The sequence below is a fragment of the Argentina anserina genome, chromosome 3 (assembly GCF_933775445.1).
Source record: "Argentina anserina chromosome 3, drPotAnse1.1, whole genome shotgun sequence".
NCBI lineage: Eukaryota > Viridiplantae > Streptophyta > Magnoliopsida > Rosales > Rosaceae > Argentina > Argentina anserina.
Window position 1 is genome coordinate 21,330,766 of NC_065874.1, and position 71,229 is coordinate 21,401,994.

At 36.5% G+C, this 71,229-nt stretch overlaps 1 protein-coding gene, 2 long non-coding RNA genes and 1 other non-coding gene across 6 annotated transcripts; 2 read left to right on the forward strand and 2 right to left on the reverse strand.

Moving 5' to 3' along the window:
* Positions 1–14,616: 14,616 nt before the first annotated feature.
* Positions 14,617–29,505, forward strand: LOC126786235 (rho GTPase-activating protein 7). Of its 2 annotated transcripts, none has more exons than XM_050512000.1 (22): positions 14,617–14,828; positions 15,060–15,096; positions 15,625–15,701; positions 16,666–16,736; positions 16,814–16,892; positions 16,998–17,142; positions 17,230–17,349; positions 18,211–18,288; positions 18,383–18,438; positions 18,524–18,593; positions 19,220–19,307; positions 19,859–20,102; positions 20,903–21,124; positions 21,694–22,041; positions 22,401–22,450; positions 23,073–23,133; positions 23,219–23,302; positions 24,148–24,261; positions 24,386–24,555; positions 26,257–26,326; positions 28,032–28,245; positions 28,430–29,505. In XM_050512000.1, the coding sequence occupies exons 1-22, from the start codon at positions 14,775–14,777 to the stop codon at positions 28,609–28,611; spliced, it is 2,634 nt and encodes an 877-aa protein (XP_050367957.1). In that variant the 5' UTR covers positions 14,617–14,774; the 3' UTR covers positions 28,612–29,505. The 2 variants fall into 2 exon arrangements, with proteins under 2 accessions (XP_050367957.1, XP_050367958.1); XM_050512001.1 differs by having other exon boundaries at positions 14,619–14,828; positions 28,035–28,245.
* LOC126786237 (uncharacterized) lies at positions 29,279–30,689 on the reverse strand. The gene is made up of 3 exons (XR_007671179.1): positions 30,014–30,689; positions 29,489–29,565; positions 29,279–29,404 (listed from the first exon to the last, which is right to left on the reverse strand). It is a non-coding gene; the product is annotated as an uncharacterized LOC126786237 (long non-coding RNA).
* A 10,100-nt stretch (positions 30,690–40,789) lies between these two features.
* LOC126789693 (small nucleolar RNA R71) lies at positions 40,790–40,896 on the reverse strand. Its single transcript, XR_007671606.1, has one exon. It is a non-coding gene; the product is annotated as a small nucleolar RNA R71 (small nucleolar RNA).
* A 14,444-nt stretch (positions 40,897–55,340) lies between these two features.
* Positions 55,341–57,437, forward strand: LOC126788630 (uncharacterized). Of its 2 annotated transcripts, XR_007671396.1 has the most exons (3): positions 55,344–55,680; positions 55,781–55,973; positions 56,539–57,437. It is a non-coding gene; the product is annotated as an uncharacterized LOC126788630 (long non-coding RNA). The 2 variants fall into 2 exon arrangements; XR_007671395.1 differs by lacking the exon at positions 56,539–57,437 and having other exon boundaries at positions 55,341–55,680; positions 55,781–56,242.
* The last annotated feature ends 13,792 nt before the right edge of the window (positions 57,438–71,229 follow it).

The window sequence follows — 71,229 nt, forward strand, 5'->3', positions numbered from 1 at the left end:
GGAAATTCACATTAAACATAGACACGTGGAAATCTCATTTCCTAATAAATATGCATCAAGATTTTGCGTGAATTCCATTGTCGGATAAGTATAGACAACATCCAAAGATATTAACTAAGGTGTTAAATAAACCCATATTCATTTCCCAAGTCAAATAAATGGAACTCTATATAGATAATCAAAAACATCATAATATAATTACGGTTCCTAACCAAAACAAATAAATAAAAGGACATATACTCAATTAAAATTCACGGGATTCCCATCCCGGCCACACACACTCAATTTAATTATTCACAAGCCGTTATGAATAATTAAGAAATAAACTCTATATAACGCAAAAATTAATTAAATCCAAATAATCATGCATGCATATATATTAAAATAAAAGATATAAATGTCTACTCACGGCAAAATCTAGCATCTAAATTTGGTGCTTGTAAATATAACCTGGGCAACCTCAAATAAATTTCAGCTTTACGACCCCATTTCTCGAAGAACATGGTGAAAAGCCGAGTCAAATTGATAAAACTCACTCATCTCGGTTCTAAGAGAACGTATGCATGAATCCATAAAAACCTAAGATTTCAGAGACCCAAAATTTATCAAAATGAACGTACTATCTCCCACATCTCACCAAGCCCATCGGTCAAAGGCTCTGATACCAAATGAGACGACCCGTCCCAAAACTAACCTATTTACGTGTTAAAATAACATTTATAACAAGCAAACCAATATCTAATCTAAAATAATTGTGGTTGCACCCAAACCTTGGTTGGACTGCCTACGTATCCTTTACAAGGGATCAACCCATTCGTAGTTCAACTATAAGGTATAGCACCATTATAATCGAAGAAATAAGTTGAGAATCATATTCTCGAGTAATTAAATATCCAACATATATGGTAAGTCCGATAAATAAATCCTTACTCCCTAGGACGACAACAGGAACAATCCAACGGGTGGATTTTCACGATTCACATACCGAACATCTGTATTTTCAATAAATCCTAACGATTCTTAACTTTATCGATTCAGTCTCACAGTCTACTCATGAATTCCATACACCGAGAGGGTTATTTTTTAACCCTACAACTCGGCCGGATTCCAACGTCACGCGTTGCTGCTGTCGGCGGTCTTCAATCATCACCAAATTCCATCAAAATAATCTACTCAACATTTCTAACAACTTTCTAGTTAACTACTAAGGCCAATTCGGAGTCTAACCACATCAATCGAATAGAAATAGAAAATCTTCAATTCAAGAACCCTAGAATTTCAAATCGGCAATTCTCTTATCTCGATGCGAGTTGGCTCAATTTCTTTGATGAGTTTGATCTTCGGCTCTGATAGGAGCACTTTGTGCGACGTTTTTAACATGTTTTTACCTCAATTTGTACTTTGCTTAGCCCTTATTGTTGTACTATTGAGTCATTGAGTCGTAGTAAGAGTCTTGAGCGATATTAGATGCATTTTTGTGCTTATATGAGTTAAAACGCATAATTGGTTTAGAGTCCTAGTTTGACTAGGAATCCTTGTTAGGTTTTGAAACTAATTATCTCTTACTTATGATTTTATTTTCTTATTTTCAGATTGGATTGAAGAGATAATTAAAGAAAAAAAGATGGAGCCAAGTCATGCAACAATTAAATAGAAGATGATCATTAAAGGCAAAAAACATGGCATGTTTTAGGGAATAAAACATGACATGTTTTAGGGATTAAAGCATGACATGTTTTAGGAAATACAACTTTCCATGTTTTATGGATTAAAGCATGGCATGTTTTAGGGAATAAAACTTTCCATGTTTTAGGGATTAAAGCATGACATGTTTATAGGAAGAAAGAAGCAATTTCAAACCCTCCATCTTTCCTCTATATATACATGGCTTCACCTCTCAAATAGGATCACTTCTCATTAGCATTCAAGAGCCAAAACTCTACCAAAACACCACCATAAACTTCCCTCACAAATTAGCCAAGCCGTCCACCCCAAAACCATCATCATCTCCACCGAGTTTCACCATTGAAGACACACCTCCAAGGTTCCTACAACGTGTGATTCTCGCAACTCATCTCCATGGCTTCGTCTATTTGTGTTAATCTACAATTCTTTGTCTATGAAGATTGTAAGTTGTTGTTTATGTGGAAATATTGGTTTTGTATTTGTTTTAAATTTCAGTTGTATTTGATATTTTTTTAGACTATGCCAAATCTATGTTCTTATAATTAATGAGTTTGTATTTCTATTGTTGTGTTCTAATCATCTTTCTAATATTTTTAGATAATTTTCAGATATGTGCATATGAATTTAGTGGTTGGATGCAATCCCTAAGATTGTGTTTGAGTGCTAGATTCATCAACCATATTGACACAAATCGAATCATGCCCTAAGTAGGTTCGGTTTGTGTTGATTAAAAGTGGTAAAAATTCTGGAAATTTGCATGTGAAACCATGGTGGGTGACGCCACACATGAAACATGTCTCCAACAAAGATTTGGTGCTTAAATGTAATCTTGTTTGATTTCTACTCTAAGTGTTATTGAATTCGATTGCATGCAAATTTAGATTAGGCCCTAAGTCAATCTAAATGTTAATTGAAATCTTGCATGATTAGATGATCCCCTAAGGCTCTAATTGTATTGGTGTCTAAAAAGTATGTAATTGGTCGAATTAGAATGCATGATAGGTTCGAACTTGTAATTATGTGGTGTAATGGTAAATTTGGTTTAAGTTTGTTAAAGAGAAGTCGATCATGTAAATAGTAATTTAGATTTTATTTTAGTAGTTAATAATCAATCTCAAACCCCCCATTATTTGTTAACACTAAAAGTTTAGAGTTCCCTTCAATTCCCCGGAAAGAACGATCCTGCTTATTCTATACTAACGATGATGTTTTACAGGGTTTATTATAGACGTTTTAACAAAACGATCTATCAGGCTCCTTGCGCTCCTTTTGGTACCGGTCTCACGGCCTATGGTGGTCAAAAGAGGGGACGATGCCGACGAGCTCACGGCAGGGAGAGGTGGTGCGCCACCACCGTAGACTTCAGGACGGCGGCCATGCGGTTCGAACGCGACCGGTGGCGGCCAGAGTGGTGGGCTGGAAGAGGGAGAACCGCCGGTGGCGAAATCGAGAGCACCTCGGGTGAACAGTATCCCGATGGTTTCTATTTTTTCTCCCCCCATTTTTTTTTTGTTTTTACCCAAAAAATGCCCAAATATGTTTTTGATTCATAACCTTTTCCTACAAACTCCGTTTTGAACGTGCCGCGTGTCTACGAATTTGTATCGACGAACCCTACAACTTTCATAAAAGAGGTTTTCCTGAAACACTTACGCATCAAAAAGTCAATATTTAGAGTCTCTACACCTAGTACGACTCCCGATAAAGGTAAAAGTAAAAGATTCGGGGTGTATCATATTTAGTTTTCATTTTCTTTTCTCTCTGACGATCTTACCCATGTTATATGCATAATAATCAACATTTCAGAGGGGCAATTGTAGAAAGAGATGCATGGTAGTTCCATAAACATTGATACCGATATTTCATTACCACTGCCCATGAAATAAGTCCAGGCGGCTACACTAGACGATGTCATTTTCAATTTATATACAATTATACATTTTATTTTTCTAAATCAAGAAATTAACAATTTTATGCTTGGTCAATCACGATAAATTAAATATTAAATATTGTAAACTACGATACTACAAGATTGATTGAATGATAATCATCCAACTCAAACTAAGTTCACATTGCTGGAAATTATATCATCCTTTGATGATTGATTTGGGAACGAAACGACGTTGTTTTCCATGTATTTCCCATACTCCTATTTCAAGAGTGTTCTTATCGCTGCTCTTGCCTCTTCCTACCAAATGGCCAACAAGAAAAAGAAATCATGTGCCCGAGCGTACAATTCTCACACCATCAAGTGGATTCCTCTTAACCTAAATTGGTTTAAGCTCAACTTTGATGACCCAATTCCCTAAAATTTTGATGTCGTTGGTTTTGTAGTTAGAGATCACAATGGTTCCCCTATAATTTATGATGCCCGTAAGCTTCTATCGGCGTTAGCTCTAGAAATTGTTCTACTTTAAATATGGTTTGTGCTAATTTCTCAAATGACACTTTCTTTGTGGAAGAAGATTCATCTCTCATATTATTAAATGTTATACTTACATTGAAGTCATCATTGTGTCAAAGTCAGTATCTTGAGCAAGTACCAATTGAGTAGGAGATGTAATTTTTATTCATATTGGTTTGCTTTATGACTAAGTATATCAAGTCCAAAAAGGTAAGTGAATCCATATACAACTCTGTATTTTGGTGGCTGAGTTGGTATTGCATAAGGTAAGTATTACGAGTTACTTAGGGCGAGTTTAGCCCTAATGTGATTAATATGTAATCAGCTTTAGCCATGGTGTGAGAATAATCAGTTGTAGTTGTGTTGTGAAAATAATCAGCTTTTGTAATTTAAGTGTTTGGTGAATATGAGTATAAAAGTGTGGTTAGTTTAGATAAAAATTAAAAATGACATGACGTAAAATAGTGTTACTTGTGAATATATTTATGAAATTATAATATTGATTGCCTTAGAAGGTTACTATAATCATGTATATATCTTTTAAGTATGTGCATTGTTATAAATCATATAATTGAGTGGCTATCCACATAATCATTTAGTGTCACCATGCAATATTCACTAGTTAATTACCTACACATTGTAAGCTTGTAATTAAGTATCAAGCAAGCCACATAGCTTGTGAGTACCAAGCAAGCAAATATTGTTAAAATCCTTTTCCGAAAAGGTTTTGTTGAAAACGTGAGACCTTAGCCGCAGGTCCTTGTGGTTCTACCTATTTTACCGCAGTTTCAGACCCCTCAAGTAGAGTAAATTATTATTTTTTAATCATCGCTCTCTTTTTTTATGTGCGATCACCAAGTAAACTTGTGAGTGATAATCAAGTAGTTTGTAAGTGCTCACTAAGTAACTCATTTTATAGTGTTATCAGCACAATAGTCTCTCATACAAACTCCCGAAGATTCAAGAGTTATATATCGTACAACTTCAATCTAGGTAATACCTTTATGTTAGAGTTTAACTTGCTTATTCTTTTCATATGAATATTATCTAATATTGCTTATGTCATTCCACGAGGATATGCACAAATTCAAATAATGGATTCACATCTACAACATTCATAGTACGAGGGAACATCAATATTTATGTTGTTCAATGCATCCTGCTAGCCACATATAGTGATGGAGTAAGTACCCCGCACGTCATTTCTTCAATATTTTTCACAAGTTTATATATGGTAACAACCAATCATGATTTGGGTACGTTGACTGGGTATCATGCTACGTACATGGCAAATATGAACTTAATGTTCAAAATTGGTTTACCTCGAGCACGAAGTTTCTCGAGTAGTAAGCATTTGAACCTCATGTTCAACCACCAATATTTAGAACCTCATGTTCTGATAATAAAGTCTCAAATCCAATACTTCTAGCTCATGGGCCATCCATGATCTATTGTTCATAGATATATCAACCTCAAGCCCGTAGTTTCGAGCGAATTATTCTCACATCGAGCTTTAAATTATTTAAATGTCAAGAATCACAGTTATGACATTCATAAACTATGACATATCTCTTCTCCTTTTTATAGGAGACTTTAATGTGAAATATCGATTCACTACTTTCAATACTTAAAACCTAAGGCGTATATTGGAAAAAATTATGTGGCATCTCACCTTGTTTGTGAACCACATGTTCACTTATTAACAAATATTTATGTTTTGACATGACCATTTTGGTCGCCTCATATCCACCATGTTATGTAGGATCATTGCAAATTCCAATAGACATCCATTTTTGAATATGAATATTACTCTTCCAAACAACAATCCTTACAAAGCATGCTCACAAGAAAGTTGATCATAAGTTCATCATTGACAAAGATTTAAAACAATTCTTCATCATTCAAGGGGATTTTCGTGACCCTATATCTAATCATCTTTTCTGATCAATTTAGTATATTATGGTATTCAATGATACTACAAGATGGTCACATGTAAATACCATAATTTAGAACCTCAACTCTAATTTATAGACTTGAACCACAAGTTGCGAGTATATTTATATAATGAGAACTTCAAGTTTTCCTATTGTAAGAGGACTAGAAATTCATCGATATGGTATTATATGAAAGCGGGCATATTGTCCGATTTATACTAAATAATAACATGTGAAGCTCAAGTTCACCCACCATTAGAACATACAGCTTCTAATTGTGTATACTTGGACCTGCAATCTCAAGTAAATATATAATGAAGAATTATTACATGTGTCACCCTCGAACCTAAAAATTTGAGTGTTACTTTCAACATGAGATTGTGTAAAGAACCTCAATTCTAAATCCAAACATATCTCATCTATAGAAATGTTGTCTCAACCACATAATGCGATCATAATTTGGTCATAAAAGCTCTATTAATAAACAATAATCATATATGCTACATATATGATTTATCGATCACGCCGCATGAGTTCATCTAATCGAGTATAGTTGCATTACGCACCTTGTCATGCCCCGGGTTTTAAAAGGAATTTTTCTTGATCTGGTCCAAGGTGTGAGATAAAAAGAAAATAAAATATCACCAACTTAAAAAATTTGGGTTGAAACAATCCACCATTCTTAAAAAGAATTTCCTCTTGAAATTCACTACCCTTCCTCAAAATATAAACACTTATGACTCTATGCTATAAAACAAATTCTAATCTACCACATACTCTAACGTTCTAATCCCTAGTTAGCTCTGACACCATTTGTCACGCCCTGGTCTTGGGATCAGCGGCTTTTATAGCACCGGATGCCGGTCCCGACGCGTGAGTTAAATGTTATAGAATGTAATGTAAATAAAGTATAAAAGACTTACTTCTATGCTCTTTTCTCTAGGCTCGTCCAACCCCGGCTTGGTAAAATTTATACTTATGTACACAAGAGTGTAAAAATGGGTGGGTGAGCAAAACCACATGCTCAATGAGTATATAATGTAATATGTCAGTGAAGCGATATCATTTTTACACATGCTATAAACTAATATATATCGTATACAAATTGCTCACAACAATTCATCACATTGCATCCTCAATTCTTATTGGATATCCTTCAATTTAGTGTACCCCACGGGCATCTCATGTACACAGCATATACCTTCGTGTGTCACATCTTTACTTCGGCGTAACCAATCAAGAAATTCACATGTTCCATGATTTGTCACACAGTTAACCCACACATAATATAATATACATAAATTTCACATACTTCGCAAATAGAAATGCTTCACTTAAAAATAGATACATAGATTTTGAACAGATCTAAACATGTTTTTCGACTATTTAAAAAGCATATAAGAATATTTGAAACACATTACATAAAACATTCACCTTAGCACGTCACCCCGTGTACCTAACGTAAACATAACCCTAAACTGAGTCTTCTAGAAATCACTGTTGGTTTTAACTCAAACTTCTAGGATATAAAGCGAACGCTGATATGAATCCGTAGCCATTCGCTGATTATGAATTGGAATTACGGATCAAAAGTTATGACCTACCAAAGTTTCACCAATATTTTAGAGAAACTATTTGAGAAAAATATACGCAGCAAGTGTGGGTTGAATCTCCTATTTATAGGGAGTGTTTGTACATGTGTCGTCATATAATTGGCAGAATGAAAACTACATGTCACAAAACACTACCAAGGTAATGTCACTTGTCAACTTCACAAGAACACAATGCCACTACTTGACAAGTGGCAATATGATCCCAACATATCCAACCACGTTTGAAGGTTGGTTGAACTTGTTCTTCAAGTAATGAGGAAAGCAGCCAATGGGAAGACGGCACCTCACAACCTAATTCAAATATGATCTAATCTTCACAATATCGTTAAATCGTTAAAATAGCTCGGGAATCCGAAAAATTATCGAAAAAAATACCACGGACTCATGACAACCCCTATTTTGTATTTTTAAAATTAAAAACAAAATTTGACCAACTTAAAAAAATCGGGATGTTACATACCTCTATATAATACATGTATTAGAAGAGTTTTTCATCTTTAATGGGTTGTACATAATACAATCATAAAAGTCAAGTATTACATAGCTAAATCATAACCACCATAAGTAGATCGAAAAAATGGCAAATGAAAAGACCATATAAGTGGTGTTCTTAAATCTTGAAAATGCTTTCCACACATGTGATGAAATTAAGCATTGAGCATATGCATATTTCGCACTCCATACTATAGTGGGTTTTAATTTAGTCCTTTTAAAAGACAAGTGATTAAAAAATAGCATTAAGATATTATGATTAGTTTTCGTATCCCACTGTGATGTGTTAAGAGTTTCACTTTATTTTAGCCAGGATCTCCACCATCATAGTATTGTAATATGGTGTTGAGAATCTCATGGCAGAAAGATATTAGAACCTATAGTTCCAATATCTTTAATCACATAAGACCATAAGTCTCAAGGTATTGTGGAAAAGAAATCTAAACTTAAAGTTTCTTAATCCTCAATATGAGAGTTTGCATTTTTCAGAATCACAATATAAATCCTCTTAATAAGGGCCTCAATTTCAAAAAGTTATAAAAACTCAAGCACGAGGCTTTGAGTATAATCAAATGTCACATAGAGCATAGTTGTTTGCCTAGAACTAAATGTTTTGATTGAAATACTGTGACATGAAACACAATGATGTCACCTCATTAAGAACATAAAGTTCTAACATTTATGGATCTCATAGATCATTTCCTTCTAAGTAAATATGGCGATAAAGACAAGGAGAGATATGTGTTGCAATTATGAGCATGATATCTAAATACATAGAGTAAAAATAATTTATCCCATATCCTATTAATCTTGGTGGATGGCTCTAGAGCACTTAAATTGTGTGGTGGGTAAAAATCCATCCTCTCATTTGAATCATATTATTACACGACAATGCAAGACAAATATGGTTATGAACAAGAAGTCCACCAAGCCTAATGCATTGATTTGACATGTCTAAATTGGTCATCATGTTGTGTAATACTAACAAACTCCGGGTCGAGTTCTAACACCAATGTGTTAAGTAATAGTGACTGCAAAATTTGCTCATGAGGAACTTAATCAAGAGATCGAACATTATTGCACATATGATTTGTTACAAAAATGAGACAATATTCCTACCGTTTAGGGGAGGAAATAGCGCCTATAATAAACGGCGTTTAGTAATCTCGTCTCATATACATCCTTAGCCGTGTACCTGAAATATCACATGCCAACAAGAAAATTTACTAGAAAGTGAACTAAAATGATTAAAACCATCAGATGAGAGAGCTAGCCTTAGATTTCTAGCCTCTATACCAAAAGAAGGCCATTTGTCATCAACCAATTTACAGGTAGTTGAATCAGTTGGATGCCTCATTTTATCATTTTTTACACGCTCTTCAGCATGCCATGTCAAGTTTTTAGCTGTACTCACTGACTGAAACATCTTCCTAAATCTAGGTATAGGTGGAAAGTAAAACAAAACTTTTACGGGAATATTGACTTGCTCTATCCCATATTTCCCCTACTTCCACCAAGACTGACCTCAAGTAAGGCAGTTATTTGCATCTTTATTGTCACCCCTATATAACATAAAGTCACCAGGACATGCATGTATCTTTTCATAGTCCATTCCCAAGTCAACTAATGAATTTTTGGCACTATAGAAAGAACTAGGGATTTGATTCCCTTCTGGCAGCAATAATTGTATGAGTAACAACATGTCTTCAAAACAAAAATCCCTTATCCCATGCTTTGCTTTTAGATTGTATATTTTTACTAGAGTATTCAACTTTGTAAAACGCGTACAACCAGGGTACAAAGGCTAGTCCCAATCCTCGACTAACCTTAAAAACTCATTAGGGTCATCTAAGAACTCCTCATCATTGGAGCCCACTATATTATTGGGATTCTGCCCTATCCTTATCTCGCGTGTTTTAGACTATATTCCTTGTTGTGGATTACCCGAAATTAGACATATATCTAGTGAATGAAACATGATAACTGAAATCAAACATATAACTACAATTCAAAACCATTAGCAGATCAACATTGCTACATAAATACAAAGAAGAGAGATAAATTCATACATCCAATAGAATGACCGCTTCAGTAATAACCTATTACTTGGAATTTCCAATCTCTTCTCAAACTAACAGAACTTCACAAATGCTATTGGTTACTAATATGCAATCAAAACAGTTTTCATCAAGCAATCCAAACAGTTCTCATCAGTAAATTCACATTTTCCTTCAATATACAATGTCAATGTAAGTTCCATAATCAACACACTCACTCAAAGCAAACAACTTGATCACGTTTATTTACACATATTAATGATATTATCATACATTGGAACGTATAAAACCAGAACAAGAAAAACAATGGGACAAGTAGCAAAGCTCTCATCAGACCAACACCAGAAGACAGTGACAGGCAGCCACCAAAAGCCATCAAAGAATAAGGAAATCTCTTAATCCTGAGCAATACATTTCACGCCGACGGATGAAACTTCAAGCAAAGAACCAAAGAACTAAACCCTAATGAAATAACAGAGAAACTTCAAGCAACAAAGAAACTTCAATGAAGTAAGAAACCCAATGCTATTACCTTCTCAGCCACAGAAACTCCTCCACAAGCCAACGACTGTGGCGGAGTCAACAACTGCGAGCGGTGGCGTTGACGATGAAGGAGGTTGATGTGACTACCTTCTCATGATGAGAGAAAGAGATTGAGAGGGTTTTTGCGGTGAGAGTGTGTCTTTCTCTCGGGATTGACTTGTTTTTTTTAGAGAAAGACATTGGGGGTAATGGGTGTTTGCGAGCCTTAGTGACGTTTCGTTGGTTTCAGATCTTGTCTCAAAAGGACATAGCTGCTAGGACTAAATGAGGAAAAAATGAGGGGGAAATTTTTGTTAAGTGTTAAAAACATCTAAACCAGAGGGAAGTGCTAGGGTTTTCAAGGCAATAGATTTGTTTCAAAAAACCATTGTTACTAATATATGTAAACAATGGGTTTAAAGATCAAAACCAAACATTGTTAAACAAATATTGTCTAAGACAATTTAGACAATAGTCAGAGAAATGAGAAAAACAATCGTCTACAATTCATAGCCAAACAATGGGCAGTACAAAAAGCATTGTCTTAAAAGAGAAATGCTTATAATGTTATTTTTTGCCACGATATAAGCATTGTCTTATACATCAAAAACCATTGTCTACCAATGTTCTTTAGACAATGGTTATTTTCAGCGTGTATTGTCTATCAACCATTGTCTATTCAACATTTTGGTGTAGTGATTTGATATGTTCAAAATAAAACCCTTCACCTGATAGGAGCACTTTGTGCGACGTTCTTAACATATTTTTACCTTCATTTGTACTTAGCTTAGCTCTTATTATTGTAGTATTGAGTCATTGAGTCGAGTTTGAAGTCTTTGGTGACGTTGGTTGCATTTTGGTGTTAAAACAGACTAAAAAGACAGAAATTGTCGAGAGTGCTATATAGAGTAGTATTTCTTGTTAAACTAGGAAACCTAGTTGGGTTAGGATTTTTATTATTCGACATTTCTGTAACATTTGTGATTTATATCTATTCTTTTCTTTCTTTATTTTCAGAATTAAATGAGATAATGACTTGGAAATTAAGGAAAGAAAGAGGAGAAGAAGGAAACAAAAGTAGAAAAAGGAAAGAAGTAATTTAATTTCTGAATGAGATGAAATGAAGAAGTATGCAGCCTCAAAAGAGGGAAGGTTCATCCGGCCATAAAAAGGAAAAAAGAAGAAAAAAAGGAAAGAAACGAAGAAAAATGAAAGAGATAATCAACCCATAACCATGCAATCCCTCTCCCTCATTCCTCTATAAATAACATGACATTTTTTCACATTTTCATCACTTCTACCTTTGCAAAATAATACCAAACTATGTCGAATTCTTTACTCAAACACCTACAAAAAGTCAGCAGTTCCTCTCCACCACTTCATTCACCTTTCCTACCACCACCTCACAACTCTAGCGCTGAGCAGAACCGTGTGACACTCCACCATCCATGCCGAGCAGTCCCCTTTGGAGTAGAGCCCACCAAAACCACTCCAAGGTGTGATTCTTGCAACCTTTATGATGGTTTTGTTGATCTTTGTAGTTTCATATTCGTTTGTCTATGAATGATTTGGATTTGTGTTTATGTTTAGTATTTGGTTTTGTATATTGCTCATAGATTTTCAGAAATTGTTTCGTTTATTGTTGAGACTATGCAACTTTTGTTCGATTTTTTATTGATAAGTTGTAATTCTATTCATGCATTCGACATTCTACTTTGCTTATCTTAGATTATTTTCAAATGTGTGCACATGAATTTAGTGCTTGAATGCCTTCGTTGTGATTGTGTTTGGGTGCTGGTTCCACATCAACCATATTGATATAAATCGAACCATGCCCTAAGTAGGTTCGGTTTATGTTAATTAAAGTGGAAAAATTATGGAAATTTGCATGTATCTCATGGTGAGTGACGCCATCCTATTAACATGTCTCTGACAAAGATTTGGTGTTTTAATGTGATCTTGTTTGATTTCTACGCTGAGTGTTTTTAAATTTGATTGCATGCATTTAGGTGAGGCCCTAAGTCAACCTAAACAACATTAGAAATCTTGCATGATTAGATGATTCCCCTAAGGCTATAATTATATCGGTGTCTAATGAATCTATTAATAAGTATGTTAGAATGCATGCTTAGAACCAAATCAGTAATTGTATTGAACTCTCGTGATTTTCGAGTTTTGTTTAGTGAAGAGATGAAGTCGATCATGTAAATAGTAGTTTAGATTTTATTTTACGTAATAAATAGATAAATATTCTTTAAATCCCCTATTATTTGTTAACACTAAAAGTCTAGAGTTCCCTTCAATTCCCCAGACTGAACGATCCCTGCTTATTCTATACTAACGATGACATTTTACATGGTTTATTGTGAGATGCTCACGTGTCCCATCATTACCACATCACTCTCTCTTCCCTTACCAAAACTACATAGATAAAAAGTGAGATAAGATGAGGGTAATAACGTAAAAAGTGTTGTAGGAGAATTACCCTCCGTAATCTTCCGGTGTATCTTGTTGCTATTTCCAAGAATCATTATGAGATAATTGCGTTACACAAAGTTGTAAAAGAATATATTTGGCTTCGAGCAATCATTACTCATATTCGAGATGCTAGTGGATTAATTTCTACTACAGTTGAACCTACTTGTATATATGAAGATAATGCGGCTTATATTGAGCAGATTAAGTTGGGTTACATTAAAGGTGATAATACAAAGCATATTTCGCCAAAGTTTTTTTTTAATAGCAACAACAAGAGACATTGAATATCCAAGTGAATCAGATTTGTTCACTAAGTCTCTACCTAAATCTAAGTTTGTGAAGCATGTGAGATGCATTGGCTTGTGTCGTTTATCAGAGCTCCAAAATTGAGTTAATGATTAGGGGCAGTTTTATAGACATCAGGGGAGTCTATGTCTCATATGCATTGACCATTTGTAGTTAGTGCGTTGTGCACTTTTTCTCCTTCGATCAAGACTTTTACTTTACCCAAGAGGTTTTTACTTTGTTTGCAAAGTTTTTACCGAGACAACAATATTGCACTATGGATCGCGATACAATGGGGAGTGTTGTTGAAGATTTATTGGGACATTTGGCCTTTAAGTTTGGCCCCAACTTTTGGAAAATTGGGACAAAATTTATATGCGCACAAGAGGATTCAAACTCTGGTCTCGAAAGATGATTCTCAACTCCTTAACCATACGTGTTGAGATGGACATGTGTTGTAATTTGTACTTTATAATATATAAGCCCTTTACATAATTTCAAATGTTTTTATAGAAATTATATCAAAAACGATATTTCCATGATAATTCGATTGAAATATCTTTTTTTTATAAGGTTGAAATTTCCTCAAAACCCGATATTTTAGTCCTTACTTTCATTATGGCTATCTCATCCTTCTATTTCACTAATGTTTTTGATTGGTGTGGGAACAAAAAGTAACACATTAGGACTAGAGTGGTCATTAACCCAAAGAAACGAGATAAGTGTCATTTTTGGAGATACAATAAGAAGTTAATGGTAACTTATTGTGTAACAAAAAGCAAACAAGAAAGGAAAGTTTTGGGTAACGAGGCGCGTGAGGCTGATGACGACGTCTGAAGCGCAGCTCTAGATCCTCCTGGTCTGGTGTGGTCTGGTCTGTTGGCTGTTGCTATTGGTTAGAAGACCAGACCTTGACCGCACAAGACCTCACTCTCGCGTCTTCTCCTCCCAAGTAGGTGAAAAGCAAAACACCAAGTAGTGATTACAAAGAGAAGCCAGCTGCACTCTCCTCTCTTACCTAATCCAATTTATTAAACCCAACAAAATAACACGCACACTCTCTCACAGCGCTCTGGTTAGCCTTTCCGCTTCTAAATCTAAATAATAGAAAGACAGCCAAGCCAGAGAGAGAGAGAGAGAGAGAGAGAGAGAGAGAGAGAGAGAGAAGTAAACTCGGGGGTTGTGGGGGGTTGGTTGCTTCTTTTAAACTCCATCTTCCCAATCTAAAACCCTAACAGCTGCTCAGATCGCCTCTCCTTCCTCTCCGATCTGCTGCTCCTCCCCAAATGCTGCTCAACCCGCCATGTCGGCTTCTCTAGCGGCTTTCGAGCGCCACCGCCCCGGTCCTTCCAACACTGTATGGATTCCCACCCCTTCTTCTAATCTCGCTATTCTTCTACACTTTTATTTTGTTATTTGAATTGAATTGATTCGCCTTCCTTTTCTGTTGCGATTCATTTGGTAGCAATGTAGTTGCCTAGTTTTTAGGGATTGATTCTCTGATTTGGAAATGAATAGGATTTTTGGGTAATCCGAGATTGACGAGTTGCTTGTATGTTCCTAACACAATGCCCACATAATCTTGCAGGTCTTCAAGAGCGGTCCATTATTCATATCTTCTAAAGGTTTGTATTCATTTTCCATGTCCCCTTGTTTGTTCCGACCATTTTTTTTTCGGGTTTGGGGTAGTAGGGTTATACTTTCATTTATAGGAAAGGTAGGAGAACAATATATGAGGAACGACTGAATCACAACAGCACCTCTACCCTCTCTTCATCCTTTGTTTTCTCTAAAGTTTCATTCTATCCACAGCAACCACAGCCCATCTCTTAACACCAAAGAACATGAGCCTCTCGCAGGCACAAGCTGTAGGTGCTACCAGCTTATTTGGCTTTTCTTTTATGGCTAATGACTAGAAAACATTTTAGTGAACTGGGGCTGGATAGTTTGCTCTCATAATTTTATCTTCAATTCTATGTAATGTTGAATCTCCAAGTTACGACTTAGGACTGTCGATTTAATGTGCATTTTTTTTGGATATAAGGGTGCCAAAAGACCATTCAATGTGCAATTTTATCAACTGTAGTTTTAAAGTTAGTATTTTCTTATCATACATCGATAGCAATTCAGAGATTTGCTTATTTACTTTGCAGGAATTGGGTGGAAGTCTTGGAAGAAGCGGTGGTTTATCCTCACACGGACTTCTCTAGTTTTCTTTAAAAATGATCCTGTTAGTATCAATCAGTAATCCCTTTATCATGTTTTTGGATATATTAATATCTTTATGCTTTTATCTCCATTTCTTTCTCTAATAACTAGTACCAGTTATTCTGCATGTTTCAATGTTTTTATAGAAAAAACAATTGTTGGTAACTGTACAATCTTTGGGAAATTGTCTAAATTTACATATCGGATGAAAGTAATAGATATTTTACTTGAACATAGTTTGCCAATTGAGTCTTTCCTGGTCAATAAAGTTAGTGAGACAAAAATGAAAATTCTCTCTCTCTCTCTCTCTCTCTCAAACACACACACACACACAAGCACATGCATACAGCAGACACCTAGACATGCACCACAGTGGAAGAATTGTGAGGAAAACTCACTTCTGATAAAAAACTATGGTCCTGAACATGTAATACAATGCCCACATTTTTTGCATCATACATGACTGCACTGCAAAAGTGCAAATGATATCATGGAGGAATACTCTCTCTGTGTCTCACATACACGACACACCCCTAGACATGCACCGCAGTGGGGAAGAATTGTAAGAACCTCAGTGATGATAGAAATCAACAGTATTTTGTTGCATGGAACATGACTGCAAACAATTCCAGGTCTGCATTGCTTAGAAAAGTTGCAAGTCACTAACAGTTCGAATGCTCGTGCTCTTGTTAACCATCATGATTGTATTTAGGGGTTGCCTGGTTTTAAGTCACATGTTCACAACTACGTAAACACTTTGTGATTTCTAAGAACGTAAATGATAAGTGGCATGATGTTTTTCAGGTATAATGTGATAAGTACTAAGTTAATTCAATATTGTCATAATAATACATTAGTATCATAAAAATATTATTTATAGCTCATCTCATACATCTTTTTTGATGATGGCTCATCTCATACATCAAGTTTGTTAATAATGGTTTTGTTAAATTAAATTAATCTTTATTGTTTTTGTTATTTTTCAGAGCACACTTCCACAAAAAGGTGGTGAGGTTTATTTGACTTTGGGAGGCATTGACCTGAACAATTCTGGGAGGTAGGCATTGACCTAACTGTGCAGTGTGCCTAATGAACTCTGTGCAATCTGCCTAATGAATACTTTGTTTCTTGCAGTGTCGTTGTTAGAGAAGATAAAAAGCTGCTGACTGTATTATTTCCAGATGGACGTGATGGGCGGGCTTTCACTCTTAAGGTGATTCCCTTATTATTCTTGGTACTCTTATGTGAATATATACTATTAGATTATGATAATTTCCTTATATTTATACAAAATTTACTGAGATTGTTCATATCACAGGCTGAGACATCAGAAGACCTGTACGAGTGGAAGACAGCCCTTGAACATGCCCTTGCACAAGCTCCAAGTGCCGCTCTTGTCATGGGGCACAACGGGATATTCCGAAATGACACAAATGATACAATAGAAGGGTCTTTCCATCAATGTTTGTACATTCCCTCTCATAAAAAATTCTATGTTTCATACTTCATATGTATGGAACTAGTAATATATAAGTATTTTCATCTTTCAGGGAGGGATAAGCGTCCTGTTAAATCTTTGGTCGTTGGAAGACCAATTCTGCTTGCCCTAGAAGATATTGATGGAGGTCCTTCTTTCCTCGAAAAAGCTCTTCGGTTCCTTGAAAAGTTTGGTATGCTGTGATCTCGATGAAGTTGATGTTGTATTTATGATTAGGTTCTAATTATTATTTATTATTAACATCATTATAATATTATATTCATATAATTTAATTAATTATTTATATTAATATTACTACCCTGCACCTGCCCTTTCTTGACTAAATTACAAGATTTCTCAAAAAAAAAAAAAAGGTTTACATCATCCGCTGTATTGTTTGCCTATCTTGGGTCTATTCAAAAGTCAAATTTCGCCAAGAGGTTGTATGGCTACAATTTGTGGGGTATTCCTGCTTTATGTAATTTCTCATGTATAGATAGAGGACTGCAATATTTAAGTTGCAGAAATTTTTCTTGCAATTTCATGTCTTGAACGTGGAAACTCATGTATCAGATTTGTGGCTCTGTAAATGGATAACTCGTATAAATTATTTTAGAGTAGCTTTAAATGTTTTGGTTTTTTGGAAGCCCATCTATTTTGGAAACTTCATACCTGAATTTTGTGGAGTATCACATCTTATCTGTAGATAGAACTGTAATAAATAAGTATATATATTGCAATATATATTATTTTTGTTTTTTGATAAGACTCGTATGTTAATATATTTTGATTCATGCATTGATACTGTCTGTGAATGAATAAATTATATTTTTGTATCCTTAAAGCAAATCAGTTGTTATCTTCTATTTCAAATTTAAATATTAAGTCAATTTTTTTTTGTTTACCACAAAAGGAGACATCATAGATATGAACTGTTATTTTTAGTTGCCTTTAAGTTAACTCACTAATTTATACAGTTTACTAGGAGTGATACAGAGTAGAGTGCACAAAAGTTAATTTAATTAGAAAAATCTTTGATTTATTTGTCCATTAGGTACTAAAGTTGAAGGAATTTTGCGACAGTCTGCTGATGTTGAGGAGGTAGAACACAGAGTACAAGACTATGAACAAGGTATCAATGCTGTCACAATCTTTTTAGATGATGGTAAGTTGTGTGGATGTGGCTGCTGGATTGTGAGGTTGCCTAACCAATTTTTCATATTTAGGCAAGACTGAATTTGATCCTGATGAGGATGCTCATGTTGTTGGTGATTGTGTCAAGGTACTCCATAGAACTACTTGATCTTCTTAACAAATTCGAGCCATGTATTTACTTCCAATATTAATTCAAGCTGTTTGACCTGCAGCACGTCCTGAGAGAGCTGCCCTCATCTCCAGTACCGGCTTCTTGCTGCACTGCCTTGCTGGAGGCTTATAGTAAGTTTAGCTCAACAATATACATACTTATTTATTTGATTGGATGTGACTAATAACGGTGTTGGATTAAGTAAATGATGCAGCAAACTTTCTGCTAGGAACCAGGAGCACTAGCTTAAACACACACAGACATAACACTTCAATATAGGAAATCTTAATCTAGGCTTCACACCCTTCACACCAATCCTTTCACAGGAAATTTGGAAAAATCTGAATATTCTTATTCAGATATCTTTGCCATTTGTCACTTGAACTTATTTATACTAGAGTAGATAACTGATATAACTAGCGTTAAAGACTCTTTAGGACTCTTAATTTTCTAAAACTGAAGCATAGAGACCGAATAAACGAAAATTTTAAACTCCTTCAGATGAACTGAAACTTAAAAGACACGAAATAGAAATGCAAAAGCTTGGGCTTCTCTTTTTCTAAAAGGTTTGACTGTGATGTCCCACATCAATAAATCATCTTGTGAGTTTATGAAAAACATATGTAAGGTATATAGTTGCTCTTTTCAGTACAAAATATTGGCTGCTAGTCTCATTTTAACTAAGTAGGAATAAAATTATAACTCTGCATTATATGACTTCTTTGCACTTACTGTTCATTCTGTTCTGCTTAATAAGAAATTGACCGAAAGGAAGCTCGAATCAATGCAATGCGGTCTTCAATATTAGAGACATTTCCTGAACCGAACCGCCGTTTATTACAAAGGTGATGTACATCAATCTTTTATGCTCCTTAATCTTTTTTTTGGTTCATTTCAAACTCATTGTGCTTAAGATTACTTGTTCTCTGCAATACACTCTTCAATCATCTGTGTATTCGTTTTTTGAATAAATCATCTGTGTATTCTTAAGGGAGGCAGTAGATTAATCAAGATGCATGTTTATATAAAGGTGATGAATGCAAATACTATGTAAGCACCGCTAAAATTTTGCTATCATGTGTCATTTATTGGACTGAAATAATATTCATAACATTATGAAGACAACACAAGTTCTAAAACTTCAAATTTTGAAAGAAACATGAAGATATTTCATTTTAATTCTTTCTAAATTCTTTGTGAGGAACATGCTTTTGCTAACATCAGAAATATAACTATTGTTAGGCACTGTTAAGCTAATTGATCATCCTTCTAAATGAATTATAATTTGATATATGGCTCTAGCTTTCATGCTGTGACACTATTATTTTCCCACTCGTCTCAGACAAAAGTTCACTAATACTGTTAGTTACTATTGTTTCTTTCTTTCTTTTTACAGAATTCTAAAGATGATGCATACCATCTCTTCTCACTCTCATGAGAATCGAATGAATCCATCTGCAGTTGCTGCTTGCATGGCACCTTTGCTCTTACGCCCTCTATTAGCCGGTGAATGTGAGTTGGATGATGACTTTGATATTAATGGCGATAATTCTGCCCAGCTTCTTGCTGCTGCAAATGCTGCCAATAATGCTCAAGCAATCATCACTACACTTTTGGAAGAGTTTGAAAACATTTTTGATGTAAGGTCTCAATCTTTTACCTATGGAATTGCGGGTTTATTGCTTACTCTGTTCTGGTTTATATCGTATCATGGAACCTTGGTTGTTAACGTTAGTGTCTGAGACTCGACCGACTCTAAAGTTTACTCTAGTCCCTATGTTCAAATACTGTCACACTCTCCTATTCAGTGTTCCTATCCCTTTTGTTGATGTTAGTAGGTAGCATTGGTTTAGCAAAGATCAGTGGGATTGAGTGGTTGAACTACTGAAGAAGATTAGTTTGGTAATGGCCATTGCCAAATGGGTAATCATAACTAAAATTGATCAGAGGGCTGCAAATTACAATCTAGATTGTAAAGGCAGGGAATTTTTTTAATATATTTTTTTATTTTTTATTTTTACCTTTTTTTTTTGTGTTTCACAAATAGAAGGCTGAAACTGTTAGTGAAAGTGTTGACTAACAGTCTAACATATTTCTGGTGATTTTGTGGAACTGAATAGTGGTGGCATCCTTTACAACGCAATTTGACAGTTTTGGGGAACTTTGGGACTAGGAATATAGTGATCCTTGAGAGAGTATCTTCAAGGCAAAGCGAGTATCGCGGTCTGAAGAGTGGAAAACCTAGTTAAATAAATAAGATGGCATTTATAGGAAAGTAAATAAACTTTGAAATTAAATACATGAACTTCAAAAATTAATTCGGGATGGTGGCAGTGATTTCTATAATTTACTGTTTTGTGATATAGTTTTATCTCATGAAGACTAACTTTTCAATAATTCTAGGTGGTTTTAAGTTTTAACGCATTGGACTCTTGTTCAGGATGAGAATTTACTGCGCTGTTCGATCTCAGCTGATTCCCTAATTGAAAATAGTGGCAGTGAGGATTCATCTGATGATGATAATCTTGATATAAAAGAAAATGGTTACCATGATGCTGAGAATGAAGTTGATGCAGAAACAGACGATGACCCAGATCGTGTACATAGTGGGAAATTGAGTGAAAGTAGTGGTTATGCTGGCAGTGACCTCTATGATTATAAGGTCTCTCTCTCTCTCTCTCTCTATCACATGTAGTGCTTGTATGATTATAAGGTCTCTCTCTCTCTCTCTCTCTCTCTCTCTCTATCACATGTTTTTATTGGAACTATTAAATTCTAGTTCTGCTTTGTAATTGATAGTGATCGTTTCATCTCTCAGTTGTAACTTTTACATTACATTATAGGAAGCTCTTTAATGCTGTTGATGGCGTTGACTTCATGAACATTATCTTCAGTAATAGTTTAGGGTTCTCCAACTACTTGTGCTGATGTCAAACAAAAGCTTTTCGTGGCCGATAGCTACACTTTTGGAAACTTGATGGTTTACAACCTGTTTGATACATTATGTTGCTTTTCTGATTAATGACAAGTGAAGATCCTTTTTTGTCACCAGATATTGCATTTTTTTATTAGTTTGTTGCTTATAACCATGAACTCTTACTGCATATTAAGCCTTAAACTTCAATGCAAGTTCCTTCCTTTTCTGTTATTGTTTTTGTCTGTCCATCTAATTGTAACTTACCTGTTCTATAAGTTGACATCTATGTTGATGCGCTGAATCTGCTCATACAGGCATTTGGGGCTGATGAATCTGATGGTGGATTGCCTAATGGAAATCAGGCTACAGCTGAGAGTTCAAAATCATGTATTCCTCAGCAGAATTCAAAAGTTGAATTAATGGATAGAGGAGGCAACCACATAAAAGAAAATGAACCTTCAATTAGTGAAAATGGTGAAACAAGCATGCCAAGCGCATCACCTCCTGGAGAATCATACAGATCAATGGGAGAGATTCTATCAGCAATGGATCAAGGGCATCCTTTACCAGTTCTGTCTGAATCTGGATCTACTAAGGCAGTGGGTAAAGTAACAGGGTCCAATCATAGTGCCAAACGATCAGCATTTTGGGGAAGAAGCAATGTAAGTTATGAATAAGTGGTATACCAAATAAGGTTTCAGACACCCCTATTTTACAAATTGCTAAAAACAAATGAAAAAGTTCTAATATATAAGAGATATTCTATCGTAATTTAGTCAAATCTTCAAAGTACCAACACAAATATAGCCACGGTCCTTTTTCATTCACAACTATATCCATCAAATAGAGTTGATTCATTTTAAGCATTGTATAAACTATGAAGAAACTATCTTCTGAACATTTATAGCCAAGGAAACTCGTAGATCGAGAAATATAAATTTATTTATGTTATTTGTTTTATCTGGGCGGTTTGTATGTTGTGTGCAGTGGCATCTGATAACGTATATTATCTTTTGTGCAGGCAAGAAAGACACTTTCAATGGAATCAGTCGATTCTTCTGGAGAGGAAGAGTAAGAAACTCAACATAACTGTGCGCCATGCATATCTCACTTATCATTTCATTTAATGCTCCATTTGTAGTGCCTATACAGATTTTTGTCCCTATTTTTTCATGTCTTCCCTTATCTGACTGTTTAATAAAATCAAGTTAATGGTTAAAAGCTGCTGCATTTACACATTTCCTTAATCAATGCTAATATTGAAGAAACTGACTTTGTTAGCTAAAACAGATTCTTTACGTAAATACCCTTTATATATTAATATACAATGGAAACCAGATTGATGCAAAAGAATAAACAAGTAAAATCTGTTATTTCAGAAATTATTTAGGAAAAAAATAAACATGCACAACTACCCGCCTTCTTTGGATAACTTCCCCTCACCCATCGGGTGTGTTTTGTTCTAGTAGTGTGTGTTATTAGAATGAATAATTTGCAACTAATTGCCTTCAAATTATCGGTCAAAGGTGGACCTTATTTATTGGTTATCTCATTTGTTGAGCAAGAATTCTCAAGCGTCTGTAATTCATTTCAATCATTTGGGTCAACCTGCTATGTTGGTCCTAGAAAAATCTACATTATATTGTTATTTTATTTTCCTGTATTTTTCATTGAAGAATATTCTATTTTTTAGGCTTTCTATCCAGAGGCTTGAGATTGCTAAAAATGACTTGCAGCACAGGATAGCAAAAGAGGTAGTGAAATTTATACTTGAGTTTTATTTAGATGCTGAATTATAAGAAGTGACTCTGTTTCTAACAGAGTAACCACCAATTTTAGGCTCGAGGAAATGCAATTTTACAAGCTAGCTTGGAGAGAAGGAAACAAGCTTTACATGAGAGGCGCTTGGCACTAGAACAAGATGTATGCTTTTCATGAAATCATCTTCCTGACTATCTTTTTCCCCCATTGTATTTATTTTCATTTTCATAGTCTACAATCACAACAGTTATTTTACAGGGGTCTTGGCCTGTTCCAACAGTTATTTTACTGCATTTGAACAGTTACTTTGTGTCTCTGGCTCTCTATATGCTTACTCAACTATTTAGAATAATTAAATAAAATTCTTACAATATTGAAGGGATTATTTAGTAGAGACCAGACCACAGTGATGTAAGTAGAACAAAGGACCAGACGATATATGGATTCATTTGATAAAGTTCATGGGGGTCACTCTTCACTTTGGAAGCTGGGGGGGGGGGAGGTAACTGTCCAGAACCTAGATAGTCGATAGTGCGGAAGAGGAGAGACATTTGATTTTTTTGAATTGAATGGGTTGGTAATGAAATTAATGGTAGTGCATTTACCAACAGAAAAATTTAGGCAAGTGTGCTGGACAATTTACAGGCTTAATACATGATTATTAGTAGTTCAACAATTTATAGGCTTTGTTTGTCATTTCTAATTTTTTTAAAGGTAAAAAAAATCATGTATTTTTTATAGAACCTGCCAACTATGTATTCTACTACGTCTTCTATCATTATTTTTAGGTTGTGAATCTAGGAGGTAAACCTACTGTAAGTCGCATGTGTCTGATATCTAATAGCACTACTTTCTCTCAAAAAAAGAAAAAAAAGAAAAAAGAAAAAAAAAGCACATCTACTTTGATACGCAATATAAATTACATTCTTCATAGCTTGTCTCAGTGTATACAATTGCTGCTTTACTCTGTATCTCTATTTGTCTCTAATCTGTAAGTGATATTATAGGTTTCAAGATTGCAAGAACAGCTACAAGCTGAAAGAGATCTTAGAGCTGCATTAGAGGTTGGTCTGAGCATGTCTTCTGGGCAGTTGGCCAGTTCACGTGGCATGGATTCTAAGGTTTGTGTACGTACGTATACAAGTTCTATGTGTCATTCGATTTATTGTTCTGATATATTGTGTTATTACATTCTTCCTACCGAATATATAGAAAAAAAACTAATTACTCGTTACTGGTGTGAAGACAAGAGTTGAACTTGAGGAGATAGCTCTTGCTGAAGCAGATGTGGCCAGGTTGAAGCAGAAAGTTGCCGAACTCCACCATCAACTTAATCAGCAGCGACAGAATCATTATGGATCTCTCTCTGATGCATGTGACCGTTACCAGAATGTCCAAAATAACAATTCTCAACAGTGAGTGTGCAGAACCAGTTGTCCTTTAATTTATATTCTTCCTTCTGTAAATACTATTGATTGTTGCATGACAGCTGCACCTAACAAACTCACTGTTTGGAGACAAACTGAGATGGATATATATATATATATATAGTCTCTTTGTTGCGGATTCGGTGATTCCGGCGACGCGCAACGTCGGCGTGGATGGTGCTGGCCGTGCTCCTCCTCCCGGGGCTCCTGTTTGTGCCGGCCGGAGCTGCAGCGCCAGCCGAAATCTTGAAATTTCAAGTTTCTGGGCACTGTACGGAGATTTTGAGATTCCGGCAGCCATGGGCCGGCGCTGCAGCTCCGGCCGGCACAGACAGGAGCGCCGGGAGGGGGGAAGCATGGCCATCACCATCTGCGCCGTTGCCGCGCATCGCCGGAATCGCCGAATCCACACCGTGCAGACGTCCGCAGCTGAGAATTTCTCTCTCTCTCTCTCTCTCTATATATATATATATATATATTTGTTAACCTAGTTCCATAATATGATATCTTGGTGGTAAAAGTATGTTCTTTAGCAAACAAAATAAGTTGTTCACATTACAAAGTAGATTACAATGTGATTGAGCTATTCATCTAACAAAATCTGGTTTAAGGTGGTTCTGCAGTATAGGGAACACTTTTTTGCAATACAAAGTGGATTGTAGATGTGGCTGAGCATGACCATGCAATTTGTAATGGTTACATGAATCAAATATAAACCGGCTTTTTGTTAAATCCTTGTAATTTTCTTAATGTTTGAAACTACTACTTTTGAAAGTGGATTTTGGAGCTGTGACTGAATTTTTTTTTTCTTGTTAATTATGCAGCCTTCATTACATAGATTTTAAGAGCACATTAAGAGTCTTTCTCTAGTTCCTCTTTTTCATATTTTATCCTTTTTTGTTTTTCCCTTCTGGAAAATAGCATTAGAGCCATGAAATTTTTTTGAATGAAGACCGATGATTATTTCATTTCATAGTCCATGGCATTGAACCTATTAAAATATGAATCAAGAAAAAAGTAAAATGACAGTATATAAATGATAATTAAGGTGGTACTTGTAGATGCATTTTTGACTATGTATCTGTGATCCCTCGTGGTCTCAGCAGCATGTGAAATTTGAATTCGTTAAGAAAGGGTGGTGTTGAAGGAAAAGTCCAGGGTTCCTTCCTGTATGTAACCACATATACAGACATGATAACAACTTTGTTGAACTTAGTTCTACTAATAATAACCTTACAAATTTTTTACAAGTTTATGAACAAGTTGGTGTCCATGTGGTAACTTTATATGGAGCTATATGTGATACTCAAATATACAGACATAAAAGAGTCATTTGTTTGGTTAATTTTAGCTCCACTAAAGGTAATAACTTCTTCACTGACAACATCTTTACAAGTTTATGAACAAATTGTTGTCCATATAGTATTTTGTTCAATTATAGTAAATGAAGGTGGTAACTTTGTATTCAATGTTGTAAATTTGATTCAATTGAATTGTAATTTTTGTTCATTTAGTTTTAAATAAATAAAATTCCCGTACCATATATGACCCCAGTGTTGATTTTGCATTTATCTGCAAGACTCAAAGTTGATGCTTCATGCATGTTTGTTCGAAAGAATGATGTGATAATAATGAAAATGATAATTTATTTTCAGCCTATTAATTCTCAAAATTGTCTAATTTCTGCAGGAGGTTTCTTCAACAAGATTTTGATGCAACCCTCGCCTTTTGTAATCATGAACGGAAACAGAGGAATGAGGTGTTATATTTTTCTATTTCGTTAGTAACAATTTAAATTATGAATAATTCTTACTTTGAAATTGTTTTTTATTTGCTTAAATATAGATCATGCATACATTAATGTTCTTTTCTCAGTTATTGTTTTACACAAGGTTCAAAAAAACGCTAGGCGGTAGCCGGGCGGATAGTCACCTCCTAGCGCTTAGAGCCCTAGATGGCGCCTAGGCGGTTTCAAATTATTAAATATTTATTTATTTTTATACATATATTTAATACTATTTATATGATTAAAAATATATAATAAGTAAACAAGTGCTCAATATTAATGTTCAAAAATCAAAATAGTCTCACCAACACAGCATATTCCCATTCAATATCATCCTAGTTACGTTTCAATAAATTAGTTGCCTCCATTTGTGTAGCATTAGACCCTCCCGAGGATGCCATCAAATATCTCCTACATTCATATTAAGTAATACTGTTAGTTATAGAAACAGCTCTGGCATACCATATGGGGGCCATTGAATTTGCTCACAAGCAATTTAAGGCTTCCAATACTCTCTTGTCCTTTCCCTCATCTCGCTGTAGTAAATCAGAACCTAGAATCACACCAAAAGACCCAAAAGCCTAAACCTACAGAACAAGCAAGCAGAACCCAGGGACATAAAACCCCATCTTTTTGTCCTTCATGCAATTACACAGACTTCTCCTTTGCATGCATCCACTGGTCCCCCCAAAACCCAAAACCCTTACCTAATCCTCAACTAATCTCATCCCCTCCCCTATTCCCAACTACCATCTCCTTCTAACTATCCAATAAATCATCCAATATTAATGTTCATAATTCAAAAGGATATGTTAATCAATGTAAAAGGCTACATATACACTTGTTAATCATAATATCAAAAACCAGAACTCACAGAAGTCACAGAACATAGGATAGGTGGATAGCATATCAGAAATTCATCAAATTCTAAACAATTTCCTCAATTACAAATTAACAATTTCAGAACAATAGTTCAATTTCTAAAGAGTATGGAGTTAAATCTAAAGATAAATTAACAAGAAGGCAAGAACAAATTTAGAACAATTTGAGAGCAAATTTACAGAGAGGTGAGAGTTATACTTACAGTTACGGAAAGCCAAAGATCGGTGAGAGGAAAAGAGAGAGGCCCAGAGGAGGAGAGATAGGCGGCGCGCGGCGGTGCAACCAGAGGAGACAGCGACGGTAAGAGAGGAGAAACAGAGATAGACCGGCCTAATGGAGAGAGAGAGAACGGCGATAGACGTCGGTCGGAGAGAGAGAGAGAGAGAGAGAGAGAGAGAGAGCCGAACGATCGAAGTTGTTCTGAGTTCTGGATTGCAAAAAATGGGATCAAAGTTGTTCTCTGTTGCATTTTAGCCTTTTAGGTTTTATTTTTTATTTTTTATAGTCAACCGTTTTGGACTACCTAGGGCGGCCGCTTTATCCACAGAACGCCAAGGCTGGCCACACAGGAAAAAATCGAAACGGTCACCCGCCGCCTAGGCGCGCTTTTTAGAACACTGGTTTTACATAAAATGAATTTGTTAAAACGGTCTTGGCCACCTATTCCAACATATTTGATGATATGAGGGAAACTTGTTATTTAAACTTTCTAAAACCTGCTATATTGTTTTCAGTGAACAGTTTTAAAATTCTTTCTGTGAACAATTCTGAAGTTCTAATAAAGGACGGTTTTAAGCAGGAGAATTTGTTGGGGGCAGAGAGGAGGAATATCAAAGGGCAAATTCTAGCAGCTGGAAGTGGCACGAGGCAGCCATCAAGGAAGCAAGTCACGGATCTTGGTAGCTTAAGTGAATCCAAAAGTACTGATCTATCCACAAGTTTGTCCGTTGATGAGCTTTCGGCTGTTGATTCTGCTTCCATTCCCTCCACTTCAAGAGCAGCAGAGGCGAGTGTTCATTTTTGCTGTGAATATCTTTTTAAGTCAATGAAATTGTTAACAATTTAAATTCTCAGCTTTAAAGCTGAAGTGAATAATTATTTGCGTGATATGGCTATGATCTCTTTTAATTATTAGTCTCACTCTCTTTCCTTTATTGATTCCTGCCATATGCTTTATGACTGGATTTCAGGTAGTGGATTATCCAAGACATCCATCAACAGCATCTTCTGCGTTGGTGGAATTAACAACTCGTCTTGATTTCTTCAAGGAAAGACGTTCTCAGCTAATGGAACAGCTTCACAACCTTGATTTGAATTATGGCGCAACATCTTTGCAAGACTCTGTATATAGACCATCCTCCCCACCATGGAATTGACTGGCTGGAGATGTGCTCATCATGAGTTGGAAGATGAATTTCAGACACCTTATTGTTGTATAGTCTACGATAATGTTGCATATAGTTGTATCTCATGTGTGCTCTGTTTAATGTTCATGTTTCTCATTCAAAGCGTCCTTTCTTTTTTCAAGTGAGGTATCACGGAATTCATGTAATTTCTTTTTAGATTGGTTGTCATAGTGCCCTGTAAGCGAACCGCTCTGTTGTGTCCATAGGTTGGGTGGTGGTGTTATTGAAACAATAATATATATAGCGAGTAAGGCAACGACTGGAATGCACCGTTACCTGAAGGAGCCCTTCTTTTGTTTTATTACGTGGCACTGTGATTGGTTGAAATAAAAAAATCTCGCTCCACGTGTGTTGCCTCGTCCTCATATCTTGAATGATTATTTTCTGTTGGCGCGGCTTGTGCGAGCCGAGTGGAATTGGGTAAAATCTGCGATGGAGGACGGTAAGACGAGGATTGAGGTGTGCGAGAGAAGCTAGGTAATTGTTTTTGTACAGTAAAATGAAAGCATCATTCCGAATTTCAGATCTGGAATCAGAACTGCATCGTTCTTCAATTTTCGCGAATCCACCGCATTAGGTCTCTTCGTCAAAGGTCAGTAATCGTGGCCGATGGAGAGGTTGCAGCTCAATGGGGTGTCGCCGCCCCCTGCTTCGTCGACTCGCTCTTCAACCGCATTGCCCCTTTCTAAAATGACATATGGTTCTGCCTCTTCCTTCAATCCTTCTTTGTAAACGTTAACCTTGTTAAAAACATCATTTGTACCTGTTAAAAGTGTAAACACACTGTCAATGACATTCACTTAGACATAAGACCGAACTCAATCTACATTAACAGAAGATGATATACCATACTAGTTAAATCTTCACAGAGCTTATGCTTGATGACTTCCTCATCCTGAACGGCCTTTACTGGTGCTTCCCAGCCTGATATATGAAAAGCAATCACGAGTACAAAGCAATTTAAATCCAATATTTATGAAAACCTCATAATCATCACAACATCATTCTTAGGAAGAAAACAACAAGTAGAAAGTAGAAGATAAAATACATGTCGCCTAAACAAAGAAAGAGTAGGTCACACTAGTACACTTAATTTGGTAGAAACTAACATAAGGATCAAACTATAGATGTAAAAGTTTTGAACATTCAAGTGTCCATCGGCAGGGACACTGGAATTCAAGCTTTCACATATGAAACACGAAACAAAGCTAACTCAAGAACCAGACACTTGGATTTCCAAAACACATGGCCGTTCACCATTAAAATTGGATAGACAATCAACAATGTGGATAATGAGTGGAGAAGTTAATCGAAACTGAAAACCAAATAGTTCACAACATGTAGATTATGATGAGATGATGGAATTTCATACCTTAAAAGCTAAATCGGAGTCACCCAACAAGCCGCCTAAAAATTCGGAGCTTTCCAAAGTTGAATCCTAGCACAGAACCATGGCCAGAGCTTCACGAAATCAAAACTAATTTCCGAGCTCATCTCTGTAATCCAACACCACAGAGGCGTTCGTATCGACAAAACATAAAGCTCTGATTCGTGAATCGCTCTTCTCTCGTTCCACAGTGACTTTAGCTCCCACCCAAAAATCTATATTATACATATAAATTGAAAGCCAGATAATCAGAGAAGCGATTTGACTTATTCGGCTCAGATCGAAGAAGCAACCGAGGGTTTCAACGAATTGAGTTCGGTCTCGGTTTTGCTTGTGGTTCTGAAAGAATGAAAACGGACGCTTCCATGGCAATCTCTGTGTCAACGGCTGCAATGGTATATCATGGAATCGATTACCGACCTTTTACGAAGGAACCCGATGGGCGGTTGGATCTAGGAAACTAAGAGATGGCGGTGGATTCGCGAAAATTGAATGATGGTTCCGTCTGCAGCTGTGAGACAATGGTATTGATGCGGCCGCTAAAAGGGTTGAGGTACCCGATGCAGACCTCTTGGATCAACTCACCAACTCGTTCCCTCCCCCGCCCCCTCCTAAACCATCTTACCCAATTCCAGATCTGATATTCGAAATGATGTTTTCATTCCAGATCTAGAGCTTCTCTCAAACACTTCACTTACCGTCCTCGATCGATTATTTTACCCAGCTGGACTCGGCTCGCACAAGTTGCGCCAACAGACAACAGCCTTTCAAGGCCTGAGGACGAGGCAGCCCACGTGGAACGAACTTTTTGACCCAGACCAATCACAGCGTGCCACGTAATAAGACAAAATAAGGGCTCCTATAGTTAACGGTGCATTCCAGATTTCGCCAGCGAGTAAAGCCTCATCAGGAAATGGCACTCCAGATCTTTGTTAGACTTGATTACATGTTTTTGATATCCTTTGCCAATTGAGCTTCTATAACAAACTTTTAAAATACTCAATTAATATTATCCCTAGCCTCAGCACTTTAGGGTTTAGGGTTTTCATTCCAGATCTAGAGCTTCTCTCAAACACTTCACTTACCGTCCTCGATCGATTATTTTACCCAGCTGGACTCGGCTCGCACAAGTTGCGCCAACAGACAACAGCCTTTCAAGGTCTGAGGACGAGGCAGCCCACGTGGAACGAACTTTTTGACCCAGACCAATCACAGCGTGCCACGTAATAAGACAAAATAAGGGCTCCTATAGTTAACGGTGCATTCCAGATTTCGCCAGCGAGTAAAGCCTCATCAGGAAATGGCACTCCAGATCTTTGTTAGACTTGATTACATGTTTTTGATATCCTTTGCCAATTGAGCTTCTATAACAAACTTTTAAAATACTCAATTAATATTATCCCTAGCCTCAGCAGGACCAGTTTGTAGAATATGGTAGCTAGGTCTGTTTGAGAAAGTTACAATATGACCACCCCCGTTACATATTTGAGCTCATAATTAATCATTGCAAAGAATAACCCAGATTTTTTATTTTATTTTGTACTTTTTATACCCACTAGCAAAATAAATTTGCAAATAGGGTCATTGATAAAAAAGGTCATTCTAGGGAATAATTATAGAATATGTTGCCGTAAATCTGCCTGTAGTTGCGTCGTTAATATTAGTGCATTAAAGTAACTCTGAAGGACTTGACAAAATCAGTTTTCACTATGACCAATTGTTCTCCATTAGACACTAATTAATTCCCTATTGCCCCAATAGGCTATAGGTATTGAAGGAGAATGTAATATACATCAGAATATGGAGAAATATCATCTTTATTCAATGATAAGAAGGCTTCATATAGACATTATATTAAGTATCTCGTAAAATCAGAGATTATATATCATTCCTTATCTAGACTAACCCATTCTAATTAGGACAATATACACCAGAAGATTACAAAGAGTAATTCTCCTACAACATTCTCCTTGTATAGCGATCCTAATGTACATGTTGCACCATGTACATTAGGCCTCACTAAAAGCTTGTTAAGTAAAACAAAAACCTCTTGGATAAAATAAAAGCTTGTTTGAAGGAGAAAAGAGCACAATACACCAACTACAGTTGAAGATAACGTGTGGAATAGACTCACATTGAAGTTTGCAAAACAACTCCCCCTGATCAGTAACTCAATCTCGGAGTTTAGATAAATAGTGGATACAAACACTCTTCACATTCTTCAAAACTAGTAATGGGTTAATGATTTAAAAAATATCAAATCTTGCCAAACATTCTTAAATCAGACATGTACATTTATCCGTACATGGATCAAAAGAAAGAGAATTGCATAACAACTCAAAACAAGAGCTTGTAATGAAAATCAGATTCACATGTGGTATGACATTCACGCACTTAAATAGTCATAACTTTTTTGATACAATAGGTATGGACAAACCATAAATGGATCTGGAAACTAGACACCCGTTGCTTTCTAGTGATATGTAGTTCACAACCTAATTCGTTCTGAGATGATAAAAAAACTCTGTTAAAGTTGACTCAGTTGCAAATTTCTGACAAATGTGTTATATTTTACTATAAGAACATAAAAACTCCTTCACAATGAGTTTCTAGGTGATACACGTTCGCACAAGTATTGCCTTCAAGTACCTTATCATCTCACCAATTTTTATTCATGGTTTCGTTGTGAATTCATCAACGTAGACAACTATTATAACAAAACCAATTGGTATGTTCAATTGTTTTCTTAATGCATAAAAACATGTGACTTGAATCATAATGTCATAAGACATTTAAACTTGAGCATTAAATCACTCTTTGATTCATCGTAGTCACAATGAATTAAAATACTAAATCCATTAATAACTTTAAGTTCTTTTAGTTATACACTCAATGTCTCTTTAACATATTCATAAACAAGAATGTAGAGATAAGTAGTTTTAAGTCAAGACATAAAAACATCACAATATAAAGCTCGACAAGTGCAATAAAGTAGTCTCAAATAGTTGCCTAACATTTACTTAAGGGATTGGGACCCTTTAAACATCATTGACGAGTGATTTTGACATGCTAATATTATGCATATACACCATAGATCTAAATACAAGGGTCGGTGTTGTCTAGACATTAAAAAAATGGTTGTCGATAGCAAACATTAAAGCTAAAGAGGATCTAAGTTCTTGAAAAGGCCGTGCAGGGGGGCTGCAGAGGGGGGGGGGCCTTGCAGGGGCTGCAGGGGGTATACAGGAGGCTGTGCATGGGGCCTGTGGGTGGCCGTGCAGGGGTGATGCGACGTGTGAGCGTCGCATTATAAACCCTGTAAAATATCATCGTTAGTCTAGAATAAGCATAGATCGTTCTGTCCGGGGAATTGAAGGGAACTCTAAACTTAAAAGTGTTAACAAATAAATGGGGGATTTAAAAGTATTTATCGAACTATTACGTAAAAACAAAACCTAAATTACTATTTATATGATCGACTCATCTTTCGCAAAGTTTCACCAAAACAATCCTAACATAAAACAATTACACATTCAGATTCAATTACGCATTCAACACATATTTACATCTTTTAGACACCGATATAACTAGAGCCTTAGCTGTCATCTAGTCATGCAAGATCTCTTATGGATTTTAGGCTGACTTAGCGCCTAACACCTAAATTATATGTAATCACATTCAAAAATACGTAGCGTAGAATTGACACAAGATCACATATAAGCACCAGATCTTTGTCGGAGACATGTTCACATGGAGGCGTCACTCACCATGGAATACATGCAAATTTCCATAAATTTAAATCCTTTTAATTGATACAAACCAAATCTATTTAGCGCATGATTTAATTTGTATCAAAATGGTAGATGAAAATAGCACCCAAACACTATCACAAAGACTACATTCAAACACTAAATTCGGTTGTACATATCTGAAAATTTTCATAAAACATATAAAGGCAATGAAGAACACATGAATTGAATCACAAATAGAGAAATTGTTATAACATAAGGACTGTAAATTGTCTTCTAATTATCAAGTAAAATTTGAAAATTTATTAACAACATTTAATACCAAAGACTAAACATAAACACAAACTCAAATCGTTCATAGAAAAACGAATATGAAACTATAAAGATCAACGAAACCATGATGAAGGTTGTGAGAATCACACTTTGGAGTGGTTTTGGTGGGCTCTGCTCCAAAGGGGACTACTCGGCGTGGAAGGTGGAGTCTCACACGGTGCTGCTTAGCACTAGGGCCGTGAGGTGGTGGTAGGAAAGGTGAATGAAATGGTGGAGAGGCTGCTGATTTTTGTAGGTGTGTATGGAGAAAATTGGGTAGAGTTTTGGCTTGTGTTTGCAAAAGAGAAGTGATGCCAATGTGTAGGAATGCTATGCTATTTATAGAGGAATGAGGGAGAGGGATTGCATAGTTATGGGCTGATTCTCTCTTTTCTTTTCTTCTCTTATTTCCTTCTTAATTGAATGATGATAATCTTTGTTGGTTACATGCATTCTCCCTTCTTCTAGGCCACATGCATTCTTCTGAAATATCTCTTAGTTCTCTCATTCATTTTTCTTCTTTTGTTTCCTTCTTTTCTTCTTTCTTTCCTTTTTATGGCCGGATGAACCTTCCCTCCTTTGAGGCTACATACTTCTTCTTTTTCATCTCATTCAGAAACTAAATTACTTTTTTCCTTTTTCTCCTTTTGTTTCCTTTTTCTCCTCTTTCTTTCCTTATTTTCCAAGTCATTATCTCTCATATAATTCTGACAATAAGGAAAGAAAAGAATAAATATAAATCACAAATGTTACAGAAATGTCGAATAATAAAAATCCTAACCCAACTAAGTTTCCTAGTTCGACAAGGAATACTATTCTATAGTACTCTCGACAATTTATGCGTTTTACACCCGTTTTAGCAGAAAAATGCAACCAACACCACCAAAGACTCCTAACTCGACTCAATGACTCAATACTACAATAATAAGGGCTAAGTAAAGTACAAATGGAGGTAAAGTACAAACATCGCACAAAGTGCTCCTATCAAGGGGGTCACGGGGAGCTGTCCAGGGGCCTAGGGGCCGAGAACTAGGCTTGGCTACTTTTTAATTTAGGGGTAAAGCCGGGTGGCGGACGAGACTTCTTGTCCAAGGCAAGTCGATACATGCAAACTTGTTATAACTTTGCCACTCTTAATCTTTCGACCGTTAGTTCAATTCAAAATTTGTGAAAAAACATCCCCATATATATTAATCCAGTGGAATATAGAGTTCATTACATGGCGATACATTTCATATCATATATCGAACCATTTACATGGCGATACATTTCATATCATATATCGAACCATATTTGCATCAAAACATTCTCATATGATAATTTACTTGAATTACATGAGAATTTTATAGATTAATGCCAACAATTGTATTAAGATCTTGACCATGAACCAAATAATAATGTATCGATTAAATAACATTAGTCACAAAAACTTGGAAAAATAAATGGATTTCTAGTCATTCAGACAATTAACTGAAGCCTTATGCTTCATTCTTTTCTTTTAATAACCGCAATATATAATTGCTTTTCTAATCCGTAATTGTTAGAAGATATTTTCATGTTCTTTCGTATAACGTGTGTCTTGTTTCAAAAAATTCTGATATCTCGCTCTCGTATAATTTGACTATAATGAATATGTCTTTCAATGGTGGCGGCAACTTGGTTACTCACTAGTCAGACATCGCCATCAAATTCCAGGCGCATGTTGCAGTCAACAAGAGGGAAGATTCATTAGTATCAATATTTGATACAACTTTCAACTACTGAATATGTCATGTCCCAAAGTATGATAACACAATTCAATAAATCGTGACAAATTCCGTCACAATGGTATAAGTGACAATTTTCGTCACAAACCAATGTTATAAGCGACAATTTCTGTTGCAAACCGATATTTGTCCCTTTTTTTTAAACATGTAGTGCGATACACGACTATGGATGGTAACAACATCACTCCCTTCCGCCCCTAAAACACTGGTTTGTTTGAATTCATTACATAGAAATCAGTGAAATTAAAATAAAATTATTGAAGTAAATAATTATGGAGGTAAAAACTCTTGTTACCTGGGGTTACCATGCCCCTTTTTCACCAATTTACTGAGAGGTAAGCTCTCTCTAACCGGGTCGGCGTTAGATCCGAGCAAATTCGGGTTGAGCATGCGCTTCAGCGCTGTAGGCTCGATGACATCGGGAGATTGGAAGCGCACTTTGGGGCTCCAACTTCAGTGGGTCTGCCGCTGTTATGGGAAGAGAAAATGCGGCAATGGTCTTGCCAAGGGCTCCAGAAAGCTTAGTTGTGGGGTTGCACTGCGGCGCTTTTTGGGAGCTTGCGGTGACGTCGCAAAAATTTGATGTTGGGTCGAGCAACAACGACGACTAGAAGAGGAAATCTGATCAAGATAGATCGAAGGACGGGTGCCCAGATAAAAAATCTGGGTGCCCAATTGAAGTTCCGAGTTTTGTTTTTTTTTCTTCTTTTCTGCATTTTTTTATTTCAACAGAAGAAATTTTTTTCGTCTTCTTTTGCCGAATTTTCATGGCAAAATGAATTTTCTTTCTAGAATTTAGGGTTCTTGCCTTAGCAAACACATGGTTAGAACTACGTGCTGATAGCATATTAAAGGAGAATGTAATATGCATTAGAATACAGAGAAGCATAATCTTTATTCATTGATAAAGGTCTTTATATAAACATTAATTAAGTATCTCGTAGAATAAGAAATTATATATATATATAAACTAACTTATACTAATTATGATATGATACACCAGACGATTACGGATAGTAATTCTCTTACAACAATAGGAGTTTATTCATAGCATTAAGGTCCACTTGCACCACACCACCACCCATGTGCAAATCACATGCACTATCAGATCAGTTAACATTGGTTAGTGTTGAAAAAAAATTAACTCCAGTAAAAATCAGATTTGTTTTTCTTAAAAACTATCGTCTCTCACTAGGCCAATTATGTCTTCAAGCGATATATGTGTTGTGTCACTGGTATAAATTCAAATATGTCCCCTAGTAGCCTCTCGCCATTATTACTATCATGCGACATATAATATCTATCGCTGGAAAATGTATCAGGTGACATTAAAGAAAAAAAAAGTTTTATGTCGCTTGATATGCTTTCCAGCGACTGATATTATATGTCGTCTGATAGTTATAACGATGACATGCTACTAGGCAACATATTTGAATTTTCAATATGAGGTGACATAAGGGCGTAGGTTTCCTGAAACCCTCCTTTAGTTGTTTAATTAGGTCTTCTAGTGACATATAAAAGTCGTAATTCTTCTAGAAGAACATATATTAGTCGCGAGATGTGATATAAGGTGACATATAACCTTCCATGTAACACTTTTTTTTCCATATATATGTCGACTGAGTGTTAGTATAGCATCATTTAACATCATATTTGTTTCCATAAGTGTTATTGTTGCACTCTTCAGACGTCATATGTTTTTCTCTTCTATTTTTTTTGCAATTTGAGACACATTTGTGTTATATTAGTATCAAAAAGCCAATGTATGTCAAAAAGTTTGTATTGCATCTATGCAGCTGAAATTACACATATATGTTGTTCTTGCCTCTTTAAGATAATGCATTTTAAAACCATGAAATATTCTAGAAATCCAAATAGAATATTGCTTGTACTTTCATAAAAACCTAATAATCAATCCATCAATTTACATCATTATAAAGCATCTCGTGAGAACTCATTTCGGTTGACATTACTTTGATATATTTTTACTAAGTAGAGCTTTTGTCGCTTAGGTGATTGCGAATCAAGTGAGTGAGCCTCACTTGACGTTGTAGAAGTTGCAAACATGAGATACGGTGAGTAAATCTCACATGTTTATGTGGTACCTTCTTGATTTCACTGAGGTGATTATGTTTTTATAACATAAATATGGGTAAGTTAATTGATGTCTTTAATTATAAGTAACTTGTGATATTGATATAATATACGGAAGTATATATGTGTATGATAGGAGCACAAAGTGTGACGTTCTTAATGTGTATATGCCATATTCTTATGCTTTGTTACTTCTTATTGAGTTGTTTTAGGTTCATATTTGTCATTTCTATGTTCTAAGTAGAGCTATGCCGAATTTAGATGAATTGATGATAAAATTGTGCTAAGTGTTAGAACTCCTTATTGAGCTAGGATTCCTTACTTGACTAGGACTCTACTTTTTTATTTTCATTCTTTCCTATTCCTTAATCGTCGATTTGTTTTCAGGAAAGACAAATCATACTTGGAAAGGAAGTAGTGATGCCGTGATGCATTCCTAGTGAGACAAGGAAATCATATCCGAGTTGAAGAAGAAGAAGAAGAGGCCGGCCTAGCTATTTCTAGTTGAACATGGAGAGATGCCGTGCAGCTCATATGTGTTCTCCCTATTGGATTTGGTTTCTTACATCAAGTTGGATTTGGAGTACATGAATCAAAATCCATACAAAGAAGATTTCAGCTTCCCAATTGGATTCTATCTCCTTAAGGGACGGCAAGAGGGCTTCATTGACTCCTATATATAGAGGCTCGGCCTCCCCATTCATTCATCATCAACCTTGCACACAAGCACAAGCCATAGCTCTGCCAAATCAGTCCCTCATCCACCAAGAAATCCTAAAACCGAAATTCATCCTTTTTCCATCCTTTGGATTCGAAGCAAGTAGCCTAGAATCTTCGTTTGCTTAGAATAAACCCTGTAGGATTATTTCAAAGTGTAACTCTATGATCTTCATGTTTTATTTCGGTTTTATATGTTCTTTTTCTGGATGATTTCTGTTTTTGTTTTGTTAAAGTTTAATTCAATATTGTCTATGAGATAGTTGTGACTTTTGAATTGTGTAATGATATGAAGATTTCGATTTCTCTTCAATGATTTCTGTTTTGATGCCGTGAGTTCTTGTTCTATGTTCTTGATTAAATTTCGGTGTACTCTTATATTGCACGTGTGATTAAGACAAGTAGTTGATGTTGCATATGTTAATCATTCCAAGCTAGTAACGATTATGATACAAGTAGCGGATTAATTGTTCTTTGGTGTTTCCACCGATTTTGATTCTAAGTTCGGCATTGGATATGTACTTAAAACATGTTGATTTCTCTATGTGATATGTAATTGCATGATGAATTGGTATGTTAGATTTCATAGCAAGACAAGTAGTTAAGCTAGAATGTATCCATGTATTAGGAACCAAGTAGGAACTTGATGCATGATCGAACTTAGTTTAAACCTTGATACCTACGGCATGAACATGATTGAGAATAGAATTCAATGACTTTGTTCTTACATGATTTGTTTGGTGATTGCTTATGTGTTGGTTGGTTGATCACATGTATATATTAGTTAGGTTTTATTTACTGTTTTTATCTTTCAATCTGATCATATATATCAAACCCTTTTATATCTTTATGAATTCGTGTTAAGTGTGTGATCCTAAGCCCTGACTGGATCCCCGATTTGTGAACGATACCCTCTTGCTTTATACTACTAATGATGCGTACATGGTTAAATATTCATGTCGAGTAATCGAGCTACCATCAAATGGCGCCGTTGCCGGGGATCCATAGAGATGGATCCCTAACTTTTAATGTCGAATTCATTGTTTATAGTGTACATTTGTATATTCTTATCTTGTTTCGTTGTACATATAGTAATATATCTTAGGTTGTTGTTTTGGTGCTTGAGTGAATGATTGTTGTAGGTTGTAAATCGAACGGAATAGGTAAAGTCCCTTTTGTTAATATTAGCCTTAACCCTTCATGCTAGCTCTCGGGTATGCATGAGGTCGAGGGCGGGTTTTATTAACACTTGGAGATTTGTCTAACACACAAGGTTAAGTCTAGCTGAGTAAGGGGCACCCTCTCTTATTACTCTGGTGCATGGGACCAAAATTGGATCTCAGAGAACTACTGACTGACATACATTTCGGTGATGGAGTCGATAGGGAGTTCGCTCTCCGTAGTTCAACAAATGAGTCATACCATGTTCACTATCTCCTATTGAGCTACATGGCCTTCTGAAACAAAGACTTGATCTTGTGTATATGACTAAGGAAGACACGATTTTTATGTGTTCATTGTGTATTCTTCAATGCTAACTCTTTAACTTTCGTGTCACAAGAACTATGCATGTTCGAAATATCTAAGAAAACACAAGAGCTCAAGGATCGAATTCAAGCACTTAGAGATCTAAACAACTTTTTCACGAGTGGACCTTTAGATTTCAAAACATCTCCAAGCAATTCAATCTTAAACTGTTCACCTAGATCAGAAGAAGAAGAGGATCTTTCCTTCCCCTTCATCTTCAATTCAGAGCTAGACGCAATTGCGGACCGTGACATAATTCATGTTGGTGCTCCAATGGCACTCAAGAATGCGTTCATCCCCACCACCCCTGAATCACCTTCATGCATTGCTTTCACTCCACCTGATGAAGCTAACTTCTCCATTCCAGTTCAATTGCTTGGGCAGCTACCTAAGTACTCTGGTTCCTCAATGGAAGACCCTAATGTTCACCTTAGGGAGTTCTTGGACATTTGCAAGCTCCAATTAATTCATCATCTTTCTCAAGAAGGCTTGAGGCTAAGCGTTGGTTGTACTCTTTGCCTGCAGGAATCATCACCACATGGGACGAAATGACTAGGAGGTTCTTGAAGCAATTCTTCCCTGCTCAACTCACGAAAAGACTTAGGAGAGAGATTCAGAACTTCACTCAAAAGGATGGTGATTCACTCTATGAGGCATGGGAGGAATTTCAGGAACTACAAAGGAAGTGCCCTAACCATGGTATTTCGTTGGATGACTTGGTGCAATTCTTCTATGAAGGACTCGACACCACCAATAACAGCATGGTAGATTCGGCATGTGGCTGCACATTCATGAACAAGACCGGTCAAGAAGCTTACACCTTGATTGATGACTTGGCTGACAACAATCGCCAATTTAGTTCCAAGGAGAAGAGAGGAAGCAAGAGTCATTGGGTGTATGATATTGATGCAAGAAATCAGATGGCTACTCTAGAAATAAAGCTTGACGTTCTAGTCAAGGCATTCAATGGTTCGAGCATCAACACTCAAGCATGTGGCATTTGTTCTTTCAAAGATCACACAACGGAGAATTGTCCAAATGGTGCAATGACTGAAGAAGAGTTGAACTTTATGGGGCAACAAAGGCCTAGGTATGATCCTTACTCCAACACATACAATCATGGACTTAGAGATCATCCAAATTTTCGTTGGAACAACAATGCTCAACCGTCCAATGCTCAAGGTCAAGGACCTCATCCTTCAGGTTTGTTTGTGAGGCCTCATGTACCTCAAGGTTCTGTTCCCTTTAACTCTAATGTTCATGGTTCGAATAATGCATCTGCACCTAACTATGATGAACTTTTGAAGTCCCTTGCTCAAGGGCAACAAAATCTAAACTCTGCTACTCAAGCTTTAGTTACAGGTCAACAAGCTCATTCTAAGGACATAACCGAGCTTAAGAAGCAGATGAGACAAGTGATCGACTTCATGGGCAAGATCCATGAAGAAGGAAAATTGCCGAGCCAAACTGAGCCTAATCCTAACGTGAAGGCCATGATTACAAGAAGTGGGAGGATCTTGGATGCTCCATTGCAGCAAAACAAGTAGGCCGTGCCTTCTAAAGGACAAGAGGCTGAGAGTTTCAATGTCAAGGACTTAGAGAAGGACCCTGCCTCCTCTAAGGCTAATGATGCCGTGCCTCTACCCCGAGGAGATCATGCCGTGCATGACAAAGGTAAGGATCCTAACTCTAGTGGTTTGGTTTCAACTAATAATATTCCTCGTGTTCCCTTCCCTAGTAGATTTGCAAAGCAAAAGAAGGATGACTCTGATCAAGCCATGCTCGAAATCTTCAAGAAGGTGGAAGTGAACATGCCTCTTATTGAATGCATACAACAGAATCCTAGGTATGCTAAGTTTTTGAAAGAATTATGCACCAATAAGAGGATGACTCGAGAGAAGGAGGTTGTCACAATGAGTGAGACGGTTTCTGCCGTGCTCCAAAGGAAACTACCACCAAAGCTTAAGGATTCATGAAGTTTTTCTATCCCTTGTACAATCGGAAACATGACATTTGAAAAGATAATGCTAGACTTAGGTGCATCTATCAATGTAATGACGTACTATATCTATGAGGATCTAGGTCTAGGTGAATTGAAATGTGATAATGTTGTGATTCAATTTGCTGATTGTTCCAACAAAGTCCCTTTGGGCTATGTTGAAGATGTTCTTGTGCAGTTTTCGAGCTTAATTTTCCCTGCAGACTTCTATGTCATTGACATGGAACCAACTGAGGTAGATGACAAGGAGGTCCCTATCTTGTTGGGCCGTGCCTTCATGAGGACTGCAAGAACAAAAATTGATGTGTTTAGTGGATCACTCACCTTTAAGTTCGATGGTGAAGTGATTAGCTTCAACATCTTTGAAGGTATGAGGTATCCCCTTTTCAAAATTAAGTGATTGTTTTTCAGTTGACGTTCTTGATTCCCTTACAGATAACTATCTAGATACCTTGGCACATGACGAGTTGGCACTCACCATTGCCCAAGAGGCCGGATTTACAAGTGATGGTTCTAACGTTTTTGAGTTAGAAGCTAATGATGCGGTGCCATTCTTTGTTCTAGAGAACGTGACCTCTCTTGAGGTTGCACGTGAGGTAAGCTATGTCTCTCCTAATCCAATTCTCTTAACTACTAACAAGAATCTTCCTTCTGTGGTGCAAGCTCCAAAACTTGATCTTAAGGTTCTTCCGGACCACTTGAAGTATGCATTTTTGGGAGATGAGGATACATTGACAGTGATCATGTCATCTGCACTCAACGAGGAACAAGAGGAGAGATTGATTGAAGTGCTAAAGAGACACAAGACGACAATAGGATGGACCCTAGCCGACATCAAAGGAATCAGCCCTACCATGTGTGTGCACCGAATTTTGCTTGAAGATGGTGCCAAACCAACCAAGGAAGGTCAGAGACTCCTTCACCCACCAATGATGCAAGTTGTCAACGATGAAATCACTAAGTTGCACGATTGTGGCGTGATCTACCCCATCTCAGATAGTAGGTGGATCTCTCCCATTCAAGTTGTGCCAAAGAAGTCAGGAATCACAGTGGTGAAGAACAAAGACAAAGCCATGCATATTGAATTCATTAAGCATGTCACCTACTTAACCAACAATCATGCAATTCCAAAAATCACATAGAAAAGATAAACATATTCAAATGCACAAGTCTAACCGAACCTAGACAATAATCGGTGAAGGTGACAAAGAACAAACAATTAATCAACTCCCAAGTATCAAAATCGTTTATAACTTTGGATTATTACACATGCGACGTCAACTTCCGGGTATCAAACACACATGTAAGTAAGAACACACCGAAAATCATTTAAATAAATAAACAGAAATTCATGGCATAAAACCTAAAATAATTGAATTAAAAATCGAAAACCTTAATTCATGATGTCATTCAAAAGTTACAAATATCTCATAGACAAGAATAAAAATAACTTTAACAAAACCTAAACATAAATCATCCAAGAACAAGAACATAAAAACCCGAAAACTAAACATGAAGATCATAGAGTTACACTTTATAATTCTCCTCCCAAGGTTCCTTACAGAGGTAGCACGAGATCTTCAAGAGTATGGTATCCTAGGCTCCCAAGCTTTGGACAGAAAATATGATGAAGGGTGGTGAATTCGGATTCTATGGTTCTTGGTGAATGAAAGTGTTTGGGCAGAGCTTTGGCAAGTCTTGTGAGCAAGGTTGATGATGTTCTTATGTGGAAATGAGGTACTATATATAGAGGAAGAAACCCAAGGGAGGATGGCCACAAAGTCCACAAAGTCCACAAAGTTGAAACCAAATTGGTTGAGGTTTCCTAGATTCGGCAGATCTGACCTTTGTTCCTTGTTGTGGCCATAACTTTCTGTAGAAAATAGATATTAAGATGATTCCAACTGGCAATTTCAACTCGACTTCCGTGGCTTTTCATCCATAAATCATGCTTTTTCTCAATCATTTGGAGCTGTCCAGGGGAGCCCGTCAAAGTTGGATGAGCTGCACTGCCAGAATTCTGATTTCTATAAGGATTGCATATCTTTTGCATTAGTTGCATATCTTCTTCCTCCTTTAATGCTGATTTCTTTTGGACAAATTTCTTCCTTTGAATTAGGGAGGCAGCAAAAGTCTTAATTGTTGCAACCATGTTTGATTTTTCTTAACTCCTCATTAAATTTGCTGCATGCCTTCTTTGACTTTCTTGCCTCTTCTCATTTAATTTGTTGCATGCCTTCTTTGACATTATTTGGTGCAGGGATTTATGGACATTCTGATACATATTTGTGCTCTATATGCAGGAGGAACAAAGTCCTAAGTTTCCCTCATAGCTCTTGGATCAAAAGCAAATCAATGGCTGAGATAATTCCGCGGAGTTCACTGGACCTCCGAGTAATGATTCGGTCATATCTCCCTGTAGGAATAAGATATTGATTTTATTCCAAATCCTACAGAAACTAGACTCACACAGCTTTCTATCCATATAAGATAGGTCTTCTAACCTGATTGGAGCTATCCAGAGGAGCCCGTCGAAGTTGGACTACGAATCTTGACAGCATTTTGATTTCTTACATGGATTGGGCTTTTAAGTGTATTTTCTTCTCTTTCCTTGTGGAACTAGGATTGCTTTCCTTCTGCAACATGGATTTGTATTTCCTAATAAGAATAAGTATGTTAGAAACAAAGTAATACGAAAGGATGAATCCTACTCGAACAAGGAATCATATCTCAACAAGGATTATTAACACTTAGCACGAGTTCATCATCAATTCACTCATAATTGATATAAGCTCTACCTAGACACTTATTCTTACAAAAGAAACTAAAACATACTAAATAAGAGGTAACAAAGAGTAAGAATAGGGCATAATCACATTAAGAACGTCACACTTTGTGCTCCTATCACAAGCATGCATTTGAGACTTTAAAGAAGCTCTTAACGTCTGCACCTATTATGGCAGCGCCGGATTGGTCCTTGCCATTTGAGTTGATGTGTGATGCCTCCGACTATGCAGTTGGAGCCGTGCTAGGGCATAGGAAGGATAAGCAGCCCTACGCCATCTATTATGCCTCACAAACGCTCAATGATGCTCAACAGAATTATACCACAACTGAAAAAGAACTTCTTGCCGTGATCTTTCCTCTAGATAAGTTTCGTTCTTACTTACTTCAATCCAAAGTTTTGTTTACACTGACCATGCAGCTTTGAAGTATGCCAAACCAAGATTGATTCGATGGATTCTTTTATTCCAAGAGTTCGATCTCGAGATCAAGGACAAGAAGGGAAGTGACAATGTTGTGGCGGATCATTTGAGTCATTTGGTGAGAGATGCCGAGCCCTTGGCTATCCAAGAGAGCTTTCCGGATGAGCAACTCTTTCGAGTTGAGGTAAGTGAGCCATAGTATGCAGATATTGTGAATTATCTTGTTTTTAAGCAATTTCGGATAATTTATCGCATGCTCAAAAGAATAGACTCAAGGCATTAGCTAAGTATTATGTTTGGGATGAACCATACTTGTGGAAACATTGTGTTGATCAAATCATTAGGAGGTGTGTCCCTGAACATGAACATCATTCTATACTTACTTTTTACCATTCTGAATCTTGTGGAGGATATTTTGGTTCACGTAGGACTGTTTTTAAGGTGTTAGAATGTGGTTTCTTTTGGCCTACGATTTTCAAAGATGCATATCATTTTTGCATGACTTGTGATAGATGCCAACGCATGGGAAACTTAGGATCTAGGGATCAAATGCCTATGACACCGATTATACATGTTGAAATATTTGATTGTTGGGGTATTGATTTCATGGGACCTTTTCCTAGCTCTAATGGTTTCTTGTACATACTCGTTTGTGTTGACTATGTATCGAAATAGGTGGAAGCAAAAGTCACCCGGACTAATGATTCTCGAGTTGTTGCAGATTTCCTTCGTTCTAACATTTTCTCTAGGTTTGGTATGCCGAGAGTTATCATTAGTGATGGAGGATCTCACTTTTGCAACCGGACAATTAAGGCGTTGTTGAAGAAGTATGGAATCAAGCATAAGGTTGCTACGCCTTATCACCCCCAAACAAGTGGACAAGTGGAGCTATCTAATCGTGAGATCAAGAGAATTTTGGAGAAGTCTGTTGGACCATCACGCAAGGATTGGTCTCAATGATTGGATGATACTCTTTGGGCCTATAGGACGGCATACAAGACTCCTCTTGGCATGTCACCATTTCGATTAGTCTATGGCAAGGCGTGCCATCTTCCTGTGGAGCTTGAACATCGTGCATGGTGGGTTGTGAAGAATTTTAACATGGACATTGATGAGGCCGTATTGCATAGGAAGTTACAATTGCATGAGCTTGAAAAGATTAGAAATGAGGCCTATGATTCGGCAATGGTTTACTTGGAGAAGACTAAGACATTCCATGACCGCATGATTAGGAAGAAACACTTTGTCGTTGGGAAAAAAGTTCTTTTGTTTAATTCTCGACTTAAGTTGTTTCCTGGTAAATTACGTTCTACATGGATAGGTCCTTTCATTATTACTAATGTTTTTCCTTCTGGTGCTATCATGATAAATAGTATGGTGAAAGGCACCGAATTTCAGGTCAATGGACATCGCTTGAAGCCTTATTTGGAGAAGATGGAGAATCATGTGATTGAGGAGACGTCTCTCCTTGATCCTACGGCAAGCAAGTGATATTTTGGAGATAGTCTAGGCTATAGACTCTAAACTTAAGCCAAAGAAGGAGCCATCAACGAGTGTTTGTATTTTCTTATCCCTTATCTCTTTTTAATTTTCGTTGCTTATCATATTGTACATTGAGGGCAATGTAAGTTTTAAGTGTGGGGTGGGGTATACATCATTCGTTGTATTCTATTGTTTGATGTTTGTGTGTTTCGATTTTGTTGTATTGATTTTCGATTTTTATGTTGTTTTGATTTTGTTTTTCGATTTTTGAGTCCTAGGTATGCCTTTAACTGTCTAGGATGAGTTGATCTTTGAATTTATGGTTGATAGATGATCATGATATTGAAATGAACTTTATTGTTATTTGATGGTTAATCGATGTGTAGATTTTGTACGAACATGTAGTAGATGATGATTTTGAAACTTAGGTACAGAATGAGCATGTTCCTTACTTGTTTTGAATTCATGTAACCTATGTGAGATTCGAGCCATATATGTGTCTTTCTTTGGAGAGTTTATTCTATCGTTTCTTGGCTTTATAACCTCATTAAGCTCTATTTTGATCAATTCATATGCTATAGAATTGCAATGAACTAGAGAATGCTAGAACTTACTTTGTGAAACTTTCGAAACTTTATGTCATAATATACTCTAATTTTGAAAAAGATTGTTGGATTTTTTTTAGGATTTCCACCACTTAAAGCCAAAAAGCCGTATATCCTTATTTTGAGCCCTGCTTGTGACACCTTAGTTTTAACCCCTTTGAGCCTACGTTAAACCTTTTCTTTCATTACCAACATGTTATATCCTTGCTTAGTATAGTTATACCTCTACCTTGTCTTTAAGGCTTGGCAGAGCCGATTTTTGGTGTTAATATGGAGTGATGATTTGATTCTAGTGTGGGGTTATGCTATTGTATGTATGTTGTGCCGTGAAAAAGAAAAATTGAAAGATGCCGTGTGAAAAAGAATAAAAAGATTCATGATGCACGGAAAGAAAGAAAAAAATGAAAAGAAAGAATGAGAAGATGTCACGGCATGACATTGGTGTATGTGAATTTGGAGTTGTGATGTATTTGTTGAAGGCTCAACAATGTTTTAGCCTTTGTTCGTTTTCACAATGTTTAAAGTGAAGGATGAGTCCAACATGATGATATTTGGCCCTTGTTTTATGGAGTATGGCGACATAAGGTTTATGGAGTATGGCGACATAAGGTTGATGGTTTTCTCTGCTAAGTCTTGAGGATGACCTTTGTGATTCCTTTACCCTGAAAAATGTATCCATGCCGAGCCTATGCCTACCCTTTTCTAAAAGATCCGCATGATTCTTAAAATGAGTAGCTCTTAATCTGTGGAGTTTGTTTCATGAGTAAGTATATGGTTTGGGTTCATTTGTGCATATGATTGGTATCTTTCATGAGGTTTTCGATTTCACTATGTTTATAACTCTTATGTGTGAAAAGTTTTTAAGCATATGTCATGTTCTTGAGAGAAAAGATTCTGAGTGCATATCCTTTGTGAGTTGAATTTGAACTTGTTTTGGACATGTCGAGCTTAATTTCACCTTTATTTCTGCCATGTCTTACTTGTTAAACGAAATCTCATGTTTATTAACCATTGAATTCATCTTATCTATTTCGATTGAGTGTTATTCTTGATGCTATGAGTTTGAAGATCTCTGAGACAAAATGTTGAAGGCATTAGAATGTAGTGTCGTTATTCTTGTTTTTGTTTTATGTTTTAATTTCCCTTTTTAGTGTTTGCTAAGCGACTAGCAAAGTCTAAGTGTGGGGTTGTTGATAGGAGCACAAAGTGTGACGTTCTTAATGTGTATATGCTCTATTCTTATGCTTTGTTACTTCTTATTGAGTTGTTTTAGGTTCATATTTGTCATTTCTATGTTCTAAGTAGAGCTATGCCGAATTTAGATGAATTGATGATGAAATTGTGTTAAGTGTTAGAACTCCTTATTGAGCTAGGATTCCTTACTCGACTAGGACTCTACTTTTCTATTTTCATTGTTAAAGTTTAATTCAATCTTGTCTATGAGATAGTTGTGACTTTCGAATTATGTAATGATATGAAGATTTCGATTTCTCTTCAATGATTTCTGTTTTGATGCCGTGAGTTCTTGTTCTATGTTCTTGATTAAATTTCGGTGTACTCTTATATTACACGTGTGATTAGGACAAGTAGTTGATGTTGCATATGTTAATTATTCCAAGCTAGTAACGATTATGATACAAGTAGTGGATTAATTGTTCTTTGGTTTTTCCACCGATTTTGATTCTAAGTTCGGCATTGGATAGGTACTTAAAACATGTTGATTTCTCTATGTGATATGTAATTGCATGATGAATTGGTATGTTAGATTTCGTAGCAAGACAAGTAGTTAAGCTCGAATGTATCTATGTATTAGGAACCAAGTAGGAACATGATGCATGATCGAACTTAGATTGAACCTTGATAGCTGCGACATGAACATGATTGAGAATAGAATTCGATGACTTTGCTCTTATATGATTTGTTTTGTTATTGCTTATGTGTTGGTTGGTTGATCATATGTATATATTAGTTAGGTTTTATTTACTATTTTTATCTTTCAATCCGATCATATATATCAAACCCTTTTATATCTTTATGAATTCGTGTTAAGTGTGTCATTCTAAGCCCTGGCTGGATCCCCGGTTTGTGAACGATACCCTCTTGCTTTATACTACTAATGATGCGTACATGGTTAAATATTGATGTCGAATAATCGAGCTACTATCAGTGTATTTAATGGTAATTGTAATATACATATATACATTACTATATTGTATAATGATATTGTCTTATTTATTCTATGTGGAAATTAGTGGTGTTATTTGTGAACTATATTATGGCGGGAGGGACCCGAAGGTAATAAATGTATATTCCGGTAAATTAGTTTATTGAGTGTGGTTTATTGTTGGTGGAATGGACCAGAAGGGAAGAAAATTTACTTCTGGTAAATTGGATTATCTGTCATGAATTATTGTGGTGTTGGGCCGGAAGAGAACAAAATGTACATTTTCGGTATAAGTGTTGTTTTTATTGTGAAATTCTATTGATTTTGCTAAAGTAACGTATTGTAAATTTCTATTTGTTTTGCTAAAGTGGCGATAGGCAAGTGTCGGAATCACACCATTGGCCAGGTGTGGGGATGATTAGCTACAACTCTAGTCGTTTTGCTAATCTCTTCATGGGGCGACGTGAGAGTTGCCGTAACGTCATGAATATAGTTTTTGTGAGTTGTGTGGTTATTCTTCTTCATCTTGTTGTTGTTGTTGGCTCAAGGGTCCTGAGCGACTAGAATCCAAAGATTGTGGTTTATGTTTTGAGTCTTGAAGTTGTGATGAACTGATGTGGATTATTTTCGTGAAATTGTTGAATTGTTTTGATTTACTCATACTGGCTGCAAAGTTTATTGGGTTTGAATTTACAATCTTGGTGCACCAATCTTGGATCGTAGGGGATAGACCAGCAAGCTTGAGGAGCTTCTTGTTGGAGGATCACCAAGTAGTTCCCTCTTTTGTTTTGGTGAGAATTGAATGAATTTTACATTATCCAAATTATGTTAACATTAGTGATGTATTATTCATGTTCACTGAATCACACTTTGAGCTCGGTTTTGATACTTTGTTAATGTAAGATGTTTCAATGTAATTGAGATGATTTTATAGTTATTCACAACTTTGAATTTGTAATAGTATCACTCAAATTTCGGGTTGTGACAATAACATGAATCATAAATATCGAAGAAAGAATTCAGACAAGCAAATCAATTATGCGTAGCGGCTTAGCAAATTTACATGCAATATCAGATCAAAATCGAAACCCACGTCAATGAACCTCAACCTTTACGACTTGTTTAACCTATACTTTTCTTAATGGCGTAGCATAAGTTAATGTCTCTAACCTGCGAAAATTAGTGTTTAACAAAGCTCAGAGCACAAGTTTTCAACACATCAAGCATGCCATGATTTAAAGTGACACAATCCTCATCAACAATTCAAGAACATAAATTATGTAAATTAATAAAACAACCATGTTCTCAACATCAAAGATAAACCAAATCCTAAAATCCACAGCATACTAATGAAATACAATGGTATGTAACATAAAAATGACAAATGAGTCATGTTTTACACTTTCAATTCTCTAAAGTAGCTCTGGAAGAACGTCAAGGTAGAGCAGGGCTCAAGGGTGAAGCATAGCAAATTGTAGGGTTAGGAGAAGTATTTTGGGGCAGAGAATAGATGCAGCAAGAATATGTAGTATGTATCCAAGGGCGAGATCTCTAACCCTTTATAAAAGTTCTTTTATATAGGGGAAATACCCTAATAAGTTGAACTAATCTTGGCCCTTCCTTGAGATGATGCTAAAGTGATTCAAGGGCTTGAAATAACTCACTTTTTTGTCCATAATTGATGCTTAGAAACGCCCTAGTAGAAGCTCAATTCGGCTGACACCTTTTCTTTCTTGACTATGATTGCTTCACCTTGGACATTTTGATCTCTGCTCACTAAATCGAGTATAACTTCCTCTAGCAATATTCGATTGCACTGCTGTCAATAGTTTTGAAAACTAGACTCATAGGGCATTCCATCAATATATTATATGGAATTTTCCTCCATGTAGATTTCCCGCTATGATTCATCGAAGTTGACTGTTCTGTAGAAGTAGAATTCTGATTCCGGGTTTTATTACTCCTTTTGGTCATTTAAACATATTTTTCTCTTATTTTGCTCTAACATTCCTAAAAATAATAAATTAAATTAAAATAGACATTATTAAGAGAATAACTAAACTAAATGAGAAAAGTGGTTATATGCTCGTATCACCTAAATCAAAATGTGGTTCCACCATTAGACATTTCAATGAAAATGTCTTAAAATACAGGTCTCGTCTACGAATGAAAATTTTGCGATATGTACTCACGTATCTTCACACTCTAGCCTTCGACTTAGAATACCTGATAGGTTATTAAGCAAGTCTTTTTTCTCTTCAGAGCCCCACCACAAGTCACATATAGCCCATTTAGAATGAACACTAAGCGTCGCCTCGTGTTTTAAATCCATCGAGCAACACCGGGTGACTCGAGGAACTAAAGCTTATTCGAGGTCTCTCACTTTCTACCACCCTTAATTTACCAATTACCTCCTAACTGTAATATGGCAATCCCTTCCTTACTAATGCTTCAAGCAATTACCTCCATACTTCCAACACGACAACACGACAACACTCAAAACTACTAACTTCTCCATAACAAATGTTGAAGTCACAGAAATTGCTAAACTGCGATAACCTTGCAAGAATCATTCACAGTCGCAATAACGCATCTGCATTGTACCATCTCATAATTTGAGAAAGAAAACATAGCAGTTACCCAAGACTGTGTACATAGAATCTCTGAGGTATGATAAACTTGTTCACTTTATCCTTTGTCGATACCCTACTACGCTTGGTAAGTATTCTACATTCATTTCTTTGGTAGGCTTGTGTTCTTGGTGATACAACTCACCCCAAATATTACCCTAATACTTGGAGTAAGTCATGCAGAATTCCAAAATTTCGACAGTCTCCCTTAAAAGTAGTTAACCTTATCTGCACAAAACGACACACTTCTAAAATCAATCACCCAACTACAATACTTGGAGCCTCCGTGCTCCCAATCCATAAACCAACTCCACAACCACAATTCAAGATTTACAATTTAGTTTATAACTCAAACTTATTAGATCAATAACTAAAAACTCACAAATTAAATAGGCGGAAATGAGAAAGTGGACTATGCCCCGCCTTCTGGTACCCTTGACCCATCAAGCTTTTCCTGCAAACTGGGCGGTTGAAAATGAAGGGCCCAAGGGAAAATATTTAAAACAAACACTTTAGATTAAGTTGACGAAAATCAATATTTAGTAAAATAAAGATTTGAATATACTTACCCATTTTCTTTAATAAGAAAAACCAATGCATGCAAGTATTACTAAAATCTTTAATAACAATAATTGTTCCCACTAAAGCGGACTAGTCCCCGCTAGTCAAAATAATAACAAAAAAGATAATTATAGAAAACAGGCTAGTCCTGCTAATCAAATAAAAACAATAACTATAATTATAAAAAACCGACTAGTCACGCTAGTCAAAAGAAATTTAATAAGAATAATTAAAGAAAACCGACTAGCCCCGCTAGTCAAATCAAATGAATACGTATAATTATAGAACGCCAACTAGCCTCACTAGTCAAAATAAAATCAATAAGAATAATCATAAAAGTGGACTAAGCCCGTTAGTCGAAAAGGTATACATGAGCCATACACTATGCTCCTCGAGAAAAATATAAAATCTCAAACTCCCAATACTATCACGTCACGTTAACGGAGAGGGTATTGGACTGTCGTGACATTGTCGGCTATGTCACATTGCCTCCCAAGAGGAAAAAGGCCACCACAACCGACTAGTAAGCTAACATCATCATCTCAAAATGTATGGCTTCAAAAATAATGTTTACGTCTACCATGGAGGTAAGTTCTATGTATGCACGATCAGAGAGGAACATTCGTTCAGTTATTGTGGTTTCACTTTATTGATTCTCGATTACAACTATTCTACACTTCATGCGTTCACTGAGTCGTAATTTCATCATATCTCTTGCTCATATGGCAAGATCGCATTGTGTAGTTCGATCTACTTATAGCACCTTGAGTGGAGAGTAACTCACATATATATATAAAAAATTAAGTAGTTCATGTTGTGCTAACTCGCAAGATAAACACGTGATAAAATTACAGTATTTCGAAATGTATTAATAAAGTACACATTTCATCTCAACACTGATAGTACCATCTCCACTCCTTCAAGGAAGTCCATACCCGCCAGCCTTCACAACGCTTGCAATCACAGTCCTTTTTGTCACTTTCTCAGAAGATATCTCTTTGACAACTTCACAACAATATGCACATTATCCTCTTCACCTCTAGTTTGTCCTCATTGTCTCCATGGTTGTAGCAAATGTGCGGAGTTACTCCATCGAACGGAAATACGCACATAAATTCTCAGGAGAAACAAAGTCCAGTGTAGCTTTGTTACAAGACCTCGAGTTCCTTACCCGACGAGAATAACTTTCAAGAATGGAAACAACAACTCCAAGTTTCTTAACTATCCACAATTCTATTTAGAATTATTCCCTAACATCCATCACAATACACCATTCGAGTTCACACCCGAATGCTTCTCTGTCATCGGATACCACTTGCACAACACATCAATAATGTTGAGAATACGAGTTTACCTAGGGATTATTTACAACTCAATCAGTCTAAAAGTCCATTCAAAAGTCAATACGAAAGTCAACCTTCGACACCAAGATTTTTAATGAAGAAGGACAACTCCTCATAACGTCTAAAATCCACACTTTGCTCCTGTTAAGTTTCAATTGTAGTTTCATTAACTCCAAACAACTTTCACCTAGTTCACTATCATCGATACAACATCAAGATTCGGCATGCCATTAGTTAACCCAAATACTTGTTAGACAAATGAAGGAAACGTTAACATAGATTTCGAGTTCTCAACTCATAACTCGACTGCTAATACTCAATAATATCAAATCAATCCACAACATGAAAGGCGCAATTACATACCCTTTCTTAATGCGAAGCAGGATAATCAGCTAGGAGTTCTAGGTACCGAAGGCATAGTTGACGAGATAACAAACTCGATACTAAAACATAAGGTTCTAATGCTCTGATACCAATAGACACAACCTGCTCCAAATATTATCCTAATACTTGGAGTAAGTCGTGCTTAGACTACCTCCAAAAGAGGTAGGTCAAAATTTTAGCATAGTCTCTCTTGAAAATAGTCAATCCTACCTCCACAAAATAACACACTTCTAAAATCATTCACCCAACAGCAATACCTGGAGCCTCCGTGCTCTCAATCCATATACCAACTCCACAACCACAATTTAAAAATCAAATTTAATTTGCAACTTAAAGTTATCAAAGCAATAACTAAAACCTCACAAATTAAACAGGCGAAAGCTGGAAAGTGGACTATGCCTCGTCTTCTGGTATCCTTAATGTAAACCCCAAAAATTTTTGTTTACTTTTCAACAAATATGACTAACTTTTCCAACATTTCGGAACTTATAGTTTAACACTTCGTTGTTCTACACTTAAAACTAGTTTCACAACTAACAAAAGTCTTTTTATTTTCAAAAAAAAAAAACTAACAAAAGTATTTTGTGTTTTAGCTTTTGTTTTCATTTTAAACTTTTCTATTTATTTTCTTAAATTTGGTTTTTACTTAATATCTCTTTTCTTTTCTAAGTTCTATTTCTTATTGTAAGAGAAGTATTATTCTACGTGGCTTTTCCACAAAAGTTCCACCATTTCCGTCACCTCTTCATCTCACGTCATTATTTTTCTTTTCCTTCTCTTTGTGACAGAACAACACAAAGCAATTCTCACTTTATCTTCTTCCTCTTCTACTCACACCCCCACCACCTCAGTCCACTACCGACTCCACCGATCGGCAGAACCAAGGCATGCCATCCACTTCATTATCTTCTAATCCTTTCTTCCTTTAGCCTATATAAAGAACCTTCATGGAAGCCCAATCCTTTGCCTCAATAGAGAACACTACAAGCTTAAGATTTCAGAGATTTCCGGGTTAGGATCGAAGCTTCCATTTTCGATTATAGTTCCAATCACTTCCTTCAAATTCAGATTGCAAAGATTTGGGACTCCAACGACCCATTCTATCTAATATTGGTAATTTTTGAATCATTATTTCCTAACCCAATTCGATTTCACTTCAGTTTGTTTGAAGTCGAACCTAATTCTTCTCCTGTCTCTCTTCATTTTGTTTCAGCTTTTGACATCGTATTCCGACAACTTTGATCCCAAACCCAGTTAATAAAGTGAAGGCCAAGAGTCATTGAGCAAGTTCTAGAGGAGTAGAGAAGCATTAGAATTGCAGCATCCAAGTCTAGGAGGAAGAGGACGATGCAACAAGGCTTGGGGGTTACTAGTTTTCCAACCTTCAATTCTGGAAATTCATAGAGGTAGCAGAACTTCTCTTTTTGGTTCCTAAATTTCATTTCGATGCTTGTTGTTGGGTTGGAAAACCTACTTCGATATTGCATGTTAGAATTAGGTGTTGTTTTGCCGGATTTTGACAGATTGTGTGATCGGAGAAGTGAAGGGTTAAAACCCTGGATTCAAATTGTAACCAAGTTACCTTTTCACTGTTTTACTGCCCATGTGAAAAGACCATTCTGCCCCTGACAGAATTACCATTTTACTAAATATTATCTTTACTGTTTAACTTTGAGTTAAGTTTTAAAAGTAAAACTGGATTTTACAAATTGGTGACGTTATTTACTAAACTAAGATCAAGTGTTATCAGTGATTTTCACCGTTTGGAAATCACTATGTTTTCTAACCTTAGATTAATGTCGGAAAGTAATATTATTAAACTGTTCATTTACAATTATCGAATGTTGTCGACCATTTGTCGAAGGTTATTTGAGATTGTATGAAAATTAATATCGACGATTAATAAGTAATCTGAATGTAATTAACTTACGTCCAGACCAGATTACTTACTCGATATCCTGGTCAAATTAGGAAAACCATACCTTGACCAAAGTCGATAACCTTCAAGCCCTCATTTCATTAATTACTCAAGTTCTTCACAACTTTGTGAACCGATTCAAGACAACCATAATCATTTGCGATAGAGCAACAAGACTTGCAACTTGGACTTTTGCTATATTATCAGGTAGGGGGAGCCACCCGTTAGGGTGAGCCGGAACATCCGGGTCAGTGGATTTCTTTGTGTAGTACTCGTTCCTTTATTTTATTCTGATAATTATTACTTTTTCCGCATTTTAGTCTATGATTTTAAGATTTACAGTATTCTTATATTTACTATTTTACCAAGGCTAGACTTCATTCATATATTATATTTCCTGAGTAGACCTCATAGTGAATGGAAACCTAAAAGTAGGGACACCCTTGGTGTCGATAACTATAAACCTCCGAAGGGGCAATGCCATGTTATCATTCTACCTTGCGCACTATATTTTACTTTAGTTTATTGTATTAAATGGACACTCTCACTCACTTATTGTTATTATTAGTAATAAGCGTAGTTGGCCTCGACTTAAGGGGTGATTATATTCCCTCTTAGCCACTAGGTTCGGTCCCCAGATTATAAAAATTCTGCGGATCATAAACTCATTGATTTTTTTACTTATATTGGTGTTAGCATTTGCATATGGATTTCTCTACCAATTCTAAATCTCTTTTCATGTTTTCAACTGCCCTGGTTGGATTCGGCTCTTACCGAGTTAGCGAGGATGAGTGCTCACACTCTACAATTCAGGTCTAGTGATATAGCTTAGATAAATTTGGTTGAGAGCTGGAGACGTGGTTGTACTTGACATTTCCCGTTCTATTACATTTTTCGAGAATACGCTTCATTTTGTGGTAAATCGATCTTTCTTGATCTTCGAGTAACTTCCAAGAACTTATTGTTTGTGTACTCTTTCCTTGATCATATTAGGAGTTAATTGTATTATTAGTTGGGCCAACTTGTTCAAATTATAGAGACTTAGAGTTTGTTAAATTCTTTCTAAGTCTCATTCATTACGTTCCGCAATTGTATAAATGGGTTGTTATTTATGTTGTTCGCTCATCTTCATTTCCTAAAATTTTCATTAAAATCTTATCTTTTCAGCTTTGTTTTCAAGTTGATGGATGATCATTATGTCACAACGACGTATTTTTTATTCATTAAATCAGAATCACGACGGTTACCGGTTTTGGCGCCGGGATGTGACACTTGACCTCATCAAGCTTTTCTTGCAAACTGGGCGGTTGACAATGAAGGGACCGCGGGAAAGCATTTAAAACAAACACGTTAGAGTGAGTGGGCAAAAATCAATATTTAGTAAAATAAAAATTTAATTTACTTCCCCATGTTCTTCAATAAGAAAAACCAATGCATGCAAGTATTACTAAAATCTTTAATAACAATAATTGTTCATACAAAAGCAGATTAGTCCCCGCTAGTCAAAATAATAACTGTGCTATTTTCATTACCCTGGTTCAAGGTTTATAAAATTGGATCTCAGAGGCCCATAGACTGACATACATCTCGGTGATGGAGTCGATTGAGAAAACATCCTTTCGAGGTTGTGGCCCCCGTGGTGTCCAACAAAGGAGTCTTGCCTTGTGACTATCTCTGATTCTAGCTATCAAGCCTTCTGAAACAAAGGAATAAGTTTGTGTCTAGACGACATACTTAGGCCGCACGTCCACCTCGCTTTATAACTTAGAAAATAACTTTGTATAAATAGATGTATATAGCTTCAAAAGAAAATGATATTCTAATTTTTAAGGTATATCAGATAAAGCAAGACCCTTACATTGGGTTGTTTCAGTCCATTGCACAGTTAGCTCCTCTGCTCCACGTACCTTAAAAGTTAAGATTGTGTGTGAATAAAATCAATTAGACTTAGTGATACTCCTACACTTGTGCATTTCGAAACATAGAAGAAGTAAAAAAATAAAATTGAACAAAGATATAAAGAGAGTGACTTTTTTGTAAAGGAAGAAAAAGAAACGAAAATTTGTAATTGAAAGAAAATTGAAGTTTATATTTACTTATACTTGTATTTCATACTTTGTAAAGATACTAATATATGTGTTTTTTTTCAGGCTAATGAATGTCCAAGATTAGTGGTTGGTCCGAAGAGATTAGTGCACGCCTGAAAAGAATTCAGCCTCCATCCTAGTTTGACAACATTTCCATTGAATAAGATTCATTTCACGAAGAGAAAGAGTTTGGGTCCATTTCGCCATTTCCAAGTGCATCAAGTTGTAGTGGGCTCAATCCTTTATTCTTTGAGGATCCGGAGTTGGAATTGTTGACAAGCCCATTTCCATTGGCCCAGTTGAATTTCAACCTACCTGATCCAAAATCTGAAGTTCAAGAAGAAGTAATGGCATCAATTAGAGAACAAAATGGTCAAGTTGAAGGAGCAGTTGGTGGGACAACGCCCTCTAACATTGCATATCCTGTCCCGGAGGAGGGCAAGACTAGTGATTTCGTTTTGAAGAGTGGATTTCTACACCATTTGCCCAAGTTTCATGGAATTTTTGGTGAGGATCCTAATCAACATCTCACCCTGTTCCAATTCAACTACGAGACTATGTGCCCAAGAGGAGCAGACATTCAGATTGTGAAGATGAGAGCTTTACCTTACTCATGGGAGGACCGTGCTCAGAAATAGTTATTTGAGGTGCCAGCTGGTAGGATCACTTCTTGGACTATCATGGTGAACAAATTCTTGTCCAAATACTTCCCATCTTCAAGAGTTACTCATATAAGGAAGCAGATCACTGGTATAAAGCAAGGGTCAGATGAGTCGTTTTACAACTACTATGAGAGATTCAGGTCTCTTATAGCATCATGTCCAGCTCATGGCATTAGGGAAGGTCTACTGCTTCAATACTTTTATGAAGGCCTTCTACAAATGGAAAGAGAGTTTATTGATTCAACTGGTGGTGGATCGTTTTGGACAAGAGCAATGTAATGGCAAAAGATCTTTTGGAGAAGAGAGCAATGAATAACCAACAGTTTGGGACATCTGCAAGTGCTACACGGCAGGTGCATGAGACTCACTCCAGTTCGAAATCTGCTCTAGAGGACAAGGTAGACAAGTTGTCCAAGATGATGAGCCATTTCATGAAGACTAATGGAGCTCAAGTCTGTGGAATATGTACGGAGGGGCACCCTACTGATCAGTGTGCTCAAGTTGCATCTAGTGGAGGGTATAGGAAGTCAATGCCCTTGGTTATCAAGGAGGTCAGAGGTATAACCCATTTTTAAACACCTACAATCCTGGCCTACATGATCATCCTAACTTTCGATGGTCCAACAATGAGAATGTACTAAGGCCACATCAGAATGCTATGCAATTTGGGCCTCGTTCGTCTGGTTTGCTTAGACCACAAGCTCCACTACTCAATGTACCACCTCCAAACGTGGCTGCTACTCCAAATTATGATGAGCTGTTGAAGTCTTTAGCTGCTGGGCAAAGTCAGTTGAACACCGTTACTCAAACTTTGGTGGTGGGTCAACAAGCGAATAGCAAGGATATTGCAGAGCTTAAAACGCATATGGGCCAGGTAGTGGATTTCATGGGCCGATTTTCTGAGCAAGGAAAACTGCCAAGTGGTGTCATACCCAATCCAAGGAATGAGCAAGCCCAAGCTATCATGACAAGGAGTGGGCTCGAGCTTAAAGAGAGACCAAATGTTGCAAAAAAGGCCAACACGACCCATGATGTTGTTCTTGACCAAGAAAGTGACGAAATTGCAATGAACGACTTGGAGAAAGATCCAGCTACCTCCAAGAAGGAGATGGTGCCGTCCCATGATGCACCTAAAGGTATGATTGCTAACTCAAGTGATTTAGTTAAAACTAATCCGGTTTTGTGTATACCTTTCCCTTCTAGGTTTGCAAAGAGTAAGAAAGATAAATCAGATGAGGAGGTGTTGGAAGTCTTTAGGAAGGTGGAAGTTAACATTCCATTGTTCGAGTGCATCAGACAAATTCCCAAGTATGCGAAATTTTTAAAGGAGCTTTGCACTTCAAGAAGGAAAACTAGGGAGGAGAAGATAGTGAAGATGAATGAGACAGTTTCAGCTGTCATCCAAAGGAAGCTACCCCCTAAGATGAAGGACCCGGGAAGTTTCTCTGTCCCATGTAAAATTGGTAACACATTATTTGAAAATGTTATGCTTGATCTAGGTGCTTCAATAAATGTTATGCCTTATAATGTTTATCAATCACTAGGATTAGGACCCTTAAAGAATGATAACGTGATTATTCAATTAGCTGATCGATCTAACAAGTACCCTAAGGGGTATGTTGAGGATGTCCTTGTGTAAGCCAGTCACTTGATTTTCCCTGCAGATTTTTATGTGCTAGACATGCAGGTATCACCCTTGGAGACAACTCCATTGCTTTTGGGGAGACCGTTCATGAGAACTGCTAGGACATGTATCGATGTGGCAAATGGGAGTTTATCAATGGAATTTGATGGAGATGTTATTAGCTTCAACGTTTTTGAGACTATGAAATACCCAGTTTTTGACCTTAACTCGTGCTTTGCTATTGATGTTGTTGATTCTACTGCAGAGGTCATGTCAGAAACGTTGGAAGCATATCAATTAGCTATGGAGCAAGGGGCCGGATTTGACAAGCATAGGGACCGTGTCCCAAGAGAGGAGTGGGTTGATCTTGAGCCCAAGATTTTCGAAATTCTTTGTGAGCTTGAAGCTCAACCGTACAAAAGGTATCCCTCTTTCTTGTCAATACCCATTTCCACTAACAAATTGTTACCATCTGTGGTTCAGGCCCCAAAGTTAGATTTGAAGGAGCTTCCAGATCATTTGAAGTATGTGTACCTTGGAAATGATGATACTCTACCAGTTATTGTGTCATCAACGCTGAGTGAGCAGCAGAAAGCTAGATTGATTGATGTGCTTAAGAGAAACAAGACCACTATTGGATGAACTTTGGTGGATATCAAGGGAATCAGCCCTACAACTTGTGTTCATAGGATACTACTAGAGGATGGCGCCAAGCCTACACGTGATACTTAGAGGAGATTACACCCACCAATGATGAAAATCGTGAAAGATGAGGTGATCAAGCTGCTTGATTGTGGAGTGATCTATCCTATCTCGGATAGTCGGTGGATATCACGAGTGCAAGTTGTGCCTAAGAAGAGTGGGGTAACTGTTGTGAAAAATGAGGCGAACGATTTAGTACCCCAGAGGTTGGTGACCGGTCATAGGATGTGTATTGATTATAGGAAGCTGAATGCTACAACACGCAAGGATCAAATGCCTTTACCGTTCATGAACTAAATGTTGGAAAGATTAGCCACACACGAGTTCTTTTGTTTACTAGATGGGTATAGTGGCTACAACCAGATATACATTCATCCGGAAGATCAGGAGAAGACGACATTTACATGTCCATTTGACACTTTTACCTATCGACGCATGCCCTTTGGGTTGTGCAACGCACCAGGTACATTTCTGCGATGTATGCTTGTTATTTTCTCTGACTTTATCGAAAATATCATTGAGGTCTTTATGGATGATTTTAGTATTTATGGAAAAGACTTTGATGCATGTTTAGAGAATTTAGAGTTAATCTTGAAAAGGTGTGTAGAGACTAACCTTGTGCTTAATTGGGAAAAATGCCATTTCATGGTTAATCAAGAGATAGTTTTAGGACATATTGTATCTGCTAAGGGTATTGAGGTAGACAAGGCTAAGGTTGATATTGTGCATCACTTACCCTCTCCCACAACTATGAGAGAGGTTCGTTCTTTCCTCGGTCATGCAGGATTTTATAGGAGATTCATCAAAGATTTTTCCATGGTGGCGAGACCTATGTGTACCCTATTGCAGAAGGATTTGCCGTTCATATGGGATGATGCATGTGAGAAAGCGTTTGTGAAGTTAAAGGAGTTGTTGACTAGTGCACCCATCATTTGTCCTTCGGATTGGAACCTGTCCTTTGAATTGATGTGCGATGCTTCAGATTATGCAGTTGGGGCAGTATTGGGCCAAAGAAGAGAAAAGAAGCCTGTAGTGATCTACTATGCGTCTAGGACTCTTAATGAGGCCCATATGAATTATTCGACTACGGAAAATGAGCTTTTGGCTGTAATCTTTGCTTTAGAGAAATTTCGATCATATCTTTTGCATTCTAAAGTTGTTGTGTATTCTGACCATGCAGCCTTAAGGTATTTGATGACTAAGAAGGATGATAAGCCCAGATTGATCTGGTGAATACTGTTGATTCAAGAGTTTGACCTTGAGATTCGAGACAAGAAGGGAAGTGAGAATGTGGTGGCTGATCATTTGAGTAGGATCGTGCGAGATGAGGAAAGAGAGCCACTATGTGAGACTTTCCCAGATGAGCAACTCTTTGGGATAGAGGTAAGTATGCCTTGGTATGCCGATATTGTCAATTATTTAGTTGCTAAGGAATTTCCTAGTACACTTTCGCATGCTAATAAGGCTAAATTGAAGAAAATGGCTAGATACTATATTTGGGATGACCGTATTTATGGAAACAATGTAGTGATCAAGTCATTAGGAGATGTGTCTCATAGAATGAGCATAGGTCGATTCTTAACTTCTGTCATAGTGAGGCATGTGGAGGTATTGTATCTGCTAAGGGTATTGAGGTAGACAAGGCTAAGGTTGATATTGTGCATCACTTACCCTCTCCCACAACTATGAGAGAGGTTCGTTCTTTCCTCGGTCATGCAGGATTTTATAGGAGATTCATCAAAGATTTTTCCATGGTGGCGAGACCTATGTGTACCCTATTGCAGAAGGATTTGCCGTTCATATGGGATGATGCATGTGAGAAAGCGTTTGTGAAGTTAAAGGAGTTGTTGACTAGTGCACCCATCATTTGTCCTTCGGATTGGAACCTGTCCTTTGAATTGATGTGCGATGCTTCAGATTATGCAGTTGGGGCAGTGTTGGGCCAAAGAAGAGAAAAGAAGCCTGTAGTGATCTACTATGCGTCTAGGACTCTTAATGAGGCCTATATGAATTATTCGACTACGGAAAATGAGCTTTTGGCTGTAATCTTTGCTTTAGAGAAATTTCGATCATATCTTTTGCATTCTAAAGTTGTTGTGTATTCTGACCATGCAGCCTTAAGGTATTTGATGACTAAGAAGGATGATAAGCCCAGATTGATCCGGTGAATACTGTTGATTCAAGAGTTTGACCTTGAGATTCGAGACAAGAAGGGAAGTGAGAATGTGGTGGCTGATCATTTGAGTAGGATCGTGCGAGATGAGGAAAGAGAGCCACTATGTGAGACTTTCCCAGATGAGCAACTCTTTGGGATAGAGGTAAGTGTGCCTTGGTATGCCGATATTGTCAATTATTTAGTTACTAAGAAATTTCCTAGTACACTTTCGCATGCTAATAAGGCTAAATTGAAGAAAATGGCTAGATACTATATTTGGGATGAACTGTATTTATGGAAACAATGTAGTGATCAAGTCATTAGGAGATGTGTCCCATAGAATGAGCATAGGTCGATTCTTAACTTCTGTCATAGCGAGGCATGAGGAGGTCATTTTGGGCCTCGTAGAACAGCTTTGAAGGTATTGGAATGTGGTTTCTATTGGCCTACTATTTTGAAGGATGCATACTTGTTTTGTGTTTCTTGTGATAGGTGTCAACGGACTGGTAATATTGGTAAGAGAGATCAAATGCTCTTATCCCCTATCATAATTGTCGAAATTTTTGATGTATGGGGCATTGATTTCATGGGTCCATTTCCTTCATCTAGAGGTTTCTTGTATATCTTGTTAGCTGTTGATTATGTGTCGAAGTGGGTGGAAGCAAAGACCACCAATACTAATGATTCGAAAGTGGTTGCAGGTTTCTTGAGAACTAACATATTTTGCAGGTTTGGAGTACTAAGAGTTTTCATAAGTGATGGAGGTTCTCATTTCTGCAACCGGACAATTGAGGCATTGCTCAAGAAGTATGTAGTGACCCACAAGGTTTCGACACCATATCATCCTCAAACAAGTGGCATGGCAGAAGTTTCCAACAGAGAAATCAAGGGAATTCTGGAGAAAAATGTAGGTCCAACAAGGAATGATTGGAGTGATCGATTGGACGACACATTATGGGCCTACATGACTGCGTACAAGACGCCTATTGGGATGTCACCATTCAGATTGGTGTATGTGAAGTCATGTCACCTTTCAGTAGAGTTAGAGCACAGAGCATGGTAGGCGGTGAAGACATTCAACATGGACAAGGATGCAGTTGGTCTTCATAGGAAATTGCAGCTCAATGAGCTTGAGGAGATACGAAATGACACCTATGATGCTGCATGGATTTACAAGGAGAAAACGAGAGCTTATCATGACAAGATGATTCGTGGAAAAGAGTTTGTAGTCGGTCAAAAAGTTCTTCTATTCCATTGTAGACTTAAACTTTTTCCTGGCAAATTACGTTCTCGTTGGGTTGGTCCATTTGTTGTTACTAATCTGTTTGCTCATGGTGCTATTGAAATTAAAAGTGATAAAACAGGTCAGACATTCAAGGTGAATGGGCATTGACTTAAGCCCTATCATGAGCCTTTTGAGGAGCACACGTATGAGGAGACGAGTGTTAGAGATGTGCCAAAAGAAGTATGAGCATGAGAGAGTCTAGGCTGAGAGACTTTAAAACTCAAGCGCTGCATGGGAGGCAACCCATTTCAACCGTACCTGTGGAGGAGTCGTCTACGGGAGTTTGCATTTTCTTATCCCTTCACTCTTATGGTTGAATTGTATATGTGTTGATGTGTAATCTTAGTCTATACTTATGAATTACATTCTGATTATTGAGCTTACATTAAGGACAATGTAATTTTCTAAGTGTGGGGTAGAGTTTCATGATCATTGTTTGCTGATTTTTGCTTTGATTCCATGATATAAACGAAAAAAAAGAAAGAAAAAATCGAAAAAATATTTGAAAAATCGAAACAAATGTGTTGTTTTGAGTCTTAGGATGCCCCTAAAGTCTAGGATGATTATATCTCTAAAATGCATAGATGATGGTTTTGCATTTCATAAGAATTGAATTGTAAGTTTCATTGATAATGTGGATTTGGTATGAACATGTGAGATTTTGATTGAATGTAATATGACATACATGTTTGGTTAGTTTAAGTCCATAACAACCTGTGAGTTTTTGAGCCTATATATGCTTGCTTCTTGAGTGATAATATGAAATTTCGTGGTTGTTTTGTGAACCTCATTATTCTTTGCATATTCAATGACTATGTGCCATAGCTTTTAATGGACTCTAGAATTTACTAGAACTCATCTTTTGTGATTGTTGAAACTTTTAAGTCATAAAATGCTCTGATTTTGAAAGGGATTTATGGATCATTTCTAGGAATACCACCACTTTAGCCAAACAACAATGTATCCCTATATGTGCCATGTTTGGAACCTCTTAGTTGAACCCCATTTGAGCCTACATTGAGCATTTTCTTCATCACCTATGGTATCTCCATGCTTAGTATATTTACCTCTACCTTGTCCTATAGACTTGGCAGAACTACTTTTGAGATGATGTTATGATGATGCATGAAATAAGTGTGGGGTGGAAGACATGAAAAAAATTATGAACAAGCTTTTAAGCAAATGCCGAAAAAAAAAGAGATGAAAAAAAAAGAAAAAAAAAGATAAATTCGGCAATACAAGAAAAAGGAAAGAAAAGATGTTGTTTTCCATTTGTGATTTGGAGTTGAGTTGTAATTGAAGGTCTAAAAAGTGTATTTGACCTTTGTTCATGTTCACTTTGTGGTTGAAATGATGGTTGGGCCCAACTTGTTATATTTGGCCCTTGGTGGTGTGGTGTCATAAGGATGGTGATTATTCTGCTAAGTCTATTAGATTAGCTTTGTGATTCCTTGATATTTCATGCCTTTAGCTAAACCTAAACATTCACCCTTATCGAATGATCCTAATGATTCTTAAAATGAGCAAATCTTGGTTTGTGGAGATGATCACAAGAGTTGAGCATATGGTTTTAGTCCATTTGTGCACTTAGTTGTTAAATGAGGTTTTCTTTTTGTTATCCACAAAGTGCTTTCATTTGATGAAATATGCAAACTATTTGATGGTTTATTATCATTTCTCTTGCATATACTTGTGTGTGAATCATAACTATGAATCTGAGTAAAAAGAAGAGAGTATGCCTTGTGAGGAGGATGGAATTGATTAAACATGTTATCTGACTTATTCATACTATGAAGCATGTTTATGAAACTTGGAATTTATGTGCTTACATGCAAATGCTTAAACTTGAAAGCTATGTGTTTTGAGATTCTGACGCAATCATTTAGGGGCAATATTGTTTTTTGTAGTTTTGTTTTGCTAAGGGACTAGCAAAAGCTAAGTGTGGGGTAGTTGATAGGAGCACTTTGTGCTACGTTCTTAATATGTTTTTACCTCCATTTGTACTTTGCTTAGCCCTTATTGTTGTAATATCGAGTCATTGAGTCACAATAGGAGTGTAGGACGGTTATGGATGTGTATTTGTGCTTAAACGAGTTAAAACAAAGAATTGGTCTAGAGTCCTAGTTTGAGTAGGAATCCTTATAGGACTAGGAAACCTAGTTGAATTAGGAGTCTTCATCTTTCTACGTTTTGATTGCATTGGCGATATCTTGAGAGTCCTATTTGTATTAGGAATCCTTGTTATACTAGGAAACGTACTATTTGGGAAAGTCCTACTTGAACTCAAACTCTTATTACGAAACTTTCCTCAATGAACTTTCTTATTCTAGTAACTTACTTATTCTAGTAAGTTTTCTTTTTGCAAATTAGAAACTTTCCAAATCTAGTTGAGCTCATCTATTACATGTGTCTTTTTAAGACAACAAATGTCTAGATTAAGACATAATTTTCGAAAGAATTATCTCTTACTTATGTTTTTCTTTTCTTATTTTCAGATTTAAAAGATAATTGCAAGGAATAAAGGAGAGCACAGCCGTGCAAGACCCTTGAGGATTTGTAGGAGTCCAAGCCGTGCAAAAGGAGACTTGAGAGGATAAGGCATGGCAAAGCTTGTTAAGGAAGCTAGAGAAGACTTACGGTTTCAGCCCATATCCAAGAAGAAAAAGGAGTCCAATGCCGTGCTTATCAATTCAGCCAAGGAGAAGGAGCCCAGTCCATGCCGTGTAACCCTAGAAGAAATAGGAGATAAAAGCTTATTCTACAAGGAAAACAAGGGCAGCCATTCGATCCATTCAAGCAAAATAATCCTAGCCGTGCATACATGGATCAGCCCATCAAAACCCTAGCAGCCTCTCCTCTCCTCCTTCCTCTATAAAAGGCACGGCATCCCTCACAATTCATCATCTCCATTCTCTCACAAATCCAAGCCGAAACCCTGCCAAAATATCCAGAAAATTCAAGCCAAAAACTTCATCCATCTCCACCAAGCTGTGCTCCCCCTCTTGCCTCTCCAAATCCGAATTCATCTTTCTCCATCCTTCAAGGTTTCTAATGTGTGATTCATCCATGGCTTGTAATTTTTATTTATGTTTTCTGCAATTTTCGATTTTATTGTATGAATTCTTGGATGATCTTTTCGGTTTCATATATGAAGAATATAAATTCAGGCTTCTTTAGTTTTATGTTTTGATTGTATGAAATCATGAAATATGTGTCTATGTCGTGTATAATAGCTTTGGGCAGTAGTTTTTCGAAATTAATTTAGGTTTTATTTCAATTAATTCCTTGACTTTATACATCTAAATCAATGCTTGAGGAAGCCAAGGCCATGGTTCTCCTAAGGTTGCGATTTCATTCACCAAAGTATTCTTTGATTGAGTATGCGCTTCATGTTTCAATTATTGATACTTGTTTAGGGTTGTGATAGTTCTAGGAATTTGCATGTTTAATCAAGATGAGTGACGCCATACTTGCTTACATGTCTCCAATTCGACTAAATGTGCTTATGTGCTACTTTGTTGTTTAACTAGTACGCTTTGTTATATTGAACTCTTTTTAGCATATGTTTAGGATTGAACACTTCGTTGATTCTAAATAAGTAAGAAGTCTTAACGATTAGATGAACCGCTTTAGACTCTAATTAGAATTAGAATTGAAATGGACTGAAGAAGAATCGAAATAATTCGCTGCCTATATGTTGTTCTATACGTGCCATAGATGTTTCTTGAGTAGAATTCGTGTTTTGGTTATGTGATGAGTGGTTGATCAATTGTATATAAGTAATTTAGGATTTATTTTAAGTAGTAGCTTTAGAATCCAAATCAAATCCCCCAATAACATGATAAGTTTTGAGGCCCTTTTGATTCCCCGGACTGAACGATCTCTGCTTATTCTATACTAACGATGATGTTTTTCAGGGTATTTTTATAGACGTTCTAACCAACAGTCTATCAATCATAGTTCATCTTAAGTTCGATCATGCATCAAGTTCCTACTTGGTTCCTAATACATGGATACTATCGAGCTCAACTTCTTGTCTTGCAATGAAATCTAATATACCAATTTATCATGGAATTACGTATCACATAGAGAATCAACATGTTTAAGCACCTATCCAATGTCGAACTTAAGATCATAATCGGTGGAAGAACACATGAAAAACAATTAATCAACTACTTGTATCAAAATCGTTTTTAACTTTGAATGATTAACATATGCGACATCAACTACTTGTCTTAATCACACATGCAATATAAGAACACACCAAAAATTAATCAAGAACATAAATAAATAGAACCTCATGGCATAAAACCTAAAATCATTGAATTAAAATCGAAAACTTTAATTCATCATGGCATTCAAAAGTTACAAATATCTCATAGACAAGAATAAAAATAACTTTAACAAAACCTAAACATAAATCATCCAAGAACAAGAACATAAAAACCCAAAAACTAAACATGAAGATCATAGAGTTACACTTTATAATTCTCCTCCCAAGGTTCCTTACAAATGTAGCACGAAATCTTCAAGAGTATGGTCTCCTAGGCTCCCAAGCTTTGGACATAAAATATGGTGAAAAATGGTGAATTCGGATTCTATAGTTCTTGGTAAATGAAAGCGTTTGGGCAAAGCTTTGGCTATACTTGTATGCAAGGTTGATGATGTTTTTCTGTGGAAATGAAGTGCTATATATAGAGGAAGAAACCCAAGGGAGGCTGGCCACAAAGTCCACAAAGTTGAAACCAAATTGGTTGAGGTTTCCTAGATTTTCTCAATTCGACAGATCTGACATTTGTGCCTTGTTATGGCCATAACTTTCTCTAGAAAAATAGATATTGAGCTGATTCTAATGGCATTTGAAAATAGACTCTCATAGTTTTTCATCCATATATCATGCATTTTCTGAGTCATTGTGAGCTGTCCAGGGAGCCCGTCAAAATTGGATGATCTGCACTGCCATAATTCTGATTTCTATAAGGATTGGACATTAATTGCATATCTTCTTCCTCCTTTAATATTGATTTCTTTTACACAAATTTCTTTCTTTTGAATTAGGGAGGCAACAAGAGTCTTAATTGTTGCAGCATTGTTTGAAGTTTCTTACCTCTTCTCATTAATTTGCTGCATGCCTTCTTTGACATTCTTTGGTGCAGGAATTTATGGAGATTCTGATATATCTTTGTGCTCTATATGTAGGAGAAACAAGGTCCCAAGTTTCCCTCATAGCCCTAGGATCAAAAGCAAATCAATGGATGAGATAATTCTGCTGAGCCCACTGAACCTCCGAGTAATGATTTGGTCATATATCTCTGTAGGAATAAGATATTGATTTGATTCCAAATCCTACAGAAACTAGACTCACACGGCTTTCTATCCATATATGGTACGTCTTCTAATTCGATCGAAACTATCCAGGGGAGCCTGTTGAAGTTGGACTACGAATCTTGACAGCAATTTGATTCTTGCATGGATTAGGCTTTTAAGTGCATATCTTCTTCTCTTTTCTTGTGGAACTAGGATTTCTTTCCTTCTCCAACATGGATTTATATTTCCTAATAAGAATCAGTACGTTAGAAACAAAGAAATAGGAAATGATGAATCCTACTCGAACAAGGATTCATATCTCAACAAGGATTCTGAACACTTAGCGCGATTTCATCATCAATTCACTCATAATTGATATAAGCTCTACCTAGACACTTATTCATACAAAAAAAACTAAAACATACTAAATAAGAGGTAACAAAGAGTAAGAATAGGGCATAATCACATTAAGAACGTCACACTTTGTGCTCCTATCATTCATCTATTTCTTATTACGTTTCCTACTCATGCTAGCAAAATGTGCAAATGATCTGAAACACGTCAAAATAAGTGGATTTAGTGCAAATTCTGGATTCGGGTGAAAGTTTCAAGTCAAAAAGAGCAAATGTGGAGATTTCATAAGAAGACAAAAGTCAAAGCCGGAAAATGTTGGTCAAACAAGAGACAAGAGGTAGAATGAATGAGCATTGATGGAAAACAAACATAAGTGCACATAAATGTCTCAATTAATGGTGATCATAAAAGTTATTTAGTGACAAAGGAAGAGCTCCACTATATAAAGGAGGGGATAGACAAGAGGTAAGGGATATAATTTTGATTATGAGAATTGAGAATAGTTAAGAAAAAAACTGACTTTGGCATCAGAGAGTTTTCTACAAGTACCCTCTCTTTTCAAAAGACG

Bases quoted from the DNA above. Each gene is read 5' to 3' on its own strand.
- LOC126786235 (XM_050512000.1), top strand. From the start codon at position 14,775: ATGTCGGCTTCTCTAGCGGCTTTCGAGCGCCACCGCCCCGGTCCTTCC. The intron at 18,439-18,523 runs GTACTCCATAGA...TTTGACCTGCAG, and splicing joins TTGTTGGTGATTGTGTCAAG to CACGTCCTGAGAGAGCTGCC. The intron at 26,327-28,031 runs GTGTTATATTTT...GACGGTTTTAAG, and splicing joins AACGGAAACAGAGGAATGAG to CAGGAGAATTTGTTGGGGGC.